Source organism: Cornus florida, unplaced genomic scaffold, assembly GCF_030987335.1.
Source record: "Cornus florida cultivar Cherokee Brave unplaced genomic scaffold, ASM3098733v1 CherokeeBrave_3.0.0_Hap2_Chr06, whole genome shotgun sequence".
Taxonomy (NCBI): Eukaryota; Viridiplantae; Streptophyta; class Magnoliopsida; order Cornales; family Cornaceae; genus Cornus; species Cornus florida.
The window spans coordinates 39,857,954-39,930,042 of NW_026775576.1; the positions used below are offsets into that span (position 1 = coordinate 39,857,954).

General features: G+C 35.0%; 2 protein-coding genes and 1 pseudogene across 3 annotated transcripts; 2 read left to right on the plus strand and 1 right to left on the minus strand.

The window, feature by feature from the left end:
- The first annotated feature begins 3,177 nt into the window (after positions 1-3,177).
- Positions 3,178-4,032, plus strand: LOC132313970 (uncharacterized). Its single transcript, XM_059812902.1, has one exon. It carries the CDS (start codon positions 3,178-3,180, stop codon positions 4,030-4,032), a length of 855 nt encoding a protein of 284 aa, XP_059668885.1.
- Positions 4,033-8,942: 4,910 nt separating this feature from the next.
- On the plus strand, positions 8,943-42,431 carry LOC132313971 (ABC transporter G family member 28-like; annotated as a pseudogene).
- A 22,290-nt stretch (positions 42,432-64,721) lies between these two features.
- Positions 64,722-68,112, minus strand: LOC132311353 (zinc finger A20 and AN1 domain-containing stress-associated protein 8-like). 2 transcript variants are annotated; one of them, XM_059809237.1, is made up of 3 exons: positions 67,975-68,112; positions 67,751-67,826; positions 64,722-65,702 (listed from the first exon to the last, which is right to left on the minus strand). In XM_059809237.1, the coding sequence occupies exon 3, from the start codon at positions 65,664-65,666 to the stop codon at positions 65,148-65,150; it is 519 nt and encodes a 172-aa protein (XP_059665220.1). In that variant the 5' UTR covers positions 65,667-65,702; positions 67,751-67,826; positions 67,975-68,112; the 3' UTR covers positions 64,722-65,147. The 2 variants fall into 2 exon arrangements, with proteins under 2 accessions (XP_059665220.1, XP_059665219.1); XM_059809236.1 differs by having other exon boundaries at positions 64,757-65,679.
- Positions 68,113-72,089: the final 3,977 nt, after the last annotated feature.

A 72,089-nucleotide genomic window follows, 5' to 3' on the forward strand; every position in this document is an offset into this window, starting at 1 on the left:
ATATATTATAATAAGATAGCGTGGTTCAATGATATGTTAACACAGTATTATTCTAAAAATTTTCAACTTTAATATGCATCATTACTAGTATGTTTTGTTTTCATAAAATAAGTCTATTTTTCCTTCCTTATTTTTCAGTTTTTCATAACCCATTTCCTTATCTTTTTAGTTTTTCATTTATGGTTGTATCATCTTCTTCTTCTTTTTCTTTTCTTTTTCACATCAAGTTTCATGGTACTCAAATATAAGAATTTGATTTGTAACAAAATTACAATATTTTTGCAAAAAAATTTAAAATTGGTGGTTATTCTAAAATTTCAACTTTAATTTGTATCATTACTACTCTGTTTTGTTTCCATAAAATACGTCTATTTTCCCTTCCTTATTTTTCAGTTTTTCATAGCACATTTCCTTATAATTTTAGTTTTCCATTTATGGTTTTATCATCATCTTCTTCTTCTTCTTTTCGTTTTCACATCAAGTTTCATAATACTCAAATATAAAAATTTGATTTGTACAAAATTTACAACAAAAATTACAATGTTTTTTTACAATTTTTCAATACTTTGCAAAAAAAATTTAAAATTCGTCTCCTTATATTTGTTTCTAGGAAAGTATCATCATCTTTGATCATTATAGCATTTAACAAATGCCTATCAAAGTAATTGATGTATATTATTGATCAAAGACACAATATTTTATATATAAAGAGGGATACACAATCTAATTGTAATTGTGTATAGGATATGTCGTATTTCAAGAGTTCTTACAGAGATGCAATGTGATGTGTATATATATAATAAATACACAATTTGATATACATGGTGATTGAAACTTTAATCGCTAACAAATATACTAGATTAAGATGAAACTTAAAAAAAGATGAAACCTAAAAAAAAAGGTCTACAACTTTCTAAATAGTTACCTTATATTTTAATATGGGTTCCATTATATTTGACACATAAATAGACTCGGTAAAATAGTAGGTTTTTATTTGTCAGGCTAAATAGGAGGACTCGTGTAGTAAATATTGATATATTTCTAACGCCAATAGTGTGGTAAATACTCAACAACCTTATTCCCGACTCCAAATAGGAGTCGGAAATAACAGTACCTTTTGTGACCCCACTAATGCCGACTTAATATGCGACCCCTTCTGGGTTGCTAGTACATTTTTCTGCACCAATTTTGAGTTTTTACGATGCCTTTTGGAGTTGCAAATGGCCACATTTGTTGTAGTGTATATAATGTTATGAAAGTCATACAAATGTCATATTGATAGTAACAAGGTGTGTTGAAATTTTTTTGAATATTAAACATGATTTTTTATCTGTTAAAAAGTTAACTTGAATTTGAAAAGAAAAGAAAAAAGAAAAAAAAAAATCCAAACAAGAAAGTACAACCGACAGGCATCATATTAGACCTTTGATACATGCTTTTTAGCTCTCCTTATATATTTTAATTTTTTTAATAACAAATTTATCATATATACCAAATAAATAAATAAAAAATAAAAAATCATGACTCGATCACTTATCTTATCTTTTTATCTTTTTGCCTCCTACAGAGGACTTGGCTTCAGATCCCAACCATTTCAGCTCCACCAACTGCTGCAGCAACACAGAGGGCTCTCTTGATCCTGACTCCAATGATTCTGCAACTATGTCTGGATCCTGGAATCCTTCTCAGAGTAGCAAACATAAAAGGAAGAAGCTGGTTCTTTCATCCAAAGACAAGACTAGGAAGAGTCTTAAGGCTAACTCATTCCCTTTTAAGGGTTTGAGATTGAGGGGAGGAAGCAAGACTCCTTCCAAATGACCTCCATTGCTGCCTGGAATATGAGAGGCTTTAATAGCCTCTCAAAACAGCTAGAAGTCAAGGCTCTTCTACCTGACCATAGAATCTCAGTAATTGCTCTGGTTGAAACTAGAGTTAACTCTCTTAATGTGAATTCTATTCATAGTTTTATTGCTCCCCACTGGAGCTTGATCCACAACTACAATCACTCATCTTTGGAAAAAATTTAGCTGTTATGGAATCCCAATGTCATCCATCTCTTTCTCATTTCTGAGTCAAGGCAAGCTATTCATTGCAATCTTAAAGTAGTGGCAGATAACAGAAGCTTCAATGCTTCTTTTATTTATGGGGCAAATGATGTTTTGGATAGAAGAATGCTATGGGAGGATATTTCCAATTTTTCAGAAACTTTTTCTTTATCTCCATGGATCCTACTAGGGGATTTTAATGCTACCTGCAACCTTAATGAGAGGAATGGAGGTTCTATGAGATGGAATGCTGCTGCTGCTGACTTCAGAGAGTGCATCTATGAGGCTGGACTTGATGACCTCAGATTCAGTGGCATCTTGTATACATGGAATAATAAAAGTGAGGGAGTTACCAATATTGCTAGGAAGCTTGATAGAGCCCTGATTAACATCAATTGGAGCACCTTATTCCCAAGATCAGAATGTTTCTTCCTACCACAAGGTTTGTCTGACCATAGTCCAATTTTGGTTAAGCATGGGGATACTCAGCATCAACAAGTCTAAGAGCTCCATCTTTTTCTGTGGTGTGGATCAAGCTACCCAAATTTCAATTTTAACTTAACTGGGATAGGAATTGGATCTCTCCCAATTAGGTACCTTGGTGTACCCCTCATTACCACAAGACTTACAGCCCATGACTGTAAAGCTCTAGTTGATAAGATTTCAAGCAGAATGAATCACTGGACAAGCAAGGCAATTTCTTATGCAGGTAGAATTCAACTCATACAATCCATCATTACTAGCATGCAGATGTATTAGGCTAGTATGTTTATACTGCCCAAGGCTGTGATCCATGAAATTAATAGGTTATGCAGGAACTACCTATGGTCTGATAATGGTCTTAATAGCAAAAAAGCAAAGGTAGCCTGGCTCCATGTTTGCAGACCTAAAGGGTTGGGTGGCCTTGGCATCCCAAATGTTGAACTCATCAATAGGGCTTCTATGACGAGACATCTATGGAAAATCATCACTGATTGCAAAGATAGCTCTTGGGCTCAGTGGATTATTGATCACCAACTAAAGGACAAATGCTTTTGGGAACTGAATATTCCTCAAAAGTGCTCCTACAATTGGAGATCCCTACTGCAACTTAGGCCTGCTTTTATGAGATTGATCAAAGTAAATATTGGGAATGGGGAGAGAATTACCTTCTGGCATCACAAATTGGTTAGAGGACAGCCCTCTTTGCAGCAGATTCTCCCATGCTCAAATCGACACTTCTGGAATCCCTCTCAATGCTAGACTGATTGGCTACATGTCAGCACATACATGGAACTTCCCAAGCAACATAATTTCACTTCTACCAAGCCTCCAACACATTCCCCTTGCTGGTTCAGGTATTGATTCATTCACCTGGAGGCCATCATCAACAGGCAAGTACTCTCTCAAGCACACAATTGAAGCTCTAGCTCTACCTGCTCCACCTGCCCCATGGTATCAGCTAGTATGGAATTCACTGTCAATCCCAAGACATAGAGTCATCCTGTGGCTAGCAGTTCTAAACAAACTTCCTACACTTGATAGTCAATCCATGGCATACAAGCACATCCTGAACCACTGCACACTATGCCTCTTCTCTGGAGAATCCTTGAATCACATCTTCTTCTCATGCTCATTCACTGCTCCAATTTGGTCCCACTTGCAAAATACCTGTGGATTTTACACAAGATCTCAGTGGAATGATTTCATTTTTTGGGCTTCACATCACTGGTCATCAAAGAGCATTGCAAATGCTATTAACAAACTGGCACTTTCAGCATCTCTTTATCACATCTGGGTTGAGAGGAATTCAAGAATCTTCCAGGACATATCAAGCAATCAAAACACTGTCCTATTGAAAATCACTAATTCCATCAGAGAAAGACTCTTGCCCTTGTCACTCAAGGATGGGGTGGCTGCTCGGCGTGCCCGTCAGGCTTGGGATCTTCCCTCTTCCTTCATCCGTCCTCCTCCTCGTCCTCCGGATGAGCCTCCATTGCAGCCGTGAGGTTGCTTGTTGCCAGACATGGCTTGTCCCGCCGGAGATGGTGATTGTTGAGCAACTTACGGTTACAACTTAAAGTTGTTCGGCTTTAGGGTTTTGGGCCTCTTGGTCTCTTGGACTTGTTGGGGTTGGTTGGTTGAATTTGGGTTGGACCTTTTCATGGTCTTGTATCTTTTACTTTTCCCTTCTTGGGCCAGTTTCTGTACATCCTTTTCATTAATAAATTGCTGAACTTTTCGAAAAAAAAAAATAATAATAATTACCGAATTATTAATTGCCTTCAGTCGTTACAAATTATTAATTACCTTCCGTCGTTACGGTCGTATTCCATTCTCTGTGGTAGATTGATTTCATCAAGCAATGGAGACCAACGTGAAGCAGAGTCTAAACATGCTGTCATATCCCGAATTTTTTTTAGTCCTTTAGTTATTATTGTGAATTGATTTAATGGTTATTTGAGCTTAAATTTACTTATTTAATTGATTTAAAAATTTAAATGAAAGAAAAGAAATGAGGACTATGTGACACGCATTTTATTAAGTAATGCAGTGTGTGTGTACGTAAGGTAATTGGATGTGTGTTTATGAGGTGGTAATGTACAGTATATGTGTTATTATATTATTTTGATGATTTAAAGCTTTCTCCCGGAGCTTTAGAGGTAGTATACTGTTGAGAGCATATGTATATAATTATATATGCATGTAAAGAATGAAGTGGTAATAAGTTTGGGGTGACACATGGCACATACAAGTTAATTGATAATCTCCATTTTCAGGAGATTAGATTTTTACAACTCATGTGATTACATGTACGCTTTCCGAGACTAAAAGTTTTGTGCTTTACTAAAACTCTTGAGGTGGTGGCTGCAATACATAGTTGCTGGTATATATTAGATATAATTGCAATTATCATGCTGATGGATGAGGATGGGTGTCAAGTGGCTGGCAGCACAAGAATGAACCGAACATAGACACGTATTTGTGTAGAAAATATATTTAGATATGTATAAGATTAAAGTTACCTTTACAGCTTGTTGGAACCGCCTTCGAAAACACTATTGTTTTGTTAGAAACACAACAAAATATACCACAAACAGTGCAATACAGTCAGAGTCGAAAGAGAGAACAAAAATAAGAAGAAAGGGAATAGAAAAGAAAAGGATTTTTCTCACTAAATTGTTGTTGAACTCAAATACAGGTGAGGGGTTTTATATTTTTATTCTATGTTGAAATTAAGTTTATTACTTAACTTGTAGTAATAGTTTATACAATTACCTGTTCTAGTTTGTATATCATCTATTTTATATTTTTTTAATTTATTCAAAGTTGTGTAAAGTGATACCATGGTTATGGTTATTTCTTTGGAGTTTTCAAGTTGGAAATTTATATGAAGGCATGTGATTAGAATTTAGCCAAAAGTGTGTATAAAGTTTGAGAATTTTAATTGAGGTGATGATTGTGATTTAATTCTCTTTAGGAAATAAATATAACTTGATTATAATGTTGTATAGGCAAGGAGAAGGAGATGGAAGGTACAACCATACGGAAGGACAATTAAATAATTTGAAAAGTAACCAAGGTGAGTGTACTCACTGGAAGTTTATACCTGGATGTGTTTAATTGAAGTATTGAAGCTGTTTATGTGAATTGAAGATGAATATATATAATTTGAGTATATTTTATAAGATAAATACTCTGGCTTGAAAGGAGAGTAATATATTATAAAAGGTCCATACTCTGACCTGGAAGGAGAGTACTACATTAAATAAGGTCTATACTCTGGCCAAGAAGGGGAGTACTATATTTAAATAAGGTCCATACTCTGGCCAAGAAGGAGAGTACTATATTTTAATGTCTGTAATATGTTAATAAAGTTTAATTGAAGTTATCAGATAATAATTGTTTATATTACTCTGATGTAGTAGTGTTGCATTCACTGGGCTTTAAGCTCACTCTTTTATATCTATATTTTCAGGTACAAGGTGGGGTCGCTACTGCCAGGTCTAGAATTTTGTGTGTGAATGGGGAAAAGAATAATGGAACGTCTGTTGTTTAAGATGTAAATATTGTAGTAGAATTTTAATAGTGTAACTTGTAGTTAACGTTTTAGTTTGTCAGAATTTGCATAACAGGCCTATACTTTGTTTTCAATTGTAAACTGTTAAGCAGGTACTCTGATGTATGATGATGTCATGTTAAATGAGGTTAATGCAGATGGTTAGATACACTCCAATTTGTTCAATTTATTAAATAGTATAAATTGGGTTGGAGTGTGACACATGCCATCGCCGGCTATACCAAAATTAACATGGCCGCAGTTTACCCTTTGCACGACACCCCTGAACCCTACGATGCCCCGGCCAAGCCCTCGTGCGACACTAGCTGTAAAATTCTTGTCACCCAGTTAAGTATCGCCGGCCTTATTATGCACATTTTAATACCCCACCCTCCAATATTTTATCTTCATTCACTTTCCATCGTCTCTCCTGCTTTCAACATGACCTCATCTATAAATACTAATACGAGTGTGATCCGTTGGAACGTGACTTTCATTGAACACGCCATTAATGTTTTGATCTTTTAGAAAGAAGTTAATCTCTCATTGGCTACGGTTGCTTGTCAGTGTCTAGCCAACGATATTTTGACGGATGATTGGTCTAAAAATGGTAGTGTAATTAAGTTTATTGTCACCATAGACGATGCTTCGTGGAAGGGAGTATGGTGACAACAGGCTTAATACGTGGGTCATTTGTAAGGATATAAGAGTTATATTTTCATCTCATAATTCAATAGCAGGTACATCAATGTTAGGTCATCACTCTAAGAAATGCAAGATCCAATATTCCAATGAATTGACAATTAATTAGCATATTTATTGATATAGAAGAAAGCTTTTTTATTTGCTTGTTATGTCATCATCTCCAAGTCAAGGTTTATTTCATTTATGGAGTATCTGCAACCGTTGTGTGTGTGTGTGTACATGTATATTTTGTAAATTTGATTTGTCACAATAATTTTGGATTATTTATTTTTAGCAACAGTTGTTTGCAGAAAGGAAATATGTTGAATTAGCTGTGTAAAAAGGTTGTATAAGAGCATTTCTAGCAGTCTGCTCACGAATGATGTGTAATTTTTTTTTTTTTTTTTTTTTTTTTTTTTTTTTTTTTTTTTTTTTTTTTATGTGGAGCAGTCTGTTATATATCATCAATGTGTGAAATTGTTATAAATTTTACACAAACTTTTTACACAGTCATATGAGCATATATTTTTTTTTTTCTGTTCCCTCTTTCTCATTCCATTAACAAAGTAGGATTGTAAAAATTATATGGAGTCCAGGCATGACACTGGTTGGTTGTTATTGGGATATATTTTTATACAAAATGTATAAAACAACTCTTAGAGCTAAAAATAAATAATCCATAATTTTTGTGTAAATCAATTATGACTTAAGTCACACAATCATTCTCAACAGACGTCGCTCTCATCCTCCGCGCTCGCTCTCGCTTAAATTCTCACTGTTCTCGCTTCCGCTTCCGCTCCCGCTTTCTATGACTTAGATTATGACACATCTGACTTACATAATGGTTGGAGATGCTTTAAAATACACAACAATACACAATAATTTTATATATTGATGACGTGACAGTGTATTTTAACAGATTGCTGAAGATAAAAAATTTAAAAAAATTACACATGGTATATTTTACACAAAAAAGTGTTTTAACAAACTACTGCTCTAAATATATATGTTGACTTACCCAAAAAATATATATGTACGAGCATACTCGACTATTATTATTATTTTCAGGAAGTTGGGTTATCTTTTCATATCTTTCCATATTTCCTTTTTGTTACATGAGTGTGTCCAGATATATATATGTGTGTTTCAAACCTGAAGAAAAGATTTAAGAATGAATCTGGAACATAAAGACATAATCACAATCTTTGAATTAGAGGCTTTGTTTTTTTGTTGTTAATTATAGTGATGTTAATGCGATCAAATTATAGAGAGTAATATCGTATATGCATATAAATGAATACCAAAGTAAATTAAATATATATGCTTAGAGAACACACACATACTTACCAAAAAAAAAAAAACGGGACACTGAAGTAAATTACATATAAATAGCCCTCAAGGCTCATAATTTGCAAGTTAGGACGCAACACAAGTATGTTATAACAACTGGGTGATAATTGGCTAACTTCATTTTCACACAATTAAGATCAATTACTTCATGTCAATTAGAGCAAAGAGTCCTGTATAAGTATAGCAAAAATCAAGTTGTAGTCTAATAGTATCTCCTCTACTTCTTAAGATGAATGGTGAGTGTTCGAATTTTCAAAAGAGCAAAGGAGTGAGAAACCTAAAGAACTTGTTACACTTGGAATTGCCCAAATGAAATTGGCATATTTAGAATGGCCCATCAATTTTAACACCAGCCCAAATTTGACTAATACAACTAGCCGTTGGGGTGCTCGTCAACTAACCATTGGTGTGTGAACCTCACTCTCTCCTAAATTACGGACTTATCCACTTTATTTCTTTGTTGAGTTTCGGAAAGACTTTCTTACACTAATAATGTCATGCCATCGGTATTATTAGCTAGACCTGATCTCACATTTGCAGTTAGTGTTGTGAGTTAGTTCATGCATACTCCTCGAACCTCACACCTAGATGCAATATACCGAATTCTTCAGTACCTCAAGTCCTGCCCAGGACTTGGTCTATTATACAAATCCACACCATAGCCTCTTATCTTGTGCTACACCTATGCTGATTATGCTTGATCTTTGACTGACCGTCGCTCTACTTAAGGTTTCTGTACTTTTCACGGGGGCAATTTAATTTCTTGGAAAAGTAAGAAACAAAGTGTTGTATCTCGTTCTTCTGTAGAGGCAAAGTACCGTGCCATGGCTCAGGGCACTTGTGAGATCCTCTGGCTTCGTTCCCGATTGACTGAGCTAGGATTCCGTGTATTTAGTTCATCAAATCTCTTTTGTGATAACAGGTCTGCTATTATGCTTGCATCTGATTGAGTTCTTCATGAGAGGACAAAGTATATTGAGGTTGATATTCACTTTCTTAGGGAGAAAGTGCGATGTGGAGTTATCCATACTTCCTTCGTTTCTTCTACTAATTAGCTAGCAGATATGTTCACAAAGTCAGTAAAACAATCTTCTTCACTCTGGTATTGACAAGCTGGGCTTAATTATTTGATTTTCGAATATTGAGAGAAAATATAGGGATTTGATATGTATTGGGAGTATCTCTAGGGATTGGATTTGATCTGATATTATTTTCATCATGTGCCTATTAGAGGCATAGGATAGTGATTTGATTTACTTTCCACTTATATAATATTCGGTCTGTAATATAAATAAGGAACATGGCTAATGAGAAATTGTGGCTTACAAGAGCCTTTTACATTCAACTTTATCAAAACTTTTCGTCATACCATTTTCTTTTGATTTCAAGAATCTTGAAATTCAACAAATTCCCATTTCCTTTTGATTTTGTTTCCCTAGTAGTATTCGTGCAATAGGAATTACTAAGCTAATAATTATCAATCACAATAACCTGTCTTCCAGCATTTGTTAAAAAATTTGCAATTGCATCCACGAAAGAGGAATCAAATTCAATTATCACCTCCTTGGCTCCTTGCAATAATTTTCTATATGAGGATTCCTTTGGCTTTGAGCAAAATAACCTTATAAACCATTTAACTCGTATCATAAAGATACCTTAGACTCACTTAGTCTGCCTAAGGGGCATAAACCCTTTTCCTTAAGCTTCGCGGCTTTTGGGTTCTATGGTGACGAAGGTACGAGTGCTCGACTGCATTCCATCATTCCCACTAGGATAGGCTATTTTATGGTATACTCCTCCGGATCTACATTAGCTTTGCTCCAAATTGCTCGAGGCAATGAAACATTAGCTCATCATAGTATTGTGAAAACAGTAAGATAAAAGATAGATTCTTGGGGAGGTACCCAGCATCTATTTGCTAGTGATTACATAAGGTTCATATGTTTCCAATTGTTCCAATGACTTCAATTCTAGGGCATTTTAAATTGCTTGCTTGTGAGACCTTTCTTATCTAACTAAAGATAATTTTCTGCTTCAGCTATACCTTGTACAAGATGTTTGATGATTTGATACTTCTAGCTAAAGGTGGTCTTACAGTTTATCATGGACCAGTGAAGAAAGTTGAAGAATACTTCACAGGCATTGGCATCAATGTCCCTGAACGTGTTAATCCTCCGGATCACTTCATTGACATTCTTGAGGGAATTGTTAAACCGAGCCCAAGCTCAGATGTGAAATACAATGATCTTCCACTTGGATGCTTCATAATGGGTATCCAGTACCCCAAGATATGCTAAATTCTTCTGGATTGTCAGCAGCATCCTCACCTGGGGAAAATTTAGCTTATTCAACAAATCCTATTGCTGCCGGATCTGATGGACGTACAATCTTTTGTTGCAGACCTTTGGCGGGACACCAAGTCTGTTTCTGAATTGAAAAAGAGATCATATAGAGCATAATGTCTTGATGTCAAAGGACTTATCGAACCGGGTAACCCCTGGTGTTTTACTGCAGTACAGATATTTCCTTGGGAGGTAACTTAGGAATTCCCTTTTTTTTTTTTTTTTTTTCTTTTTTTTTTTTTTTTTGGTTTAATTCATTTGAGCTGATTTTAAATAATCTCTTTGAATCTATTTGTATTTCTTGATATCTCAATTTTCTATACATTTCTCTTGTGATAACTGCTCTATAGATTCTTTTCCTTGCAAGCACATCCTTTTATGACGTAAACAGAAGGTCTTTTTCATATACTACTTGAAGGCTATGAGCTTGTACCAAATCAATTCCAGTTTCAAATAAACAAGTTTCTACAAAAAATAAAAATGATGAGTTGGAAGCAGGAAATTGATAAGACTAATGAGGATCCAAATGACATGGATAAGTGAGAATATGTTGTTTTTTTTTATTATTTTTTTTTATTTTTTAAGTGGAAACAAGAACTAGTCCACTGAAAGAAATAAAATGATTTATCCTTTGGCTGTTCATTCTCATATGATTGCATTTTCTTCGGTGGTTGGCACCTGACCTAGATGTTATAACTGGTTTTGTTTCAGAGTTGGTAAGCAGAGGCAACGAGACGCTAGGATTCAAGCAGTAGATTTTCTGCTTTTATTGCTAGCTGGCATCTGTTTAGGAATACTTGCTAGAGTGAGCGATGAAACCTTCGGTGCACTTTGATTTTGCAGTTTGTAAGTTAAAAAAGTCAATTTGCTATGTCAGGCTCCTTGTGAATCTTATTATTCTTCTTCTTCTTCATTTTTTTTTTTTTTTTTTTCCTTTTCTATTTGTTGAAAGATTTAAATATTTAAGTTATACCATCTCATCTCTCTAACAGCTTAAGCTTTTGAAGTAAATAGTTGTTAACGTTATTTGTTCCTGAAGCTGTGGACTTACGATAGTAGGGATTAGTTATGATTGAGTTTTGCCCCCTACATCACATGTCTAATTCTGTAAAAGCTATCTTTCTTGTAACGGATAATATACCTGAGGAATATATATATATATATATATATATATATATATATATATATATATATATATCTTTTTTTTTTTTTTTTTTTGGGTAAGTCAAAATTTATTCAAAAAAGAAGGAAACAATACAGGCTACCAAACAGCGGCCCAAAAAAAGCAACAAGAAAGGAAGGCACTAAGGCCCAAACAAAGCCCGAAGGCAAAAACAAACTCCACAAAAGAAATAGGAACTACGAGAGGGAGCAACACAGAAAGCACAACACAAAGCATTGCTTAATCACCAACACTAGCACTGTCAATAACCAGACTAGGAAGTTTCCAATCAGCCACCACAATCCGAGAAATACTAGTATCTTTGAACCTCAAGGAGAGAAGCCGGCCACGAATGCAGTCCTCAATGAGCTTCCAAACAACAAAAGGAGCAGAGTACTTGCCTGCATATGTACATTTGTTCCTTTCCTTCCATATAAAGTAAATAGCCAGAGAGAAACAGAGTCTAGCAATTATAGCATCCATAGAGTTACACTTATCATTCCAAACATTGTCAATCCATCTCGCAATGAAGGTAAGGCTACATTCACCACAATAGAATCCACAAGTATGCTGAACATAGTTCCATATATAAGAGGAATAACTGCATTTAAAGAACAAATGCTCATGTGTTTCGTTTTCTCTTTGGCATAGGATGCATAGGTTAAAACCATCTCTATGATCTGCAGAGAACCTATCTTTAGTATAAAGCCTGCTGTGAAGAGCAAGCCAAGTAACAAAGGCATGTCTTGGGATGTGTTTTGAAAACCAAATAATGTTGGTCCAATTAGACAATGGAGCAGGAGGAAGAAGAGCATTGTACGTCTACTTCAAACAGAATTTACCTGTAGTAGACAAAGACCATACCACCTTATCCCTACCATCAGCATTGATTGGAGGAGGGTCCTCAACCATGTTAGTTAAGTTTCTGAAAAGAGGAAGGAATCTCCATTGGCCATGTCTAATGAAACCCTTAACCTTGAAGTTAGCATCCCACATAGAATTGGAATAACATCATTTCCAACTCTTAAATTGATAGGACCAGTAGGTAGCCAATAGTCAAACCATAGGAAGGTTTCAGCTCCATCCCCCACCTGGTGCTTAATGAATTGCCTAGCTAGACCTCTCAGCTTAATTAGGAGCATTCTCCAATTCCACGAACTTAATTGATTAGCTTTGATGTTCCAAAAGCTTTTCTCCTTAATTAGGACATTATGAGCCCACTAATACCATAGAGATTGGCCTCAACCATAGAACAAATTCCAAATATGCTGCAAGATAGCAATTCTATTTAAGGCATCAAGATTAGGCAGCCCAAGCCCTCCATAGACCTTAGGCTTGCATACAGCATAGCAAATAACTTTAGCACTAGAGTTCTTCAGCTCCTTCCCAGTCCATAAAAACTTCCTCAATACAGCATTCACCTGATTTGTAACCTTCATAGGAAGGATGAAGTGTCTACCCCAATAAGAGTGAATATTGATAAGGGCGGCCTTTATAAGCTGTAATCTACCAGCATAGGATAGAAACCTAGAAGTCCAACTAGATATTCTAGCAATGATCCTTTCCACAAGCACCTTGCAGTCAGCAATTGAGAGTCTTGAGGCAGTAATAGGGAGACCCAAATACTTGAATGGGAACTGGCCAACAACAAATCCAGAGCCATTAACCAAGGTATTTTGAGTTTCTTCATTCACTCCAGCAGTAAAGATGTTGCTTTTAGCCAAATTAGGCTTTAAACCAGAAAGGTTAGAGAACAAATCAAAACTCTTGATCAGCACATCAAGAGAATAAGGGTCCCTATGGCAAAACAAAATGACATTATCAGCAAAACACAAATGGCAAATTTGGTTTGCTCTACATCTCCAATGGTAGGAGAATTGGGAACTCTCATTGATGGACTTAATGATAGTAGAAGATAACACATCCATAATAAGAACAAGCAGGAGAGGGGAAATAGGGTCCCCCCTTAGACCTTGAGCTCCTTTGAAAAAACCAACCATCCCACCATTGATAGCCATAGAGAAAGCAGTTGTGGTGACACATGCAATGATCCACTAGATAAACATAGGAGGGAAGTTGAGGACTTTAAGACAGTCCACCAAAAACTCCCAATAAACAGTATCATAAACTTTATGGATATCAACCTTAAGGGTGCATCTTGGAGAAGAAACCTGGCCTGTGTACCCCTTCATGAGTTCTTCAACAATAAACACTCCATCACTAATTCTTCTATGTTTAATGAAGGTAGTTTGATAATTATCAATAAGGTGAGGAGGAATAGGTTGAATTTTCTTAGCCAAAAGCTTGGATATAACCTTATAGATGATGTTACAGCAAGAAATAGGTCTGAAATCCTGCAAAGAAGTTGGATTAGGAACCTTTGGGACCAGAGCAAGATAAGTAGAGTTAATCTCCTTCAAAATTTTCCCATTAACAAAAAATTCTCTGACTGCCATAGCAACATCATTGCCCACCACAGGCCATGCTTTCTTAAATAAAACTGCATTAAACCCATCAGGTCCAGGGTATTTTTTGTCACTTAGCCCAAAAAAACAGCCCCTGATCTCTTCAAGAGATAGAATAGAAGTCAATGAATTAAAATACTGGTCAGGAACCACCTTACTATAAAATTTCTTTAACGCTTGAACCCCTGGATAGCAGTGAGTAAAGCTTCCCAAAATACTCTAGAAATGCATCACAGCCTCATCTTTAATAACTAAAGGCACCTCAGTGGACTCACCTGAGGCAAGCCTGAGCCTAGTAATCCTTGATTTGTTGCACCTAGCATTGAAAGTCTTCATAAAGTAGCTAGTGTTCTTATCTCCATCACTCAACCATTTAACCCTTGACTTTTACATAAAGAATTGTTCCTCAGCTACAGACAAATCATGGAAACTTTGAAGAAGATTCTTCTCCCTACTTCTGAGCTCTACATTAGCAGGATCACCATCAAGAGCAATCTGAACAACACTCAAAGCATTTTTAGTTTCAATAACCCTTTTGGAAATCTCACTGAACTCCTTCTTGTTTAAGGCTTTCAATTTGATCTTGAGCATCTTCGGCTTTCAATTTGATCTTACCAACCACCTGGAACATAATATTACCATGCACACTTTGCTCCCATACTGAAGCCACAGTAGATAGAAAATCCTTACGATTGCTTAAAAAATTAAAAAATCTGAAAGGAACATTCTTTTTAAGAGGCACAATTCCTAAGTTAACAATCATTAGGGAATGATTAGATACCCCATGAGGCAAAAAGTCACAGCTAGATAGAGGGAATTTGGATAACCAGTTGTCATTCACCAAAACTCTATCAAGTTTCCTAGAAATGTTAGAATCTCCAGGGCTCGTATTGGTCCAAGTGTATAACATACCACTATATCTCAATTCATGTAACTCAGCATAAAAAATATAGGTATTGAAGTCTGTGATACCTGAATTCCACTTACCAGAGCCACCTGCATTTTCATTGGGATGTTTAATAACATTGAAGTCTCTATAGAGGATCCATAGGGAGGGAGAGAAGCTCCTAGCTTGAGATCTAATGTCACTCCAAAGGGAGACCCTTTGCACAGCAGTGTTAAAAGCATAAATAACAGACACAAAAAAATGAGTGTGATCCTCAATAGTGGTTACACTGCAGTGAATAACTTGTGCATTAGAAGAAAGCTTCTGAACTTTAAGTTTGATAGGGTCATACAGAATTAAGATCCTACCAAGACTAGATGAGGGGTAGTTGTGTAGAAGCTGCCAAGAAGGGGCAATAAATTTATGGATATTATTAACATTAGGTTCTTGGACCTTAGTTTCCAAGATAGCCACAAAATGGAGGTTGGAAGAAGCAATAAGCTGTTTTATTTCCTTCTTTTTTTTCAAGGGAATTAAGACCCCTGATATTCCAAGCTGCAAAAATCATTAAGACGGGGTTTGAAGAATTACCCCTGGAAAACCTGACACAGGTACAATAGGGCATTCACCTCCCTTCTTCTTTTTCTTCTTCTTAGTTTTCTGCTTTGTGACCTCAGGGTCCTCCTTGTCCTTACACTGGTTTGAACTAGAGGAGCATGTGGAGCTAGAGCAGCTAGGTATAACAACCTGTGTCCCTTCTCCCTCATGGTTAGCCTTAGGCATCTCTGGCAACCCTCCATCAGTCCTCAACTCAACAGCAGGAATAACCGCCTCTTGATTTGTAACCTCTGAACTATCCATCTCCTTGGTGCTCACTTCCTACTCAATAACATTCTCAGACACAACTTGTAAGGTCTCCACCCTATTGACATCAGTAGTATCATCCCCAGCAACATTAGTAATGTGGTCCTCATGGCTAACATTCATTAATTCAATTGGTTAAGAACTTCTTTGCACTGCTTTCCATTCATTTCCTTGATTAGCATTCTCCTTAGCTATTCTACTTATGGTTTGTTTGGTAGGGCATACATTACTAAGGTGCCCAAAACAACAACAAGATGAATATACCATAGGCTTCCACTGATATTCAGCCTTAATGTCAAACACAATTCCATTAGCTGCCTTCAGTTGGAAAGATTCAACAAAGGGTTTAGTGGCATCCACTTCCACACACAGTCTAGCATAACTGAGTCTTGCTTGCTTTCAGTAAGCCTATCAGCAAATAAAGGTCTTCCCACAGCACTTATCACATGATTGAAACCCTTAGCTGTCTAATACTCATAGGGGATATTATAAAATCTTATCCAAAGGGGAATGGATCTACATGATTCTTTACTCATTTCCATACCTTTGTGCCATTTTTTCAGGAATAATGGTTTCCCCATCACCATACATGGTCCATTAGCTAAAATATTATTACACTCAGCTTCAGTGGAGAACTTAAATATAAAGAACCCTTTATCATCAGCCATAACTTCTTCCAACCCTTCATTACTCTACATCTTTGTAACTGCATCCTTAACAATGAAAAAAGGTAATTTCTTTTGGATAAAATATCTAACAAGACAGGTCCTCCACTCCTCAGCTCCTTCCTCTGCAACTTCCTCAGGAGGTTCAATAAGGATACGGTCCCCATTGGGTGGAGGAGGTGGGATGAATTCAAATTTCATCTTGGGAGAGTTGGCCTTTGGTCCAGCAGCAATCTCAGCCTAGCTAGGCTGTCTAAAGCGACTTGGCCAGCTTCTAAAACCATACTCTTGTCATTTTTCAAAGAGCAATTAGCAGGTTTGACCTTACAATTTTGGTGTAAGGGATTTGTGTATTGATGGGTAGGTGTCTCAGTGGTAGCAGCCCTGTGGTTGGTACCAGTCTTGGACTTTGGTTGACCAGTGTAATGCCCAATCTCCTTAGGTGCGTGACTTGGTTCACCATGGTGGTAGCTGTTGTACCCAACTGTGGATCCTCCTCTACCTCTATTAGAACCTCCTCTGAATCTACCTTTACCCCTCAGGTAAGTAGTGTGCTGAGTAGGTCCTTCCTTGGGCTGGTTATTAACCACATGCCCTTCATCAACCATCTTTGCTTTTTGAAGCTTCAGAAGAGATGACTCTAGATTAGAAATCTTCTCTCTGGCTTTTTCAAGTTCCTTCCTTGCATCAGCAAGGTACCTTGATGGGGCCTCAGAGATCACTTGCTTAGCTAGAGCAATGTTCCTTCTGTCATCAATAATCAGTGGTTCCATAGCATCAACAGTGGTTGAACCATCCATCTCAAGGCTACTACCAGCCTTTACAATAGGTGCAGGGTTTTGGTCATGGTCATTGGGTTGGTCACATAACAGGTTGGGGGAAGGTTGGACAGGTGGGGAGACAGCAGGAGAAGGAGCATCCGTGGTTTAATGAACAAAATCATGGTGAAAGATTGGGGAAGAAAAGGAAGAGAAGGGGAGTTGGGAGAGGAGGGTTGTCATGGTTTTTGCTTTCTTAGACTAATGTTGTGTTGGAATGAAATGAATTGCAAGTGTATATATATATATATCTTCATACTCATTATTATAATTAATTGTTTAAGAAGAAATACAAGATAGAGTGAATATAAGTGTAAAAGGTTGAATGAGAATAATAATATGTAAAGGTTTGAATGAGGCTTGAACACTCACTCACCACTTTGGTATTTATATAGTAAAAAGAGCACACGTTAATATTACAACAAAGGAAACTAAATAAAATAATTGTGTAAATTCTATGCCTAGAGATTTGTGTAAATAAAATCAAATGCCATGACTCTAGCCTATCATATTTCGGATAATATAGTAAGTTACATCTATGATTCTAGCCTATCATATCTCGGCTAACAGTTTATTTAGAGAATTTATTAGAGCTGTTACAGGTTTCGCTAAAAAACATGTTAATATTTTGGCGTACTTTCTCATTTGTCCATATACTTATTGCTGAGTTTCAGCTCTCCTTGTCAAGATTGCTGCTTTGAGATCGTTTTCTCCGGATAAGTTACACTACTGGAGAGAGAGTGGTTCTGGCATGAGCAGCTTGGCTTACTTTCTTGCAAAGGATACAGTAGACAACTTCAATGCAGTTGTAAAGCCTGTGGTTTACCTTTCAATGTTCCATTACTTCAACAACCCAAGATCTTCCTTCTTAGATAAATACATTGTTTTGGTTTGTCTGGTGTACTGTGTGACTGGTATAGCTTATTTATTTGCCATCTACCTCGAACCTGGTGCAGCCCAACTGGTACGTGCTTTTTACATTTAATTTACTGCTTTACTAGACTGAAATACTGTCCTCCCAGTTACAAGTTATTTTTATGTCCTGCAGTGGTCAGTGCTTATTCCAGTTGAACGTTCTTACTCTGGTTGCACACCAGAAAAATAAAGGAGAAACGATGAAGGAAATAGAAAAAGTGTGGTATCCTAAGTGGGCTATTGAAGCATTTGTGATAGCTAATGCTGAAAGGTTAGACATGAATTCCTTTCTTAATTTGTACTTTTTCGTATACATAGTTGTTATTTTAAGTGCATGCATGGCATCCACAAGTGCACTCTCATAGAAGTCGTCCCATGCCTAGCTATGTAGGATTGATAATATGACCCTACTGAAAATCCCTGGAATATGAAAAAAAATATGTTGCTAGTTTTTCGCTAACAATGGCAACGAAACCTTTTTTCTTTTTTCTTATCAGAAGTGAAAATTTATAGAAAACAGCAAAAGAGGGGTGCCACTATATATGTACAGGGGAAGTGTACACACAGTATTTATAGATGTTGTGGCCGCCAATAAGTTCGTGGTCAGAAGGTGTAATGGTATCGGCCATCAAAATCGTTAAGTTGTTTACATTAAAAAAACCTTTTAAAACCAACAGATACACAACTTTTAACTCCATAATCCAATAAATATCCTAATATCATGAATGCACATGAACACGGACCCTAATAATAGTGAGTGCACAATTTAGAGTTGTAATTGCAATTTTGCCTTTGTAGCTTCAAAATCAGCTTGTGTACCTGTGTCAGACGTAACACTACATTACTAACTTTTGAAGAACTAAATCAAATTCTAAACAAAATACGAACCCCAAGTTTTCTACAAAAATTTCCAAGAAAGTCTTATTGGTGATTTAACAACCCCACTCTCTAACAATTTCGTGACAAGAGTCAATACATAGTAAACCGTACATCAAATTTTTTTTTAAAAATAAAAATTAAAGTTCAATAATCTTTAAATAGCTTGATGATGGTTTGCACGGGATATAATCTGTAAACAACACAAAGAACATTATACTCGTGCATTATATCAATGTGAAAAACTTATATTTACCAAAACAAATAAGATTTATGCAATTAAAGCATTAAACATATCAAATAATTAAATAATATATGCATGTTTTCCATAATCCCACAAACCATTTAAAAAAACACATGACCATGATCAAATTTAACAAGAGAAGAGAAATACAATGTATTTAACGGTGATGTTGTAGCCTGATTTTTGTTTCAACCTGGGCTGCATTGCGACCTGGTTTTTTAATCCATTTTTCTCTTGTGGGGTCTTGGGCCCTGTTTAGGACTCTCTTGTAGGCCAATATATAAGAAACAAAACCACGAGACCTTGTCCAAGTAGATCATATTTTTCTGAATCTTGGAAAGGCCCTAGTTACCTCTTGACACTGACACCAAATTTTCCCCTCGAGTCTCCCAGTCTCTACTCCGTCGACAAATCCAAGTAGGTGTGAAAATTCCTTATGTGGTGTTGGATCTTGTAGGCTCAGTAACAATAAATGTTCATCACCTCTGATGAATACTCGCCCAACTATATGTTATTATGAATATGAAATAAGCCAAAGTTCCAGTAAGGATCTGCTATAATGCACATTTAACTCGCTTTATTGCCCATGTGTATGCCCGGAGAAAGTAATATAATGCTTGCATTTCATTTTGAAAAACAAGATGTCTTCATATAAAGTTTAGAGTAGTAAAAATATTAGGGTTTTAAGAGATTTTGTTTAAGAAAGAAACTTTGACTTGCATAGCTTGACCAATCTAGCCAAGTGTCGATCATTCAACTCCAGGCAAGTGGCCTTCGATTGATTAAGCAAAGTTTCGTACCTTATATGACTAGGATATTTATTTTAAGAAGTTTCTTAAAAACAATTTTATGCATATCGAAAAGGAGTTTTAAAAAATATTGTTGGCCTAAGGATTTTATCTAAAGGTCAATCTTATGTTTTGATGATTACAAACCATTAATGATGTTTATATACTAATATTTTCATTGAGTGATGTATAGTTGATCAATCATTCAATCCTCAATGATGAGCTAGAAGTCCCATTTCAAGCATTCCAAACACTCAAGCAATGGATTCAAGGAAGCATTAAAGTGTAAGAAATTAAAGAAGAACTCGGACTTCAAAGATCATTCAAGCTTTTCAGCAAATCTTCATCAAGCCTAAACGATCATGGTCAAGAAATGAAGAAAATGGTAGAGAGGATGGTGAGAGCTTAAGGTTTAATGTCAAAGTTCAGTTGAATATATTTTGAAGCTCAAAATTACAATTCATGCATATTATTCTCATTTCATTTTTCAAAGAACATAAAATCAGCTCATTAGGTTTTTGAACACATTCACACATGAGCCTCACATTATACTGGAATTCATTTTAAGTCTCCTACTGAAAGTAGAGAAGGCTCTACAAAAATTAGAGAAGGCTCAGGAAAGTAGAGAAGGCTCAGAAAATTAGAGCAGGCTCTATTTCAAATAGAGAAGGCTCCACAAAAATAGAGACGGCTCTCAACATTCCTGTAAGCTATTTTTCAACGAAAAATGAAATTTCCATCCAAAGAGCAGGCTCCCAAAACGGAGAGCCGGCTCTCAAGGCTAGGGAGCCGCCTCCTCTTGTTTACAAGAGCCAGCTCCTTCTAGGGTTTTGATCTACAACGGAAACTTTTTCATTTATTGTTTTCTAACCACCTGCAACAGCTATATTGACCATTGTTTATCTATAAATACAGAGGTTGGTCTGCATCATAAACAACACTATTACAGAGAGCATTCTACCATTCTTGAAAAGCATTAAAGAAGCATTCGTTGAGCTTTCATTTCCTCTCTTACATTTCATTTTACTGTAGTAATTCTGAGCTTCATATATATTCATCTTTACTATAGTCGTGAACAGAACTGTGTACTTCTATCTTTGAGAGATTTATTGTACAATTCATTTATATTCCAAGTTATTGTAAAAGGGTTGGTGTAACCCAAAAGGAACCCTAGGAGAAGGGTGTTCTCCTAGCAAGGAAGAGAAGCAGGGTCTTGCTTCAATTGAAGGTTTGCTCTCCACCATTAAGGAGAAGCTCTAGTGAATTTGGGAAATCTCAAGGGGGACCTTGAGCCGAGGAGTAGGAGTTTCCGAACCTCACTAAATCATCGAGTCATAGTTTGCAATCTCTCATCTTTATCTCTTCTATACTTGTGCCATATACTGCTTGAATGTTTCAATTTCTCTGTGCTTAATAATTTGTTAGATTTAATATTTTATAAATTGCAAAAATTGGCCATTGACTCTATTCACCCCCCCTCTAGAGTCAATTAGTGACTAACAATTAGTATTAGAGCCTAGTCTCTAGAAAAAGATTTAACCATCTTAGAGAACGACCATGGCCAATACAAATTTTCATCAAGAAGATCAATCTAATAATAGACCTCCTTGGTTTGATGGAAATGACTACAACTATTGGAAGATCAAAATGAGAGCATTCTTAAGAGGTGTAGATATAGATGTCTGGAAAGCCACAGAAAAAGGAGACCATGTTCCAACCAAAATAGTAAATGGTGAAACTGTTTCAACACCTGATATTGAATGGACCCTCAATGACCATAGGCTTGTACAATATAATGTCAAGGCTATCACTAATCTCTATTGTGCCTTAAGCAAAGACGAATTCAATAGATTTTCGGATTGCGAAACGGCCAAAAAAATTTAGGATAAACTTGAAGTAACCTATGTAGGGACTAGTCATGTTAAGGAATCCAAAATGAATATGTTTGTCCATAAATATGAACTTTTCACCATGAACAATAGAGAAACTATTAGTGAAATGTATTCTCGTTTTACTAACATTGTGAATCCTTTGAAGGCTCTTGGAAGATTATATACATCATCCGACAATGTGAGAAAAATTCTTAGGTCTTTGCCTAAAAATTGGGAAGCCAAGAAGACCGCCATCCAAGAGACCAAAGATCTCAATACACTCCCCATAAATGAACTCATTGGTTCATTAATGGCCTATGAGTTAGAGATGAATGATAGAGATGAAGACAAAGAAGTTCAAAAGAAGGATATAGCTCTTCAAGCTACTACCAAAGAAGTCACAATTGATAAAGCTTCCAATGATGAAGAAGAAGAAGAAGTTGCTCTCATTACCAAGACCGTAAGAAGAGTCCTTCAAATGAAAAAGTTTCAAAAGAGTAACAACTTCAAAAGAAATGGTTCATCAAGTGAGCAAGGAAAAAGAGAAGCACCTACATGTTTTCATTGTGGAAAACCGGGGCATTTCAAATCCGATTGTTATGCCTACAAAAATGAAAAGGAAAGGAAAAAGAAAGGCAAAGCCATGCGAGCTACATAGGAAGATGATGATTCAAATGGATCCGAAAGTGCCGATGAACTCAATGAATTGGTCAATCTTTGTCTCATAGCCGATGAAGATGAGGTAAATTCTAATCATGACTCATGTGATTTAGAAACTTCATATGATGAATTAGTTGATGCACATAACTATTTACTAGATGCTTTTAAAGAATTACATGATGAATTAGGCAAAATGGTTCAAAAGTGTGCTAGCCTTAGAAGAGAAAAGCTTATCATCTCTCAAAACCTTGAAAAATCTCAACTTGAAAATAAAACTTTGAAAAAGGAAAAAGAATTAGCTAAAGAAGCAGCTTCAATTGAGTTAATTTCTGAAAATGAATCATTGAAAGTCATTTTTGAGGATCAAGTTGAAACCTTAGCCAAATTTACAAAAGGTAGAGAGAATTTAGGCATCATTCTTGGAAAGCAACAAAATGCTTATGCTAAGGATGGGCTTGGATTTGATCCTCACAACAAAGACTCTTATTTATTGAAAAGGAGAAAACCCTTGAACAATTACTTTGTTAAAAATTCCTCCTTTAGTCCAACATGCAATTATTGTAAAAAAGGAAAGACATAAGATCAATCATTGTCCTATTAAGCCATGTAGGACAAAAGAAGTTTGGGTTGTTAAAGGGACTTATGTGCTTCTTCCTAACTCTCATGGACCCAAAAGAATATGGGTACCAAAATAAGATTACTCAAATTCATTTTGTAGGTTTGCGTGAAGTCTTCATATTCATCCAAGGACAAATGGTTCCTTGATAGTGGATGCTCAAGACATATGACAGGAGATCAATCAAAATTTTGCTCCATCAAACCTCACAAAGGAGGAAATGTTACATTCGACGACAATTCAAAAGGCAAGGTCATTGGCATTGGAACTATTGGTATCTCCTCTTCCTTTATCTGATTTAAACAAAACACAACTATTTAGTATTAGCCAACTATGTGATAAAGGATATGATGTTTTGTTTAAATCGGATAAATGTATTGTCAAAAAGGATAATAATGAAGTTTTTCATGCTCTAAGAAATGGTAATGTGTACATTTTGCTTTTGTGTGAATTACATGATCAAGATGTCAAGTGCCTTGTATCCTCAAATGAAAATTATTGGTTGTGGCATTGAAGGTTAGGTCATGCTACTATGGATTTGATTTCAAAACTATCTAGAAATGAATTAGTCAAAGGCCTCCCAAAGACTAATTTTTCTAAAGATAAAACTTGTAGCGCATGCTAAATAGGTAAGCAAATCAAGACATCATTTAAAAGGAAAAAGGACATAACAATTACAAGACCACTTGAATTAATTCATATCGACTTATTCAGTCTAGAGAGAATTGCTAGTCCTGGTGGAAAACTCTATGCATTTATCATTGTTGATGATTACTCTAGATTCTCTTGGGTATTTTTCTTTACACACAAAAATGAGGCTCATGCAATCTTTGCTAAATTTTGTAAGAGAATCGAGAACGAGAAAGAGTGTAAGATTAAGTCTGTTATAAGTGATAGAGGAAGAGAGTTCGATAACCAAGGTGTAAAAAGATTTTGTGATGAAAATGGATACAATCATAATCTTTCGGCTCCTAGAACTCCTCAACAAAATGGAGTTGTTGAAAGGAAAAATAGGTCTCTCCAAGAAATGGCTAGGACTATATTAAATGAACATAAATCTCCTAAAACTCTATGGGCCGAAGCCGTTAATACCTCATGCTATGTCATAAATAGAGTCATCATTAGAAAACTTCTTAATAAGACTCCTTATGAACTTTAGAACAAAAGGAAGCCAAATATTGGATACTTTAAAGTTTTGGGGTGTAAATGCTTCGTGTTGAATGACAAAGATAGTCTAGGAAAATTTGAACCTAAATTGGATGAAGGTATTTTTCTAGGATATTCATCTCATAGCAAAGCATTTAGAGTGTTCAACAAAAGAACACTAGTGGTTGTGGAATCTATACACGTTGTATTTGATGAATCACCATTACCCCCTCTTAGGTGCTCATTGGATGATAGTGAAGATGTGATTAAGATTGAAAAGAACATTGAAAATCTTGATTTAAATGGTTCGCCTATTGAAGATCACTCCAAAGATGTTCCAAAAGATAGCCACTCTCATGAATATACTCTTCCTGAGGCTTGGAAGCAAGTGTCTAATCATCCAATAAATCAAATTATTGGCGATCCATCTAAAGGAGTAAGCACTAGATCTCAAATAAGTAATGTTTGCAACTATGTAGCTTTTGTTTCCCAACTTGAACCAAAGAATATTCTTAAAGCCGAAAATGATGAATCTTGGCTCTTGGCCATACAAGAAGAACTTAATCAATTTGAAAGAAATGAAGTTTGGCATTTGGTTCCAAGACCTAAAGATAAAACTGTCATTGGCACAAAGTGGGTGTTTAGAAATAAAAAGGATAAATCGGGAACAATTGTGAGAAATAAGGCAAGACTTGTTGCTCAAGGTTATAATCAAGAAGAAGGAATTGATTATGAGGAAACTTTTGCCCCCGTAGCTCGACTTGAAGCTACAAGAATGCTCCTTGCATTTGCATCTCATAAAAACTTTAAGTTATATCAAATGGATATAAAAAGTGCTTTCTTAAATGGCTTCATTGAAGAAGAAGTGTATGTTGAACAACCACCTGGCTTTAAATGCTATAATTGTCCAAACCATGTTTTCAAATTGACAAAAGCATTGTATGGTTTGAAACAAGCTCCAAGAGCTTGGTATGAAAGACTTAATGGTTTTCTACTTACTAAAGGGTTCATTCGAGGAAAAATTGACAATACTTTTTTCACTAAAACCATTGATTGCAACTTGTTGGTCATTCAAATTTACGTTGATGATATTACCTTTGGATCAACCAATAGTGTACTATATGAAAAGTTTGCCTCTAGTATGCAAAATGAATTTGAAATGAGCATGATGGGTGAACTAACCTTCTTCTTAGGGTTATAAATCAAACAAACACTTGATGGTATTTTTGTTTGCCAATCTAAGTATGTTAAGGATTTGCTAAAGAAATTTTGGCTTGGAGGAAGTCAAACATGCCAATACTCCAATGAGCTCATCTTTGAAACTTGACAAAGATGAAAAGGGCATTAATGTGGATATTAAAAAATATAGAGGTATGATTGGTAGTCTCTTATATTTAACCGCAAGTAGACCGTACATCATGTTTAGTGTATGCTTATGTGCTCGTTTTCAATCTTACCCTAAAAAATCTCATCTATGTGCCGTTAAACGCACCTTTTGCTATTTAAGTTATACTACATTCTTAGGTCTTTGGTATCCTAGACATACATCATTTGAACTTGTTGGTTACTCGGATGCTGACTTTGGAGGATGCAAAGTTGATAGAAAAAGCACTAGTGGGACTTGTCACGTCATTAGACAGTCACTGGTATCTTGGTCCTGTAAGAAACAAAACTCTGTAGCTTTATCAATGGCGGAAGTCGAGTATATTGCAACTGGTAGTTGTTGCGCTCAAATGCTTTACATTAAGCAACAACTTGAGGACTTTGGACTTCATTTTGATCATGTTCCTATAATGTGTTATAATACAAGTGCAATTTGTATTTCAAAAAATCCGATTCAGCATTCTAGGACAAAGCATATAGAAATTAGGTACCACTTTCTTAGGGATCATGTCTCTAAGGGCGACATTGAACTTATGTTTGTCAATACAGAAAAACAATTAGCTGATATTTTTACAAAACCACTCCAAGAAGATAGATTTTGTTTACTTAGAAGGGAAATTGGAATGTGCTCAAAAGAAGAATTATAGCAGTAAAGCAAAGCAGCAGCAGAGCCAGCTCCATTCAGAAAAAAGAGTCGTCTCTTTGAAGAAAAAATGCCATCTTTACACAAGGCAAAGCAGTCTCCACAGATGATATCAAATTGCTTGCTCTCGGGATATCAAAAAAAAATTTAAGAAAGAGACTGCTCTATAAAAACAAGAGCCGGCTCCCCAACCTGCATACAAAATTGGAATAGGAAGAGCTATCTCTAGAAAAATGTAGAGCCGGCTCCTTCAGTGCTATTTTCTTCCAACTCTCGGGATCTCCTCTACAGACAATTGAGCCTGCTCAACAAAAAGGAAGAGCCGGCTCCTAAAATGCTTCCAAACAATCCACTCTAGGCATCTCTCAAAAGCCCAAAAGAGCCGGCTCTAAAAATACTTGAGCCGTCTCTAAAAATACTTAAGAGTCGTCTCCAAAATAAAACAAGAGCCGGCTCAATCATCTATGCTTTTATTTTGGCATCTCAAGTTTTTTTTTTTTCTTTGAGCCGGCTGCTATCAAACATTGGCAAAGAGCCGGCTCTAAATTTCTAAGAGCCGGCTCCATAAAATTTCATTGAGCTGGCTCTATAAACATGTGAGCTGGCTCCCAAATAACTGCCATTCCACTACTCTCGGCATCTCTCCAGCAGCATACTCGAGCCGACTTTATACACTTATGAGCCGGCTCCATCTCTAATATTAGAAATTGCTTTGTCTCGGCATTTCCTCTCTGTTCTTAAGATTGCATCATTTCAGATCTCTCCATAGAGCATCTCGGCAAGAGGCATCCCTTCATCCTTCTTGGGCTTTTTCACAAGTAAATGTCCCTCATCAAATCAACTTTAAATTTACTGTGTTCATGCCCTTTAACTGAATCTTCAGTCTTTAATTTCTATTTTCATTCCCTCTAATATATCATTCATTCACTAAATTTACCCAAACATCTAATCTCTCTCTCCCTCTTACGAATGGTAAGTTCATCCCTTAAGGTAAGAATTATGAATTTATCCTCTTTTATTCATGCCTTTTGATGTTCCCAGTCAATATTATTTGAGCATAATTATCTCTTTACCTCTTTATCCAACTCATCTTTGACAAACCCTCAAAACCCTAGAAATGTCATGTAGTAATTTGAACACATTTTGGGTTTGCTCTGTGAATCTATGCTTTAAATTGTCAGTTTACTATGAATGTATTTCTAGAAGTGATTTTATCATCTCAAATTCCTAGTCTATTGCTCAAAAATAATATTGGGAGTTTTTCAAGCATAAATTTCTCCTTGCACTCAATATTCTGATTGAATGTGCAATTTTAACTAGGCTTTTTCATTGGTTCAATTTGTTTTATTAATTCTTATATTAATGTTCAGTCTAAACTAATTTGAGACTTGAAATTTTCATTGTCTTTTAAATTGGATTTTTATTCAGAGAATTCCTTCTGTAATTTTAGTTTAATTTCTAGAAATGTCCACTGCTTCATCCTCACGTAGAAAGAATCCTTCTCGTGGACAAAAACGGTCTACTCAACATAATGATGAATCAGGCCCTAGTGAACCAAATCCTCCTCCACTTCAAATCTCAGCCACCATGTTATATAAAAACCCCACATACAAAAGCATATATGACAAATTCTTTCAACATCAAAAAGTGGCCACAGCAATGGTGTTGTCTGACACAATTTGCAATGATCTTCATCTCAACACCTATAGATTGTTTGATGCAATTGGCCTTGGATCATTTGTTGGAATGAATGAAGGATACTATCCAAAATTAGTAAAGTTATTCTACACTCATCTTGAAGAAATGCCTGGAGAAGAAAAACTTAATTGCTATGTGGCTGGAATATATTTTCACCTTGATACAAACAGCATTACTCAAATCCTTCACCTTCCCCCTGTGGATGGAATTCTATTCTATTCTCATTTCAACTAGTTTAAAGGACAAGGTTTTGACAAACTCACGGCTATTCGGCAAATGAGTTATGATTCCAATGTAACCAATACCAAAGAGGTCAACACCAAGCAATTAACTATGGAAGCCCGGTTGATTCACAAGATCATCATGTACTCTATTCTTCCTAAATCCGATAGTCGATCCAAAGTTTCCCACATGGACATCTTTCTTATCTGGTGTGTCTTAAATGGCAAGCACTTTGATCTTGCATACATCATATTTCATCACCTTCTTACATGCAAAAGAAAGAAAAATGTCTCTCTATATTATGCCATGGTTCTCACTCACATATTTATAGCTAAGAAGGTTCCGCTTGATAGTCATGAAGCAGTCAAACCATGGCCAAAACACATTCTCACTGCCTCAAATCTTGCGTCAATGGGGCTAAAAAGGGATTCCAATGGAGTGTGGTTTTATCCTAGGCAACGAAGGTTCGAAGAGGCTAGAGCTAGAGGAGAAAAGGTTGAGGATGTTGATGATGGGGATGAAGACGAACATGAAAGTGATGACGATGATGAAAATGAGGAAGTTCCAGTTGAAAATCGTACCAATCGTGCCCTCTTATTGGAAATTCTCAAAGGCACTCGTCAAAACCAAGCCACTCTTGAAAAACAACAAACTCAACTTGACGAAATGCACATGGCAATTGCTCATCTTAATGAGGATTTTGCAGAATTTCGAAACCAATATGGACCTTCCTCTCCTTAGAACAGGTTTTCTCCATTTCAAACCTACTTTTGTGTGCACTTATTAGCTTTATTTGCTTTAGAGAAGCATTTTTTTTTTTTACCTATGTTTTATAAACTATGCTTTTGTCTGTCATATGGTAGTCGTGTTCACAGTCTCCTTCTATATTGACTTCTGTTATCTATAAAATGACATATTTGCTCATCATTTGCCCTTTAATTCATTTTTCTCTGATATTTCCTGAAATGGCCAGTTATTTTTATTCATTTAGTCTCCCACCTTTTTTGAGATGACAAATGGGGAGAAAGATGTGTTCTTATGCTTATGTGTCTTTTCTTTTTAATTATATATTTTGAGAGATGCATATTGATAGGGGGAGACTTCTAAAAATAATTGTTGTAAGATTAAACATGATATGATATTCAAAATATGCTTATTGATAGGGGGAGCATTCTTTCAAAATGCAACTCCACCTCGACAATAAACACATCAATGTTTTGTCATCATAAAAAAGGAGGAGATTGTTGGCCTAAGGATTTTATCTAAAGGTCAATCTTATGTTTTGATGATTACAAACCATTAATGATGTTTATGTCCTAATATTTTCATTGAGTGATGTATAGTTGATCAATCATTCAATCCTCAATGATGAGCTAGAAGTTCCATTTCAAGCATTCCAAACACTCAAGCTATGGATTCAAGGAAGCATCAAAGTGCAAGAAATTAAAGAAGAACTCGGACTTCAAAGATCATTCAAGCTTTTCAGCAAATCTTCATCAAGCCTAAACGATCATTCAAGCTTTTAGAGCATACTCTATTTTAAATAGAGAATGCTCCACAAAAATAGAGACGGCTCTCAACATTCCAGTAAGCTATTTTTTAACGAAAAATGAAGTTTCCATCCAAAGAGCAAGCTCCCAAAATGGAGAGCCGGCTCTCAAGGCTAGGGAGCCACCTCCTCTTGTTTACAAGAGCCGGCTCCTTCTAGGGTTTTGATCTACAACGGAAACTTTTTCATTTATTGTTTTCCAACCACCTGCAACAGCTATATTGACCATAGTTTATCTATAAATACAGAGGTTAGTCTGCATCATAAACAACACCATTACAGAGAGCATTCTACCATTCTTGAAAAGCATTAAAGAAGCATTCATTGAGCTTTCATTTCCTCTGTTTTCATTTCCTCTCTTACATTTCATTCTACTGTAGTAATTTTGAGCTTCATATATATTCATTTTTACTATAGTCGTGAGCAGAACTGTGTACTTCTATCTTTGAGAGATTTATTGTACAATTCATTTCTATTCCAAGTTATTGTAAAAGGGTTGGTGTGACCCAAAAGGAACCCTAGGAAAAGGGTGTTCTCCTAGCAAAGAAGAGAAGCAGGGTCTTACTTCAATTGAAGGTTTGCTCTCCACCATTAAGGAGAAGCTCTAGTGAATTTGGGAAATCTCAAGGGGGACCTTAAGCCGAGGAGTAGGAGTTTCCGAACCTCACTAAATTGCCTAGTCATAGTTTGCAATCTTTCATCTCTATTTCTCTTATACTTGTGCCATATACTGCTTGAATGTTTCAATTCCTCTGTGCTTAATAGTTTGTTAGATTTAATATTTTATAAATTGCAAAAATTGGCCATTGACTCTATTCACCCCCCCTCTAGAGTCATTTAGTGACTAACAAATATGAATCCTAATTAATGAATGCATGGACCTTAAAAAGGTTCCCTACATATATGAATGTTAAATTTACATTTTTCCCTTTAATGTTAATTTGCTTTTTGAATTTTCCCTTCAATAAGAGGTAATCAACTAACTCTAATAAACATGAAAAAATCTATCTAAAAATAAAGTCCTATTAACCTAACAACCATGTATAGAAACATGCTTTAATTTTCTTTCTTAAATCTTCTCGAGCGTTGGTAGACCCTATGTACACCAATTCGTTTGACAGGCTTGTTTTATATAGGACAAATTCCTTTTTAAAAATTTAATTGGAAATGATGAATCCTTCAGATTTTCAAGAAAACCACACAATTCTTAATGAAATTTGTAATTTGAGACACATTTCAGCTTGCATATTTCTAAGAAAATTTCGTGGCCCAAGAGTTCTTAACATATTTGTTTGTTTGTTTTTTTTTTTTTTTTTTTTTTCTAATTCTTAAAAACATAAAATTACTGATTAGTCGAACTTTTTGTTTCTAATGACCAAGAAGTCATATCAATTTTCAATAAATCATTAAAGCTTACTTTTTGATAAATGTATCTATGTTAATCCTACATCTCACAAACTTCTAACTCTAACCTTCGTAATTTGTAATTGTATAATTTCAATTACTGAAAATTATTGTCAATTTTTATTTTCCATAGAAATAATTAGTTCATTCTCTAAAATAGCGATATTATTTTTTATTCAGGAAACATTTGAAAGATTTTCTTATATTTTTCAAAAGAGACTAATCATTTATAGCTAAAATTTATAAATTGACAAAAAAAAGTTTAGTTACGAAGAAAATGCTGAACATGTTTGAATAGTAAAACAAAAAAAGTTCTAAAAAGCAAATCAATCTTTGCACAATAATTATTAATTTAAAAAATTAGCCCTAAACTCCTAATTTAAGGTATGAATGGATAATTGAGAGGTTTAAAACTCATATAGAAAAACGTTTTTAAAGTAAGCCAGTAGAACTTTAGTGATTCAGAGTTGATGCACTGTCAAAGCATTAGCCTCTCAGTGCTTTCCTTGAGAAATTATTCTTTGTAACAGTTGATTATCAGAGATAGAGTGACATAGACAGAGATATAATATGAAAGAATATGTTAAATTGATGTAATGATAATGATACAAAGCAGGTATGAATAGGTTAACATCAAACCGCTAATAGATCACTATTACAACAGCTATATAATGTAATTATAGTAGCAATATAAATAACGGCTATAATATAATCTAATTATGTTCACATCTCCCCTCAAACTAAAGGCGATAGAGTAGAACCAACTTGAGTTTGGAGAGAAAATCTGGAGTGGAAGGCGGTACTGGAGTTGTTAAGATCCGATACATTGAGGTACTTAGAAGCACATAATAGACCACTTACGGCAAGTATAGTAGCCTTGAGAGAGCTCTTGAAAGCAAATATTAGAGTGGAATCATAGAATGGAATTTACCATTTGAGATACGCACGGATGCGTATGATAGATCGGGATTACCACTTCATTGAGTGGTATAACCACTTGAGATACGCGCAAGCGCATAAAGACCACTTTACAGCAAATGTGGTAGCCATGAGCTCTTGAAAGTGAATAATAAAATGGAATTACAGAGTGAATTTACCACTTCAGGTGCTTGGGAGCACGACGCACATATGCTTATGACAGAGCGGGATTATCGCTTGATAGAGTGGTATAACCACTTGAGAAACGCATGGATGCGTATGACAGGGTAGAATTACTGCTTGATAGAGTGGTATAACCACTTGAGAGGCGCACAGGCGCATAAGGACCACTTTACGACAAGTGTGGTAGCCACGAGCTCTTGAAACCTAATAATAGAATGGAATCATAGAGCGGATTTACCACTTGAGGTGACGAAACTATGAAGATTCGACACGTTGAGAGTGTTTAGAAGCATGGTGATAGTGGAATTACCACTTGAGGTGCTTGGGAGCACGTTGACAAAGCACTTAGAAGCGCGTGATAGAAATGTTGATGACAGGGAGCTGTGGAAGTGCATGAGAGAGCCAGATCAATGCCGAGAAACTAGACGGGCTGTACACTATAAACTGGAACTGGTCAGAATACGTCCCCTCAAGTTCTAGAGGGATATCAGGAGCACCTAGAACTTGAATCTGAAACTGGGTCAAAGCTGAAATGAACTAGGTCAAAACTGAATTAAGCTGGACCAACACCAAACTGGGCCAAGGCTTCACTCAGCCAAGTATCTGAACTGGGCAAAAACTTTTAGCTGGGCCGAAACTGAAGTAAGCTGATTTTTAAAACTGAGTTTGGAACAGTCCAAACAAGGAATCAATTTTTTTTTTTTTTAATTGTTCTGTTGGTGAAGAATGACATGGAGTGGTCCCACAATGCCTTTAATCAGCATGCTTCATCTTTTCTCTCTCTCCAACAAAGAATAAAGTCCCGACAAAACAAAACATTCTGCAAACCCAATATAGAGAAATACAGAGACTAGAAACCAAAAGGAAGGTGCAAACCGGCGGAGAAGAGAAGGCTGGTGCAAAGAAGAACAGAGAAGAGATCTACAAAGAGAAGAACAGATCGCCGGAGAAGAACATATGCACAGGGAAGAACATATCGCCAATTTGGCGACAATACAAAGGACGGAATAGCGAGAAGCAAGAACTGCCAGTGAACACGGACATCATAATCCAGAAGGGCAGTGATAAATGGCTGGACTGAATGGCGGGCAAGGTCGGAGGTGAAGCGGCGGGACTGAACGATGGCCAGCGAACAAAGATCTCACCGACACAGATGATGGCAGCTGTGGATGGCTTGGATGAGGGCGACGGCGGAGACGGACGATAGTAGTGCACCGACGAGGAGAACTCAGGTATTGAGACTGAGTTGACTCGGCAGTGAGGCAAAACCATAACCGAATCTGGAAATTCCTGGGGGTTGACCGGAAGAGAAAAGAGATTTGCTGATGACGAAGTTGGACACCTTCTTCCCCGGCATCAAGATCGAGCATCTGGGTTGTGAAGGAGCACGGTGGTAGAATGATGTGTTGCGATGTGCTTTGGTGGTATGTTGAAGGTCTGTAATAGAACAGATGGTCATGATTGAAAGCCATATGTGATGAAGATTATGAATACGTTGGTGGATTTAACATCAACGACGCCGGAGTGACGGCTATCATGGAGCACTGGTTGGCCCGGTCGCGGAGAATGGGGTGCTTTTAGGCGCATTAGATCTACGTGCAATGCCGCATCGTTGGCACCTGATGAGTGCTCAAATGTGACACATGTTAGCACCTAAGCTAGGGTGTTCTAGTCCATTCATCTATCTTACTTTCATGTCTTAGATACTTATTTGTGTTATTGCCTATTTCAGGTGAATTATGTTCAAACAGGCTAACAAAAGCCATTTAGACCATTTTAAGAGCTAAGGAGCAAAGTTGGAAAGAAGCCAAGAAAAATGCACCAGGGGAACTTCGATCGATCGAAGGGAAGTCCCGATCGATCGTAGTGGTCTACAGTTGATAAAAATGAAAGCGATGCCAGCTCAGCAAAATGAATAAGGATAGAAGATATTTTTGATGCCACGTCAGCTTCGATTGATTGAAGCCAAGTGTTTGATCAATCGAAAATCTTCGATCGATCGATCGAAAATGCTGTTCGTAGTGAGTTGTCTAATTCCCGAGCGCGCCGATTTCTACCTACCGTGCATAGCTGCGAATTTCCTCCAATCAAAGGCTATTATTCTGACTTGGTCCTTACTCAAAGGAGTGTGTAATTAACATCTTTATAGTAAATAGATATAGATTATTACCAAATATAGAATAGATAGTTTTTCTCTCTAGAACTAGGGTTTTAGAGAAGAAAACAAGGATGGAGATGATAATGCCAACCTCCAAACTAGCCCTTGAGGGTTCCATGTCCACTACAATGAGTGGCTAAATCCTTCTCTTGGGGCTAGAGATAACCCCTAGGCTTGCTTCTCAAACCTAGCTTTTGTGTATTTTTTGGGATTTTAGTTGTAATAGATGTTTTGACATTGAATATATATATAGATCTTGTGTTTTCTACTTGATTTGTATGGATTAATGCTTTCAATTGATCATTTGGCTTTAGTCATATGTCAATGTATGTTAGAATTGATGTTCATGTTTTCATCTTTAGATTTAATGGAATTGATGCATGTTTATGTGTGTTGATGATGTTGATCTAGTGATGGTCAAGGCATGGTGCTTAATAGAACACTCTTGTGATTTATTTAATGGTTCACACTTGTTTCTTGATGGATTGTATCACATCTCTAGTTTAATTAGTTTAATTTCAAGTCTCTAGCCTAGTTGTAGTGTAGTTGCTTATATTTCTTAGGTAGGTGAACAATTCATTCTTGTTTCTTGATGTTCCATACTTGTGAATGCAAAGAGTGTATATCTCTAGATATTTGTGTGTGTATCAATTGTGGTTTAATTGAATGGAATCTTGGTCTCATTTGATAGGTTGTGTTATTCATTAAAATTGGCTAGATAATCTATACTTATTTACCATCCATGCTTAGTTTCAATTGATGTCACACACACACAAAGTTACAATTTAAATTTTCCCATTAATGTACAATTGCTAGTGTTTGATGAAGTGAAGCTTAGTGGTGACTCTATACCCTAAGACCTCTCTCCTATATCTTTTCCCTACTTTCTAGATTGCTCTCTTTTTACTTGCATTAATCTTTAATTGTATTGTAGTTTAATTAAACAATCACCAATCAATCTTTGATCACTCGACCTACTAATCCGACATTAGTTTCTATCACAAATACACCTCAAATTCCTTGGGACGATCCCTACTCACTTTAGCTATATTCTTAGTTAGAAGTGGTAGTGGCATTTCATAAATTTGAATTTGGCCACACTACACAATTTTATTGCAATTTGGTGCATCGGCACGACAGAGCACACCAAGTTTTGGCACCGTTGCTGGGGATTTGGCACCGTCGTATTTGGAAATTAATTAGGAATTAGTACTATTTTGATCTTGTCTTTATTTTATTTTATTTTTGGTTACTTATTATGTTTGTTCTTGATTGGCTAGGTGAATTAAGCCAAGAGAGTGAAGCAAAGGGAATTTAAAAAGCAAGAAAAGCATGAAGCCAAGTGAAGCTAAGCAAGAACATAAAAAGCTCAAAAATAAAAATAAATATTGCAAAGCAAGCAAGGCAAAGAAAGAAAAAAAAAATTGAAAAATCAATTAAAATTTCTTAAGGACCCTTTGTGAGCCTTTCTAAACTCAATCTCTAGTTAAATCGTGAGCCTGTGTAGAGGCGAGTCTTTACTTTCTTAGATAGATCGTGAGCCAGCGTGGAGGCAATTTAAATTTTTCTTGCATATCGTTCAAAGCATGGGAGTATGGGATCATCATATGTGGAGGATTGTTGATTATTCATTTGTTGCAGAGGAGAAGTAATTGCTACTTGCTTGTTGCTTGTTTTTGTTTTGTTTGTGTGTGCATGGTCGTAAGTTGATAAATCCTACTCTTGTCCCACTTAATTTAAATCTTGAATCATTTCTTCGTCATTATAAGGGAAAGTGTAATTCTAGTCATTCCATTTCATCAATAGAAGACATCAATGAGGACCGTGTGGAGGACCTTGGTCACATAGGCCAACAAGGCATCGTTCACCCTAATATGCATCATGACAATATTCAAGTGCCATTAGGCATGCCAAGGCCATTCATTCCACCACAACAACAAGTCCAAGTTCCATTGGGAATGCCTCGGCCAATTTTTGCTCCACAACCTCCCATTCTTCAAGGCAATTAAGGTGCTTATGTAGCACCATCGGTTGTGAATCCTCCTTTTGCTTTACGTGACCATTATGTGCCTAATGAATATAATGCACCCACATGCATTCAATTGCCCCTATTTAGAGCACATCACTATGAAATTAAACCGCAATCTATTCAAATGTTTCCCAACTATCATGGACCTCCAAGTGAAGAACCTTACAAGTATTTGGATGAGTTTCTTGAAGTGTGTTCCACCATGAAATACATGGACATGCCAGAAAAGGTTTTGAGATTAAAACTTTTCCCTTTTACCTTTAAAGATAAGGCAAAATATTGGTTCAACAATCTTAGTCCTTTTTCGATAACTTCTTGGGTAGAAATGCAACAAGAGTTCTTGAAGAATTACTATCTGGTTTCAAAGACTAATGCAATGAGAACTTCAATTCGAGAATTTTCTCAAGGGGAAGGGGAATTGTTTCACGAGGCATGCGAGCGCCTTATGATTTGCTTAGGAAATGTCTACATCATGACATTCCTAAATGGCAATTGGTGCAATTTTTCTTTGAAAGTTTGTCGGATAATTTCAAGGGTATGGTTGATGCATCTATGGGTGGTTCTTATCTTGATAGACATGAGGATGATGTGTGGCGTCTTTATGAAAGCATGAGTGAAAATTTAATGCATCGATCCTTGTCTTCCAAAAATGGTAGAAATTTAGGTGGAAGGAAGAATGTCGGCTTATATCAAGTTAACAATTCCAATGACATAGCCGCCAAAGTCAAATCTTTATCTCAAAAGTTTGATCAATTTTTTATCAACCAAAATTCGGTGAATCAAGTGTCTTCATCCCCTAATCATGTTCATCATCATAATTCTAATGAATCATGCATGACTTGTTCTAGTGTCCTACATTCTACTTCCAATTGTCCTCATGAACATATGCAAAGTGAGAACCATGAACAAGCAAATGTCGTCTTTGTCAACCAAGGGAATAATCCCTGTGGTTCACATTACAATCCCGGGTGGATGAACCATCCAAACTTCTCTTGAAAAAGCCAAGGGGAAGGCTCAAACCCTCCCCAAGGTGGTTTTCAAGGAAAGTATGTTCCACCCCCAATGCAAAGCCAAGGTTCTTAATGTTTTAGATCATCTTTTTAATCATCACATGGAAACCAATTCTCAAACTCTCATTTTCCTAATCAATCATCTTACTCTCAAGGAAATTCTAAGAGTCCCGTTTTTGAGGAAAAAGTGTTGATCACTTTGAGTACCTCAGAGGAAAACACTCAATTGCTTCATTCCCATTCATAATCCATTACTAAGCTAGAAACCCAAGTTGGGCAAATAGCTAGTACATTGAATGCTAGAGAAAAAGGGAAGATGCCTTTAAATACCCTACCAAAGCAACAAATGTTTGAATTTACATTTTTCCCTTTAATGTTAATTTGCTTTCTGAATTTTCCCTTCGACAAGAGGTAACCAACTAACTCTAATAAACATGAAAAAATCTATCTAAAAATAAAATAAAATTACAAACTCAAACTTTAGATGTGAATTTCACCAACTTAAGTCCTAGTAATCTAACAACCATGTATAGAAATATGCTTTAATTTTCTCTCTTAAATCTTCTCGAGCATTGGTAGACCCTATGTACACCAATTCGTTTGATAGCCTTGTTTTATATAGGACAAATTCCTTTTTAAAAATTTAATTAGAAATGATGAATCCTTCAGATTTTCAAGAAAACTTCACAATTCTTAATGAAATTTGCAATTTGAGACACATTTGAGCTTTGCATATTTCTAAGAAAATTTCGTGGCCCAAGAGTTCCTAACATATTTGTTTGTTTTTTTTTTTTTTTTTTTTCTAATTCTTAAAAACATAAAATTACTGATTAGTCGTACTTTTTGTTTCTAATGACCAAGAAATCATATCAATGTTCAATAAATCATTAAAGCTTACTTTTTGATAAATGTATCTATGTAAGTCCTACATCTCACAAACTTCTAACTCTAACCTTTGTAATTTGTAATTGTATAATTTCAATTACTGAATATTATTGTCAATTTTTATTTTTCATAGAAATAATTAGTTCATTCTCTAAAATAGCGAAATTATTTTTTATTCAGGAAACATTTGAAAGATTTTCTTATATTTTTCAAAAGAGACTAATCATTTATAGCTAAAATTTATAAATTGACAAAAAAAAGTTCAGTTACAAAGAAAATGGTGAACATGTTTGAATAGTAAAACAAAAAAAGTTTTAAAAAGCAAATCAATCTTTGCACAATAATTATTAATTTAAAAAATTAGTCCTAAACTCCTAATTTAAGGTATGAATGGATAATTGAGAGGTTTAAAATTCATATAGAAAAACGTTTTTAAAGTAAGCCAGTAGAACTTATCACTAATTTTCCCTTTTTACAAATATTTGTGATGCTTGAAGAAATTTAGTCATTTAGAATTGATGCACTGTCAAAGCATTAGCCTCTCAGTGCTTTCCTTGAGAAATTATTCTTTGTAACTGTTGATTATCAAAGATAGAGTGACATAGACAGAGATATAATATGAAAGAATATGTTAAATTGATGTAATGATAATGATACAAAACAGGTATAAAGAGGTTAACATCAAACGGCTAGTAGATCACTATTAAAATGACTATATAATGTAATTATTGTAGCAATATAAACAATGGCTATAATATAATCTAATTATGTTAATATCCCCCCTCAAACTCAAGGCGGTAGAGCAGAAACCAACTTGAGTTTGGAGAGAAAATCAGGAGTGGAAGGCGGTACCGGAGTTGTGAAGATCCGATACATTAAGATGCTTAGAAGCACATGATAAACCACTTATGGCAAGTGTGGTAGCCTAGAGAGAGCACTTGAAAGCAAATATTAGAGTGGAATCATAGAGTGGAATTTAGCACTTGAGAGACGCACGGATGCGTATGACAGAGCGGGATTACCGCTTCATAGAGTGGTATAACCACTTGAGATGCGCACAGGCGCATAAGGACCATTTTACGGTAGATGTGGTAGCCATGAGCTCTTGAAAGCGAATAATAGAATGGAATTATAGAGTGGATTTACCACTTGAGGTGCTTGGGAGCACGACACACAGATGTTTATGACAGAGCGAAATTACCGCTTGATAGAGTGGTATAACCACTTGAGAGGCTCACAGGCGCATAAGGACCACTTTACGACAAGTGTGGTAGCCATGAGCTCTTGAAAGCTAATAATAAAATGGAATCATAGAGCGGATTTACCACTTGAGGTGACGAAACTATGAAGATTCGACATGTTGAGAGTGCTTAGAAGCACGGTGAGAGTGGAATTACCACTTGAGGTACTTGGGAGCACGTTGACAGAGCGCTTAGAAGCGCATGATAGAAATATCGATGACAAGGCGCTGTGGAAGTGCATGAGAGAGCTAGATTAATGCCGAGAAACTAGACGGACAGTACACCGGAAACTAGAACTGGTCAGAATATGCCCCCTCAAGTTCTAGAGGGATATCAGGAGTACCTAGAACTTGAATCTGAAATTGGGCCAAAGTTGAAATGAACTAGGCCAAAACTGAACTAAGCTGGACCAACGCCGAACTGCGCCAAGGCTTCACTTAGCCAAATATCTGAACTAGGCCAAAGCTTTGAGCTGGGCCGAAACTGAAGTGGGCTAATTCTCAAAACTGAGTTTGGAATAGTCCAAACAAGGAATCATTTTTTTTTTTTTAATAGTTATGTCGGTGAAGAATGACAAGGAGTGGTCCCACAGTGCCTTTAATCAGCATGCTTCATCTTTTCTTTCTCTCCAATAAAGAATAAACTCCCGACAAAACAAAACATTCTGTAAACCCAATATAGAGAAATACAAAGACTAGAGACCAAAAGGTAGGTGCAAACCGGCAGAGAAGAGAAGGCCGGTGCAAAGAAGAACAGAGAAGAGATCTGTAGAAAGAAGAACAAATCGCCGGAGAAGAACTGATACATTTTCCTATGCAACATATGTGGAGCCACCGTGTCGTATTGTCAACCGTCGGGATCAGATTCTTCATAATAAGGTTATTCCTTTAGTACGTGTTCAGTGGAGTCACCACAATGAGGCTGAGTCTACTTGGGAACGGGGGGATGTCATTCACTCGCAGTTTCCTGAAATATTAGAAGAAGGTTTTTAATTTAATACAACCACATAATTTAGCACTTGAACAATTTACTTTGGCATAAAAATAATTATGCATGGTATGCAAATGGCTTGAGACACAACTCCCGCACAAAATCCCAATAGCAGGTCCTACCCGGGATCGTCCAGCCCGAAAAACTAAAAAATGCAAAAATAACCACCAAGAACATATCACCGGTTTGGTGACAATACAGAGGACGGAATGGCGAGAAACAATAATTGTCAGTGAGCACGGGCATCATGATGCAGAAGGGCAGTGATAAACGGCTGGACTAAATGGCGGGGTCGGAGGTGAAGCGGAGGGACTGAACGGCGGCCGGCGAATAAGGATCTCATAGACACGGACGGCGGTAGTGCATTGACGAGGAGAACTCGGGTATTAAGACTGAGTTGACTCAGCAGCGAGGCAGAGCCACGGCCAAATCTAGAAATTCTGGTAGGTTGACGGGAAGAAACATGAGATTTGCCGATGACGAAGTCGGACACCTTCTTCCTCGACATCGAGATCAAGCATCTGGGTTGTGAAGGAGCACGGTGGTAGAATGATGTGTTGCGGTGTGCTCTGGTGGTATGTTGGAGGCCTGTAATAAAATAGATGGTCATGATTGAAGGCCATATGCGATGAAGATTATGAATACTTTGGTGGATTCGACATCAACGACGCCGGAGTGATAGCTGTCATGGAGCACCGGTTGGCCCTAGAGTGAGGCGCTTATAAGTGCGTTAGATTTACGCGTAGTGCTGCATCGTTGGCACCTCTGACGTTCAAAAGCAGAGGCGTGTGGGCACATTTGATCGATGCGCAAAAATGTCAATGGCGCGTATGGAGCTTGATTTTAGCATTGAAAAGTGATACAGATCAGATGGAGGTCAGGCACGATGGTGAACTCAAGATATAATGGGCTTTGTTGCCCACTGTGGATGGAGATTGAGAATTTAGAGGAAAACGAAGAGTTGGGTATGAAGAAAGTAAAGGTAACAGAAGCTACTGTGTAGTGATAAGAGAGAGAGGAGCAATAGTGGTAGCTAAGCAGTTGCTTGGTTGAGGCCGTTGGACCGCCGCCGGAGATGAGGCTTATGTCGACATCTCCGGCGGTGGCTCTGATACCATGTTAATTATCAGAGATAGAGTGACATAGACAGAGATATAATATGAAAGAATATGTTGAATTGATGGAATGATAATGATAAATAAGTTAACATCAAACGACTAGTATATCACTATTACAACGGCTATATAATATAATTATGGCAATATAAACAACGGCTATAATATAATATAATTATGTTAACATTAACCGTTGCAACGATGACGTGGTGTAACAGATGGCTACATATACTCTACCAAAGTGAAGTGGACCTACAATAGAACAAAAAAAAAATGACATATGTACTTTGGTGGAGTGTTTGTAACTATCCGTTATAATACGTCATCGTTACAACGATTATAATAAATAATTTTTCGTTTTCAGCTTTCCTGAGTATCATTGTAACTTTTTCTTGTATTTTTGGCCCCAGGTACTTGGGAGTGTGGCTGATAACAAGATGTGGTGTACTTATGAAAAGTAACTATGATCTCATTAATTGGCAATTTTGTTTAGTAGCCCTCATCTTCTATGGTATAGTTTGTCGTGCTGCAGCTTTCTTATGTTTGGTAGTCTTCCAGAGGAAATAAATCCTTTTTGACTGTATAGGTCACGGAAGATGTGACCATAGTTCTTAAATTGTATCGGAGAGATGTGACATTAATTAAAAAAATATTAATATTTGTTATTTTAATATATATATTACACTTTATTCTTTTTATGTATTTGTGTTTTTTATTTTAACAAACTAAACAAATTGTCAATGCAAAGAAAAGGAAAGAAGTAACAATTATAATAGTTTTAAGTTGTTTTTCTCTATTAATATTTTTTTATTATATATACAAGTATATATATATATATAAGGAAAGAATGTTTAATTTGTTTTTCTCTATTAATATTTTTTTATGATATATACAAGTGTGTGTGTGTGTGTGTCTATGTCTGTGTGTGTATATATCCTCTTCTACATTCTCTATATATTTCAATTACTGTTGGGTATCTCTTTCAAATTTAACCTTAATAAAAAAATACCAAATGAAAATACAATTATGAAAAGTTTTAAGTGAATTATATAAATTAGAGTTCTTATTCACAAAAAATAAGTCATTCATGGTAAAAAAAAATTGTAACCAAGTTTTGCTATTTATCTCTCTTTTCTATATTAAAAATTTTCCAATATTAAAAAAATAACTTTTTAAAACACACACCTAATTCAAGATAAAATCACGAATCAAAATTTGTGAAGTATTAGCATTTTCCATAATATCTATAATTTTTATTTAATTTTTTACATATATATTTATAGAGAAAATTTTATATTATGTCCCCTAAATATTATTAGTTTTCAAAATTCTCTTAAATTTTTTTTCTTCTTTTATTATTTAAATTTCTTTAATTACCTTTTAAAGATGATTAACTTTCTCTTATCCTTCAAAATTCAATCATTTTAGTGCTACTTAAAAAGAAGTACACCATCGATCAAAATGTTGAAGGTATACGAAATTAATTCATATCTTTTGCTTGCTACAATTTTGCAAATGTGAATGTATTTACCAATTCTACAATGATATGCAAATGTCTGAATGATGTTTGCCATGGTTAACTAAACATATGGGCATTAAAACTAAACACATTGAACATTCATTAGGAAAACTGCAAATATATCTGACTGGAGAGATAGTCACAAGAAGCATAGTGTGGAACACATGTTACATCAATTTTTTTTCTTAAGAAAGTATAAATGTTTCAATTCATCGTAACATTTTTTTAACATGGAACCAAACTCTAATTACAGTAAAAAGAACAATAACAGGCAAAATAAATGAAGCATATCCTGAATTTGGAATATGGTTCTTGTTTCTTTCTGTTTCCTTCAACAATGTCATGTGTCCATAGCTGTTTCAATGAAAAATGGGAGGTGTGGCTTATCTTATTTTCCTTCAATTCTTTTACATGTTAAGTAGGGCAGCTTGTTCCTTAAGATTTTATTGTACTTCCATTTTCTAAGCTCCTAAATACAATACCTCAAATATCAAAAACCCACTAAGAAAATGAAGGAAAAAAGTGGAACAAATTAGTTCATGAGAACAAACCAATTTTCTGATCAAAAGACAATCACACACACACACACACACACACAAAAAAAAATTAAATTAAAGTTATTGAAAACGAAGTTTGTGAAAGTAAACTAAACTGAATCCAAATCCACTAGAAAAATGACGAAAATGAGAGGATAAATAGAAAAAAATAATAATAATAAAAATGACATATAGATAATAGACAAAATATTTTCAGACCCAAGATCAATTAGAACGAAAAACAACGAATCCCGACGAATCCGGTGTGGCAGGCTAGATGGTGAATCTGATGAACGACGTCGTCGAACTCATCTGGACCAATAACTGGCACGCGTGCTAGGTAGCGGTGGAGAGGTTGGCGTTGTCGAACTCATCTTGACTATGAAGGGAGAGAGATGAGACGCGCCGCATGAGAGACAAGGGAGAAAGATAAGAGGATTGAAAGAGATAAGAGAGAGTAAAGCTGTTTGAAGAAAGGAAAAAAGGTCCCGCCTAGTTGTATCAATCTGTCTTGTACAACTTAGCATTAAAAAAATATTATATTATAACTTTCTTGAAAAAGTATTATTTTCTTCCATTATTTAACCTCGACGAATAAAAGAAATTGATAGTAGACCTAAAAGATTTTAATCTTTTTTTACCTTCTTTTTTTTTAACCCCAAATATTTTGTTTTTTTTTTTATATGTGGTTCAAGTTTAATAATAAAAGAACCCAAAATTTATTTTTTTATTTTTATTTTTATTTTTTTATTTTTTATTTTTTATCTCTCTTATTCTCATTAGTAAAGACAAATATATATATATATATATATATATATATATATATATATATATATATATTTCTCCTCCTTACCATCACACCAACTCTTAGTATTAAATAGTCTAAATAGAGAGTATTGCCGAGGCCGCTTATATACGTCAAAATCATGTAGTGAATGTGCGGTTCAAGAAAAGCCTTTTAGGTCAAATTTAAATTTATAAAAACCACTACCACCACTACTACTAACGTAGCAAGAGTGAGTAGGAATCGTCCCAAGGGATTATACGTGTTGGAATTTAACTTTGACTTTAATGTATCACAAGATTGCAAAGAGATTTAATGAGGTGATTAAACTACTTTAATTAATGAAAATGCAATTAAAATAAAACCAAGTTGAAATAGGGATTTAAAAGATATGAAGAGAGGTCTTAGGGTATTGGAATCACCACTAAGCTCATGTAATTAACCACTTGCTTTCCATTAATGGAGAATACATTGTTGTGAACAAAATGCGACTACCAATTGCAAATTAAGCATGGACCATCTAATTTATGTATAAATTGTCTACCTAAACGAAGTGTAGCACAACCCATCAATTTTAAGCATGACCCATCTAAGTAGCAACAATTATAGCACAAATCAATCTAGAGAATCATGGAATTTGCAATAATAAGCCATGGAATATCTAAGCAAACATAGATTGTCTACCTACCTACAAGCATGAATTAAATTGTAGAACAACCCATTAAGCATAAGTATAATCCATCAAATTAATTGACAAACTCATCTAATAAAACCCATGTCTAGCCATCACTAAATCTTTAATTAATCACACATAGACATGCAAGCAACATAGAGAATTTAGTGTAGAGATCAATTCCCCAAATAATCACACATAAGACAACATGTAATTAAAATAGAGAATCATAAGGAAGAATTAAATCAACAATCACAAGGCTAGAGCCCTAATCACAACAATATATATATAAATCCCCAAAAATAAAAATACAAGGGTTTAGATTACACAAGACTTAGGGCTCATCCAAGCCTTAAGTATAAATCTAGCCAATCATGGAGGAGGTGGATGTGGTCATGGAATCAAGCTCCAAATATGGCTCCATCTTCTTCTTCCTCTTCTTCTTCTTTTTCTTTGAAGCTCTAGAGATGGAGAGAGAGTGTGGTCTAGAGATAGATCTTAAGATGTGCCTCCAGTTCCCTCTTTTCTTCTAACCCTAATCTCTAACTTTGTTAGAGAGAAAAATAAAAAATACAGTGTAAAAAATAAAAAGATAAAAAGCTCTTTACAAAATGGGTCACTTCCCTTTATATAGAAAGTCATTTTCTTAGTCACTAAGTCAAGAATATAGCCCCAAAAATATCTAATCCCGTACTATGTGATAGGTGGACTTTTGGGGGCGCATGGGAATAAGACAGCTCGCTACCAACAAAAGTTTGATCGATCCAACTTTGATTTTTGATCGATCCAACTTTTCGATCGATCTGAGAAAAGTTCGATCAATCTCACTTTTTCTGCGATTGATCTCAAAAAGTTAGATCAATCCAACTTGAGAGTTGGATCCAAGTTGGATGGATCCAACTTGGCAGATTTTCAGTATCAGCCTCTTTTTGCTCCAAATCAGCCTCCTTTTGCTCCGGATCATCACTAAGACTTAGTTTGACTCCAAAAAGGCCTTAAGGAACCATTTTTAGCCCATTTTAACATTATTGACCTGAAATAGACAAAAACACAAATAAGTACTAAAACGGAAAAATAAGATAGATCAAGGTCCTAGAACACTCAAGCTTAAGGGGTTTAAAAGCGCACTTTTCAGCGCTCATCACTCCCCCAAACTTAAATATTGCTAGTCCCTAGCAATAAACTAAAAAGTAAATAAATGAAATGAACAACTAAACAACTACAAACTAGAAAGCAATAAAAGGATAACGCCACTTTCGTAGGGAACACGATTGCACTTAGAACATGCAACAAGCCTTTTAAACCCCTAGGTTACCCCTAGTGGATGAGTGAGGTCTCGTGAGGGTTTCCAGAAATGATACCCACAAACATTAAGCTCATTCTTTCAAAGGAGGCACCAATATTGCAAACAAGCATTGGGAGAAAACTACCTCAAGTATGCAATTTTTCAACCCTTTCCAAGCAATCTCCCAAAATCTCAACATCAAGTAAGCAAATATGGTCCTCCACACATCAAGAAAATGATCATGAAAATCAAAACAACTCTAGAATCCTTTTAAGTAGACCGACATCAAGTGTGTTGCTATCTAAGCCAACTAAAGAATGAATCACATCATTACCCTCAAACTAGCATACAAATCTAGTACCGATCATCAAGACAAAAAGTGGACCTTTTATTAAAGCTTTATTGTTCTAGGTGCGCTTATTATTTTCACTCGATTTTTTTTTATTTTTTATTTTATATATATATAGGATCAAAGATGAAAGCATGGTGTAATGTGTTGATCTATTAAGCTTTCTAGTGATCCGTGAGATCGAGCGTTAGGTCAATGACTCCCAAACCAGACGGCTTTAGGGCACTAGGTGTTCAAACACCCCTACGGACTTACAAGCTCAAATCAACTAGGTTATATATCAAGACAACTTTTATCTAATCATTTCTCACTTCTCACCTTTTGGGAGAAGTCCTCACTTTTTATTGCTTTTGTAACTTCTTTTTTTTTTTTTTTAATTCATTTATTAACCTAGAGTTAGGGCCCTCCACCTTTCAGCATGAGAAGTTTAATGCTTGATGAGGCTAGAATCCCGGCTACTTAGTGAAAAGGGTTGTTATCTACCTTTATCAAGAATGAAAGTTTTCAATGCACTACTAACCCAATTGGGATATAACCAATTCAATAATCAATAAAGCATGTACCCCACAAATGAATGATAGTGTGTGCCTGTGCTAGTGTAGAATACTAGAGTGAATTTCAAAACAATCACAAAATCATGATGATGTGGACCACAAATGCAAGCAAGATATCAATCTTTCGAAAAATTTGCTCCTAAATGGCATCCACAAGGCATACAAGAAGTATTGGACTCTCAAGTCAAGCAATTTCTAAATTTTAAACAATATAGTCCACAAAAGATCAAAATCATCGCTAACATGGATCTCAAATCTCAATCATGCATTTAAAGTTCAACTTTAAATAGAATGCAACAAATACACCTTACCCCCAAACTTAAACCGCACATTGTCCTCAATGTGCAATGAGAATAATGGAAAAGATGGAAAGAGTATACCGTGGTGGCAAAGACATGAAGCCCGGTCGCGATTCAATTCGAAAGACGTCTCCCCCAAACTTGAAATCAACAACCTACTTGAATAACCATACTAACAAACTCACATCAAATATCAAATATCAAATGGGATAAGAATAATCAAATCATACAATCTAAGGCAATATAGCACAAGATGAAAGAGAGATATGAGATCAAGCCCTAGCTAAAGCATAAAAGTAGCATGACTACACATAAGGGCACAATGGTGAAAAGTTTTTATATTTTTCTTTTTATGAAAGCAAATATATACAAATTGCAAGAAAAATAAGGAATAAAATGCATGAAGAAAATGCAAAAAGAAAAAATAAAGAAGGTCAAATGTAATGAAAGAATATGTACAATGCAAGAAATGAAAAACAATATGTACAATGCAAGTATATACAAAATTTTCTTACTTTTTGTTTTTCATTCATTTCATTTTTTTTTTTTTTTTACCTACTTATTTATTTATTTATTTTTTAAGAAAGTATGTACAATAAAACCAAATGCAAGAAAAATAAAGAAATAAAAATGAAAATGGACATGACTATACAAGAGATAAATGACACAATGTGTCATGTGGGTGCTAAGTTTAATATCTCTAGCAAGACAGAATACTACTTTGAAAAATTATTTTTTTTTATTTATTAATTTTTTTTCGAAATTAAAAATTAAAAATTAAGAAAAGTTAAAAATTAAAGTTAAACAAAATATTTTTGGATTTTTTTTTTTTTTTTGAAATAAGATAAAATAAAATAAAATAAAATAAAATAAAATAAAATAAAATTATTTTTTGGATTTTTTTTTTTTAAAAAAGTTTGAAATAAAAATAAATCTTGAAAGTAAAAATGAAAATAAAATAAAATAAAATAAACAAAAATATTTTTGTATTTTTAACAAATTTTAAAACTTTTTTTTTTTTTACAAGAGAAAAGAGAGTAAATAGAATGAAAGAAATAACAAAAGTCAAAGGAGATGAAAAATAAAATAAAATAAAAATAGAAAGAAGAAAAAGTCAAAAATTCAAAGGGGCAAAGCTGTGATCGATCTTGACTTGGATCGATCACACCATGATCGATCTATTCTCGCACGATGGGATAGAGAGTATGAAATTTGCAGTGCTTTGAAATTTTTTCTAAGTATAGAATCTCGATCGATCCAATAATGAAGTTGGATCGATCGAAGAACTTTAGATCGATCTAGGACTATTTTTTATCGATCTGATAGAGAGCTGAAATATGCAGATTGATGCAGGCTCAAAATTTTTCTAAGTGTTGAAACTATAGATCGAACGAACTTGATGTTTGGATCGATCGAAGGTTTTTTGATCGATCTAACTAAGAACTGAGATCTAAAGATTTTCTTGGATCAATGAGACAGTGAGTGATTTGGATGCAGGTTTGATGCAGGTATGAAGTTCGATCGATCGAACTCTCATTTGAGATCGATCGAACTTATGCAAAATGCTCAATTTTCAACATGAAAGTGCAGAAAACCCTATGCTAAGCTTCAATGATGGTAACAAAAATAAAAATTGAAAATTGAATGGAAGAATGTACGCAAGAATGAAAAATAAAAATAAAAAATAAAAAGAAATAGGAGAGGAATAGAGTTGAAAACTCTACGAATACTAGTATTTAACGTCTCTAGTAAGACGTTGGGTCAACTCACTAATCAAAAGAATCAAAAACCGGATATGAAACATCCTTATTGATCCTCTTTTCACTTTTCTCATTTAATGTCCCACTTACAACAATGAAATCATCCTCCAAAGGAATGACTTGAAAAGAAATGAAAGAGATGATATTGTTCCTTTCATCCATGGTCTTGAAAACAAAATCAATCATGGTTAGCCTTGCCTCAATTTTGTGCTCTTGAAGTGTATTCAAAGAATCACTTCCTTTGTGAATTGGCAAGTCAATGTCTTTCAAAGACTCATTTGGAATATCAAGGAACACCTTTCTTCATCCCTCTTCTTTTCCTCAAAAATAACCATTTCCTCACCTTCCAAATTAGCTAAGGAGTCCATTAGAGAGTTTATTTCATTTTTGGAGCTTTCAAAGTTAAAACCACAATTTTTATACATTTTAAAAAGAAAAGTCTCAAGAGGGTCATTAGAGATAATAGAAGGAAGGCCCTCTTTAACAAGTTCCTCCTCCTCCTCTCCTACCTCTATAGTGATCAACATCTCCTCACTCTCTAAAGTAGCAATGTCTGAGATAAAATCATAATCAAAACAAGGAAAGTCCTCATTAATCATGTTATGCTCTATTGGATTAGCCACTAACTCACTTGCCACTTCCTCCTCTATACAAGATAGAGTGTTAGATATTAGCTCACTTGTTTTATCCTCCTTTTCACTCTCATCATCCTCATCTATATACATTGAAATTCTTACCATTTTTTCATTTGCCTCTTCCTCTTCCTCTTGATAAGAAAGAGTACTTGCAATTCGCTCAACTTGAGCTTCTAACTTGGCTAACATTTGAGAATGAGAATTAATAAGTGGAGCTTGTGAAATATGCACATCAAGTAAAGCTAAAACTTTTTCTTCAAATCCGGGTGAATACTTAGAAGGTGGTGGATTTGGTTCTTCATAAAATTTTGGGGGAGGGTAATAGTCATAAGAGGGATTAAATAAGTGATCAAGTCCATAACAAGATGATGCATGATATGAATTGGACTCAATCTCATAAGGATTAAAATATGATGGAAGAGCATAAGGTGAAGGGATATAATTTTCTCCCAAACTTGGATCAAACAATTCCTCCATTCACAATTAAAATCCAAATGCAAGAAAATATTGGCCTCAACAAGGGCCTATGCTTGGACTTAAAATAAAGCAATGAAATAAGCCTCAACAAGGGCTATCACAAGCATTCAAAGAAGTGAAACAATTAAAATACAAGAGTTCCGAGAATTGCTCACAATGGTTCTTAAGCAAAATCAAATTTTAATATTAGCTTTAAGCTCCAATTATTGCTTCAAGTTCCAAAGTTTGCCTTCCTTGTAGTCAAGTACCTAATTGAACAAATAATAATGAGAACAAGAGAAAAGAATATACAATGGAAAATAAAATAAAAATAGAAGCAATCAAATGAACACTATTGTCTAGTTTAATTCCAACAAAACCGTTAATCCCCGACAACGGCGCCAAAATTTGACGAAGCCGCTTGTATACGTCAAAGTAATGTAGTGAATGTGAGGTTCAAGAAAAGCCTTTTAGGTCAAATTTAAATTTATAAAAACTACTACCACCACTACTACTAACGTAGCAAGAGTGAGTAGGGATCATCCCAATGGATTATACGTGTTGGAATTTAACTTTGACTCTAATGTATCACAAGATTGCAAAGAGATTTAATGAGGTGATTAAACTATTTCAATTAATCAAAATGCAATTAAAATAAAACTAAGTTGAGATAGGGATTTAAGAGATACGAAGAGAGGTGTTAGGGTGTTGGAATCACCACTAAGCTCATGTAATTAACCACTTTCTTTCCATTAATGGGGAATACATTGTTGTGAACAAAATGCGATTACCAATTGCAATATTAAGCATGGACCATCTAATTTATTTATGAATTGTCTACCTAAACTAAGTATAGCACAACCCATCAATTTTAAGTATGACCCATCTAAGTAGCAACAATTGTAACACACATCAATCTAGAGAATCATGGAATTTGCAATAATAAGCCATAGAATATCTAAGCAAGCATAGATTGTCTACCTACCTACAAGCATAAATTAAATTGTAGAACAACCCATCAAGCATAAGTATAATCCATCAAATTAATTGACAAACTCATCTAATAAAACCCATGTCTAGCCATCACTAAATCTTTAATTAATCACACATAGACATGCAACCAACATAGAGAATCTAGTGTAGAGATCAATTTCCCAAATAATCACACATAAGACAACATGTAATTATAATAGAGACTCGTAAGGAAGAATTAAATCAACAATCACAAGGTTAGAGCACTAATCACAACAATATATATATAAATCCCCAAAAATAAAAATACAAGGGTTTAGATTACACAAGACTTAGGGCTCATCCAAGCCCTAAGTATAGATCTTGCCAATCATGGAGGAGGTGGATATGGTCATGGAATCAAGCTCCAAATATGACTCCATCTTCTTCTTCCTCTTCTTCTTCTTCTTCTTTGAAGCTCTAGAGATGGAGAGAGAGAGTAGTCTAGAGATGGATCTTGAGATGTGCCTCCACTTCCCCCTTTTCTTCTAACCCTAATCTCTAACTTTGCTAGAGAGAGAAATAAAAAATACAATGTAAAAAATAAAAAGATAAAAAGCTCTTTACAAAATGGGTCACTTCCCTTTATATAGAAGGTCCTTTTCTTAGTCACTAAATCAAGAATATAGCCCTAAAAATATCTAATCCCGTACTATGTGGTAGGTGGACTTTTGGGGGCGCACAGGAATAAGACAGCTCGCTGCTAGCAAAAGTTCGATCGATCCAACTTTGATTTTCGATCGATCCAACTTTTCGATCAATCTGAGAAAAGTTCGATCGATCTCACTTTTTCTGCGATCGATCTCAGAAAGTTGGATTGATCCAACTTGAGAGTTGGATGGATCCAACTTGGCAGATTTTCAGTATCAGCCTCTTTTTGCTCCAAATCAGCCTCCTTTTGCTCCGGATCATCACTAAGACTTAGTTTGACTCCAAAAAGGCCTTAAGAAACCATTTTTAGCCCATTTTAACATTATTGACCTGAAATAGACAAAAACACAAATAAGTACTAAAACGGGAAAATAAGATAGATAAAGATCCTAGAACACTCAAGCTTAAGGGGTTTAAAAGCGCACTTTTCAGCGCTCATCAAGTATATATATTAAACATTGTTGTGGGCATGTTTGGATTAATTCTTTGAATGGTATGGGTTTGGTAGTAGATGCCTTAAGTGGTAATGATATTGGTTTGATATTTGTTTGTCATAGGATGAAGGCTCTTATGCGGTCCAAAATAATGGACTTTTCAAAGGACCAAAACTTAATTAGTCAATTACACTTTATTACTTTATCAGACTTAACCATAGTTAATAATGTTTACTTTAATCTGACTGTTGCTCTCTTATTTATTTTTTATTTTTTATTTTTTATGTTTTTGCTTTCTTAATTTTTTTCTTCGACCCATTATTCCACACTTCGTGAATTAGCCTTTTTTTAGGGTTTAAAAGATACCAATTTTTTAAGGTTTGTGAATAAGCTTTTTTAATTTTTTTGCTCTCTTAATTTTTTTTCTTTTCAATTTAGGGGGATTTTTTTTTTTCATAATTGGAGTTGTATTGAGCTCAAAAATCAACATGAATATAGGAGCATAGAGGGCATACCCTCAGAAAAAGAAAACAATAACAATAACAATACTGAAAGTAAGGCCTAATGAAAAAGCCCATTTCCAGTACAAAAACAAAAAATTCAACTCAACTCTAAACAATAATATCATTGAGAGTAACCTTCTGAACATCACAAACTTCCATGAGGGCAGATCGAGCCACTACCTTTAGAAGTAAACTCTTAGAACCATGGAGTCTATTATTCCTCTCTCTCCAAATATACCATACCCCAGCAGCAAGAAGACTTCAAAGTCTTTTAGAATTTCAATTATCCAACCAAGTGAAGAGATCCCACACAGAGGTAATATCCTGCAATTGCTGCAGCTCCCACCCTAAGACACCTCTTAACCACCTCCAAACCCCCTGTGAAAATGGATAGGAGACAAAGACGTGGTTAATAGTATCAATATTCTGTTGACAAAGTGTGCACCGTACTGCTAGAATAACTTTTCTTCTCTGCAAATTTGCCATAGAAGGCAACTTATCAAATAAAACCAACACTGCTGTAATAGACAATCTAGGTCGTGCCTTACCCCAACATACTTTGTACCAAGATACTGCAGTAGTAGCTGTCCTAATACCAGTCCAAGCTGTTTTGAATGAAAACCGTCCCTCATCCCATAACAGGTTATCCTCCATTCCCTTGATCACTACATTCTGCAGAAACAAACTAACTGGAGCCAAAATCTCACTTTGTAAAATGTGATTATCTCAAACCCCATTCTGAATCAAAGAACTAACAGTAGCATCTCTGTGTAGTTGAAGGTTCTAAACCACCCTATGACCAAACACATCACTGAATAGTTGACCATTACACTAAGGATCCTTAACTAACAGAGAATGTTGTCCATCCCTAATCTGGAATTGAACATGTTGTTGCATCACATCTCGCACTGCCACTAAAGATTTCCATATAGGAAAGCTGGTTTGCTTTACCACTACATTCCAATAATTAGGGGGATTGTTTGTCTTTTGTGCTTTTATTTTTTATTTTTTTGCTCTCTTAATTTTTTTGGCTTAATGACCTAACTGTTGCTTTCTTATTTATTATTTATTATTTATTTTTTTCTCTCTTAATTTGTTTAACTTGTTATCCTTGGAGTCCAATTTTGGAGAATGAATATGGTAGTTGTGTTGTGGCTGTAGTGGTGAAGATGGTGGCTATAATGGTGTGGATATGGCGATAGTGGTTGAGATTGCAAGGAAGATGGAAGAGTTTAAGGAGGAGAGAGATTGAATAAAGGTATTGGCTAACTTTGGTAATGTAATATTTCTTTTTTTTGCCATTTTTCATTTTTCTAGAATTTTTCATTTTTCTAGAATTTTTCATTTTTGCAAGGGCATTTTTGCTTTTTTTTGTTTTGCGTGCCAGACACCATGGGATGTGCTGAGTGTGTCCGAGGGTTGGTTGAGGCATTTCTTTGAGTTTAGGACTCTTGGAAATACACCGGTTGCCATTTCAGCATTTTTCCTTTTTTAGGCCGGAAAGTCCCGGGTGGGACCCGCTACCGGAATTGTTGCGTATGGAAGTTTTTGTTGGGCTCATTTACATCTCATTTATTTTATTTAATGTGTTTCATGTGGTTATTATATGGTTAGTGTATATATATGTGGTGCAAATTAAAATTCAAATGGTGGGAAATTTTGCATAGTGGTGGGGCCCACTCCTCACTCACATTATTTGTGGTCTCATTCTCTCTCTCTACCCAGCACTCTCTCTCCCTCTTGCATTTCGTTTTTATTTTCATTTTCTTTTCTTCTTCAATTTTAAGGCTTGATTAAGCATAGCAATTGTGGGAATTTGATGGTACTTCCTTGATCAAAGTTAGAGAGCTTGTTGAGATTTTCATTTTGATAAGAGCTAAGCACTATTTTGGCCAACCATTGGATTTCGAATTAGGGCTTGGAGTTGGGGGAAAATTGGAGCTTTTCTCTAATTAGGAGGTAGGGGTCTCTAATCCACAAGTTCTTATGCTTTTGTGAGTTGAATCTCCTTTGTTTGTGTCAAACATGCTTATTTTATGTTAATTACTTTTAAAATGATGTAAATGATGTATATGGAATGTGCAAATATGTGATAGTTAATGTGTTATGAATAAGCATGCTTACATGGGATTAAATTCTTATTTTGTGTTTACAATGTTAAATCAATGATGATTGAAAGCATGAGTTGTATATTTTAGCAATTTATCTTGAGTAGCATGTATGAGAATGTTATGGTTACATTGATGATTAGAAGTATGAAGTACTCATGCATTCATTGGGGAAAAAAAAAATGGGGAAAAATGTTTTAAAACAAGTGAAATTGCTTGGAAAAAGGTTTTTCTTAACGTGTTTGCGAAAATCGGACGCCTAGGAGGCGCCTAGTGGTCCGCGATGTTAGTGTAGTCTAGAAGAAAGTGTGGTTGAGTTAACTAGGCCGGATGCAACACCTTGGAGGTGCCTTGTGGTCGTGGATAGTTAATCAATCCTCCTTTCGTGACGTTTTGAGTCGGATTACACTAACGGTTTGGAAGTTGAAACAGAAATGTTTCAGATAAAGGGAGCGATATTTGCATGACATTGCACTTCATTAGCATATATGATGTGTAGGTGTTTGGATGACATTTGTTATATACTTGTCATTGTGGTTGTTGACATGTACTCCCTATGGTATGACCCCGTCCCTTTTTACTTATTTGTTACGTGGATTCACGGGGTTATATGAAGTGTGCCTTAGATACTTCCTACTGAGCATTTAACTGACCCCATTATCTTAACAATTTTTCAGGTTTGGAAAAAGAATTGGTTGACGACAGCCTACCACAACTCTAGACGGGATTGGGACTTTTGTTGATGTTCTATTTTGTATATGGAGCCTAGGTCTTTTGTAAAGTTCTAAATGAAGTTCTTGGAAATGTAAATTTTGTAAACTTTTGTGTTTTTGTTAAAAATTATAAATAATCATGTATGAACGGGTTGATATTAACTTTAGATAAATGTTGTAATCTATATTCAATGATATTGCATGTGTAGGGAAAGAATTATCCAGTTCTAAAAGTTCCACAGCAACTTTTATGCAATTTTATGTTCATAGCAATCTAGCAGGAATTCCACAGCTCTCAGGGTCATTTCGGCAGATTGAAATGGGCACTTCGGTCAGCCGATCATTCCAGTAAGTTCAGTTACTGTTAGGGTCATAACTGGTGACTGGAATGGCCATTTCGGTCGGCCGGTACAGGGGGCCATTTGGCCGATCGAAATGCTGCTGTTTGTGAGCTTTATTCCTTTTTCTATTATATTTGAGTTTTGAGCTTTAGAATCATTGATTAGGGTCCCTATGAAGTAAAATCATGATATAAGGGTGATCTATTGACACTAAACTTGATGGCATTTATTTAGGTAACCTCGGGTTTAGGTAAGGACCCGGTCAGCGGTTCGGACCTACGGGTTCAGGTCGTTACAGGTAAATTGACTATTAAAGTTAACATTATTAACTATGGTTAGGTATGATAAAATAATAAAGTGTAATTGACTAATTTAGTTTTAGTCCGTTAAAAAGTTCGTTATTTTGGACTGCATGAGGGCCTTTCTATATATATATATATATATATATATATATATATATATATATATATATTGTGGTTTCAAGCTTAAGTTGTGGTAGCTTCTTAGAACATCTCCAACTGTTGTGTATATATTTTTTTTATATAAATCTAATGTGTCATAATAGATTTACACAAAAATTTTGGATTATTATTTTTTAGCTCCAGAGTTTGTTTTATACATTCTGTGTAAAAATATATCCTCCAATAATAAACAGCCAGTATCATGTCTGGACCCAACACCATTTTTACAAACCTAATTAATATAGAGTAGGGTTGATTCGTTAATAAAATGAGAAATAGGGAGGATACACAATAATTTTACACATCGGTGACGTGACAATGTATCTTAACATACTGCTGGAGATAAAACAAAAAATGTATTTTAATAGATGGCCAGAGATGCTCTTAGTTTTTGTTTTTTTTAATAAAAATTTACTTATCAGGTAAAAAATAATAACAATAATAATTAAATTTCATTTTCATAGAAATATTGCTTTACATTTATTGTTTACAGGACAAAGATTTTAAAAAGTAGTAAATGTAATGACCCGGTCATTTCCTTCCTTTCCTTTTTCCTTAAAATTTTACAGATGAATTTTTTTCGTTGAAATTTGTTTTTTGAGTTTAGTTTCTCGTCACTTAGTGTCGTCTAGAGTGCTCGGAAATAGTTTTTGAGACTCTTTCCTTTGAATTGACAACTTCCTTTGAGAACCAATTCTTTTCCACATTTTTCGTTTTTCAACATTATTCATTTTTTCGTCATTTTCCCTATTTTGTCTTTTCCCCGTTTGTCACTTTGTTGGCATAAACACACTCTTTTTGTTCAGAGTTGGTTTTTGACTTCACATATCTTCATCCTAAGTGGCTTCCATGAAATACGTATCTTGATTTTTGCAGAAAAATACTATGGTTGTTCCTGGTGTCCATAGGGGCATGGATGTACAATTCTTTAGAATCTTTTTCTTTTATTGGGGTATTTTTCATAAATATCTTTTGAAGATATTTTATTTTAGGGTATCTAAGAAAATATCTTTTGGAAGATATTTTCATTATGGGGTAGTTTTGCAATTAACCCTTTTTGTAGGGGCCATTGTGCAATTAACGAAAGCTATTGCAAAATACCTTGTTTTGAGCCTGGATCCTCGTACATGATTCATTTTCACATTTCGTCGAGTCGTGTACTCATAGAATTTCCTTCTGATCATTTTTCTCCAGTTTCAGAGTTTTTGGACCCGATTGCCGCCGAACTTGTTTAGGACATATCTCTCTACTCGAGACTCATTTTTTGACGTCATTTCTTCCGTTGTTCATATTTTCTCAATTTGAATTTTTTCATTCACGGAGTTTTGCCGTTTGAGCGCGTCTGCTCGAATTTCACTTTTCCGGACCCAGCGGGGCCCTTTCGGGGCACTATTAGGGTTTTTCTATAAATAGGGTGACTTAAGAAGAAAAATCTGATTTTCTCTTCTTCTTCCTCTCTGGGCCAGAAGCCATGGAAGACCATGCGGCTGCCACCTTCTCTCTCCTCCTTTGAACCACTTTTCCTTGGTGTAAAGTCTTCAGCCTTAACGTTTAATGCTCGCCTTGACGACGCGCATCTTTCCCCCTTATTAGAACCCATTTCTGACCATTTTGTGAGTTCGGGTTTGAAGTCAAGTTGTCATTTTCATGGGGCTTCCTTGGGATTCATGTTCATCGTGTTGTCCCCGACAAAACCTAGGAGTGTCGTCGGATTCGGAGCGGTTTCAATTCGGTAGGGATTTGAGATTTCATCTCAAAATGAGGTAGGGGATATCTTAAGTTTATATTAATGTTGTATTGATTGTTATATGAACATATACAACTTGTAAGCATACCTTTGTTCAAGTTTTAGAATTTAATTTAATTATTTTCTATGTTTAAGATTTAATTCTCATGAAGGCGTGTAACTTAGAATTAAATTATGGCATGCTATAAATTTAGGCCTTGGTATACTTGTTGACATATATTAAATTGGGAGCATTTGAATAAGAATTGCAAAATTTATTTAATATTTATCTTTTGTAAAAGATTAATTTACATAGTTGTATCAAGTATTAAATCAACTTGTAATGTGATATTTAAGTAGGCCTTGGTGAGTTCTTTAACATGTGTTAAATTGAGGACATTTGGATATGTTTGAAAATCTAGAGGAAAATTAATTAATTAACTTAATTAATTTTATTTTAAGTGTTGTAGTCGCTTAAATTGATTTTGGGTATGATATATATGAAGACCATGTTATGACCTTTAACATTCATTAATTTGAGCCTATTTGGAATTGACTTGAAATCTAGAAACTTTTCATGTTGTGTTGATAATCTCTTGAAATGTAATATGTTTAATTACCTTGTGAGCATACTACTAACTTGTTGTAAAATTAGTACTTGTCGTCTCTAAAGATAGTAATTTGACTTAGCATGATATGTAATATCATTGTCTTAAATAGCTTGTTTAAATATATCTTGTGTAAGTATATAGTTTGTTAGAATATTACAATTGTTTACCTTGAAAGTTAGTTACTAAATTGAAGCTTATTTAGTACTTGTGGCTTAGGATGGTAATGTGGCTCAATTGTTGTAAAATATTCTTATTTTGTGTATAAATTGCATATTGAGGACATGACATGTCATATGCTATTTAGAGTTAAATTTTAGGACATGAATTGTGTGGATTCAACCTTACTTGTGCATGGAATGTGGTAACTTACATTTGATTTTGTATAAATTTTGAACTTATTGGTTTTGGAAAGCTTGTGAGGACATAATTTATGTGATGGCTAGGGTTTGGCTCTAGTACAGAGACAAGAGTCTTCTAAGTCATAAGTACGCACTAGGTGGTACCTTGTGGGTCGTAATTATCCGAAAATACCTGCTTAGTCTAGCAATCACATGTCCTAGTTTTTCCACTATTTGATTTCCCATTTAATTTCAAGTTGTTAATCATAGATTGCTTGTAGCTTGAGAATTAATGCTTGCCTTGGATATTTGAATCATATTTAGTATACTTGAACTTGTATACTTGCTCCATGAGTTTAGATTTCATTTAGTATGATTGTGCCGTGTATACTTGTTTTAGGCATATCTCTCTTAGCTTAGTATACTTGTGTTGGTATACTTGATTTACGAGATTTTCATATAAAATGCATACTTGTGTAAATATGCTTAGACATTGCATGACTTGTCTTAATGTGGTTTAGTATACTTGGAAATGTATGCTTGTATGTTGTATAACATGTTTTAACATTGCTTAGTATACTTGAGCATGTAAACGTGTATGCCGTTGTTCACTTTAAATTGCATGAGTAGCTTAGGATGATCCCTGAGTCTCACTTTGACATAGACGTTAGGTGGTATGAGCCCCTTTAATATGTTTCACTTAAGGTGATATAATTGTAAAACGCTAGATCGATGCATGCTCATCTCCTACGAGTAGCTTTATGTTACTCACCCACATAGTGGGGACATTTTTCAGGTACAGGGACCTTGATTTGGGATGCACACTACGCCATGGAAGTTTCGTAGACTTGAAGTATCATTTTCATGAAAATGTTGGCATGAAATCCTATTAGTAGTTTTGTATGTCAAAACTTATAGTCTTTGATTTCCTTTATGCAATGTGTACATAAGTACACTCGTTTGTAATGTATTTGACATGTATGAGTTAAGGCCATAGGCCAATGGCATCAAGTTTGTACTCTATACACTTTCCTTTTCAAGGTTTATTATGAAAATATTGTAAAATGCCAAGTTATTGTTTCATAACTTTTGCATTGGGCATGGGAATTCCATTCTTTTTCTTTCATAGGGTTTCTATGATCATGTATGAGGTGTGGCCAAGGGCCAAACACCATTTCATTCTAGGTTTCGCATTTTGGTTTTATTTATTGTATTTCTAAGCATTTTTGGCCGTTGAGAGGTCATATTTTGCATTGGGGTTCTTTTGAGGCCGCGGACCATTGGGACGCGTCTTAAATGCCATTTTACACTTGCGTGCATGCTCACATGCTCATTTCTCCTTAAAAAGGATCAGCTTTTGACCTATGCATGTGCATAGAATGAACCCCATAGGTTCTCTTGCAAATCTCACATGTTTTATAGAGTTTTCAGCAGTTTTCGAGGAGTTTCGGACAATATGCTAATAAATGATTAATTAAATATGCAACTATATATTTAATTAAATATACAAAATAAAGCAATAAATTAATAAATAATAAATAAAGAACCTGGACTGATGCTAGTATTGAATACTATGTCCTTAAGACAGATTCATCCCGCTATGGTGCTAACAGACTCAGTGGCGTCTATCTCCTAGGATACAATAGTCTATATCCACCAGTAGCAGCACTATAAACTCATGGATACGGCAAACCTCCTCCGTGTAATACTCTCTCTGATTCAAAAATGCATCTATACTGTATAAATGCTAAATTGGATGCAATCTGATCCAAATGGTTCGGACCAATCTTAATATGGTTCGATGAAATTAGATTATGGTCTAAGTAGCTCAAGTCACTTGACCTATGGTTTGAACCCACTTGGGTTGGGTTCAAGTCTAGAGAGGGAAAGAGAAAAAATTGAATTGAATGAATTGCAAATGGCAGCCCAATGAGGTATTTATAAAAATAGATGTGCCTTTTTAGATTGGGTGTGTCTCTTTATCATTTGACACAACCATTTATATGTATTTCTTCATCATTAGACACAACCATTAATATGTGTCTTTTCATTACTAGACATAACCATTTATATGTGTCTCTTCGTCACCAGACACAACCACTTCAATTGGTTGCAATGGTTCACATGGTGTCTGTTCACCATTAGACATATCCACTCCAATAGGTTGCAATGGCTCATATAGTGTCTGTTCACCACTAGACACATCTACTCTAATAGGTTATGTCTGTTCATTTTAAGTTGCATCTTTTCATTTCGCAACCAACCAGAAATCAGACCTATTCAGTCAAAGACATTTATTGATGTCTAATCAAACAATTTTCATTCATAATTTCTAACAATCCGCCCCCACATAAATGGAATTTGGCTCCGTAAATACAAAAGATGATCATGTAGACACTAGAGAGAGTATAGTCGGAAAGTTACTGCATCGAGATAGGTAGCTTTTGGCCTTGAACCTTCCTTAGTGTATTGTTATCGGATTTACTGGTTAACCAGTGAACGTGATGTCTTGAACTGTTAAGCCGTTTGTGTAAACCAAGACAATAACAAACACACAGTACCCTTCCTCACAAAGTTGGTTCTCATTGTTGTGTTCATTTTGACCCCAAACAACTCCTGGTATTCAGTGAGTGCTTCATAAAACGTGGTCTTTATAATTCTCATAAAAGCTGTGATGTTTCTGTTTTTCACCATTTTTCATTTTTTAGGAATTTTTTCGATTTTTCAAGAGTATTTTCGTCTTGTCTCGTTTTGCATGCCGGACACCGTAAGGTGTATCGGGTGTTTCAGAGTGTTGATTAGGACGTTTCTTTGAGTTCAAGACTCTTGGAAATACTTTGGTTGTCATTTCGGTATTTTTTTATTTTCGAGTCGGAAGGTCTCAGGTGGGACCCGCTACAGGGGTTGTTGAGCATGAAGGTTGTGTTCCGGTTATGAAGTTTAGTTAAACAAATCTTATATTTATGCAATCCTTGTTTTATAAATTTTCAGTGCATATATTATTTGCAATATTTGGATGTACGATTTTGTGATATATGAATTTTTAATGTTCGAGAAAATTAAGATTTAAATAAAATGGCAATTTAATCCAAATATCAACTATTTTACCCTATTAAATAGTTGATGAGGGGTTCTTTGGTAAAAAATTAAACGAGGTGATTTATTGTAAAAGATCACAAGTCGAGGGGTGTTATTTGGTAAAAAATTAGACGAGGAGTTTACTGGAAAAGACTACAAGTCGATGGGAGGTTTTCTGTACTTTGCACTAAAAAAATTTGAAATTAAAACGACTTTTCAAAAAAAAAAAAATAATAAAAAAAATAATTATAACACTGGAGACTAGAAAATTAATATAAAACTGTTACAAGAATAGGTTTTTTTTTTTTTTTTTTTTTTTTTCAAGAATTAAAAATATTTGACAATTTATTTCTAAAATTATTTGGGTAATTAGGTTGGGTGTGGGTTTGGCCCAACCCATTTAACACCCAACGAATTTTTAACCCACCATAATGAGTTGATAATGGGCTAGTGATCCATTACTGTCTTGTCCATTCATGATCAGCCCAAAACTCGTCCAAACTCACCTAATTGCCCGCCCTACAATCCACCAAAATATATCAGAATTAATGCATACCACTGCTTCAAGATGGTTATCAATTGAATCAATGTATTAATCTGCAACAAAGATTCTACTGACTCTAAAAACTTGATTTGTAAATATTTCGATCTCCGTAGGGATACTACACGTGAGTAATTTGCCAAGATTATGGTTCACAGTCATGATATCCATCACCAGGGGCGGATCTAGAAATTAAATTCAAGGGGGCATAGTGTAAAAAAATAAAAATAAAAATTCAATAATCACGATAATAAATATAAATTCTATAAATCAAGAAACAGAAGAAAAATTACTCAAAATAATATGTCAATCAATGAGTAATTTAAGAGAAAATAGTTAAAAAATAAAAATAAAAAGGAAAGAAAAATAAGAGAATTTAATAAGGGGAAGAAAAAAAAAAAATTAGAATTTGATTCAAAAAAGAAAATTTAACTTTTAACTTTTTTAAAGGAAATTAAAAGAATTTAACCTACTTCCAAATGGAGGTTAGGGTTCTAAATTCAGTGAAGGCATGTGTGTGTAACTACCAACTAGGAATAAATAAATAAAAGAATAAAAGAATTTAAAGAGTAAAAAAGAGAAGAAATTAGAAAATAGAAATTGAGGGAGGGGTGTAAAAATATATAAATTTAATATATATATTATAGTAAGCGGGGCGGGGCAGGGCAAGGCCATGGTGCATACACTGGCTCCGCCCTGTCAACCGCAATAGAATAAATTCAAACGAATATCGGTGTAAACCAGCTAGTTCACAAAGGTGTCTCAAACTAAAATAAAATTATTACTACTGTATCATCTTGAGTGGCCCCGGAGTGTCAAGGTCTCCTCCGGTCACTCAGAAGCAGAGGTTTTCGACTACCCAACTGAATCGCTTTCGGTATCCTTGCACTAAGTGTGGCTTCAATAAGCAATTTGATCTGCAACTGTTCCAACACAAGATTCTGTGAGCTTGAATAACAAGAAGAGAAGAATATGTACGAGTGTTTATCCATTTACCCACTACTATAGCAAGAGAAGAAACATTTTGCAGGCTATTTATGTTTGTCCTTACAAACTTAATGTCTTAAAAAACGAAACTTAAGAAATGTAAATAACATACACCAGAATGTTATATCATAAAAACAATAGGGCATCCTTAATCACTATTCTTTTACACAACACATTAAAAGAACGCAACTAACAGTGATACATACACATTTGAGAGATGCACACAAAAGCAACGACAAACCAAAAAACAAACAGAACAATCGCAACACAAGTAAACAAGTTCTTACTTAGCCATCTCAATAAAACAAAAGAAGAAGAAGAACACAAGTACATCATAACAACAAAGGAAACCACAAACAAATAAGAACAAACATCAATAAGTGAATTTGAACTTTTGACATACCAGAAAGAAAACTGCAATTCAGAACAAGGTCATTTGAACTTGGTAAAACATAATAAAAACTACGAATCAGCTACGCATAAAAGGCACCCAACGCATTCAAGTATTCCACATGCCACCCAATATATAAATAGAGAGATGCTAAGAAACCCAAGAGCATAATTTACAAAGCCCGCCAAAACAATATCCATGAATGTGTTCCATTTTATCTAAGAAACAGCACATGCCCATTTGACATGTACCCTGAGAGAGATATGTCATAGGAACCAGACTGACACATTATGAAGCTATAACCACAATGACACCCATCAAACCAGCACAAAGACTCAAGACACTGAAGCAACAAACAAATTCTTGCCAATGACAGGGAATATAGAGTGAGTTCTTCAAACTGGAGAGATGTCCCAACTGTCACCCAGGATATATAGCAAGCAATATAAAAGGACATCTGACACAATACGCAGCCACACAAGTGTCATTGACGAACAAGAAGCAGCAAATTTCAGCATATGAACTTCAATCTAGTAGCTCTAGATTTTATCAAGCTTTTCGGCCTTGACAACCGGATTGGCTTTAGCAATAGCATCCTGAGCAGCGGTGCGGTAATCAAATGGGCAGTCATGTTTGTCTGAGTAGCGATGTGATCCACAGAACATATTACCACAACGACACATGAACCCAGTTAAGCCAACACGTTTCTTACAAGTGCTGCACCGTTTAGGACCCTCCGTTGCCTTTTCCTCGCCAGTTACCCCAAAAGAAAAATCATGAGATGGCAGTGGAGCAAAAAAATTTTCTTTCACTGAATCAACTTGCACATCCACTGTGTCAGCAATGATGGGTTCCTTTCCATTGCCACTTGATGATCCATTAACAATATTCTCAATGGATGAAGCAGCAAGTTTTGCCTGCTCTTGTTTCACTACCAAGTCCCTGTGGCACTTGGAACACATGTTCATGGTCGCCGCACTTCCGAAGAAGCCACAGTTATTAATGCAAAGAATAGGACCTTCAGGAGGAGGTTGGCATCCCATTTCATCATGCTCCATTTTTTCACCTCCCCTGCACAAAATTCACTTGAGAATCTACAATCAAAAATTAAATTTGCATTCACCTGAGAGAAAAAAAGAAAAAAAAGAAGAAGAAAAAGGAAATTCCTTCCCAACCTCTACAAACATAAATATGTGAATTGACATGCAATTACAAGGAATAGCCACTACTAGCATGCAATAGATAGAACCACAAGATCAGTGTGAACTAAACAAAACTAGACAGAATAGTCATGCAATTCACCCTATCATATTAAAATATAAATTCCAATGATGACCTCTGCAAAAGATTAAATTATCAAAAAGTAATTAAATCAAAATTGTAAGTTACCACACTGCTAATGAATTTCAATGATGAACTCTCACGGATGTCTCTTGCATATTCCAAATTCCCTCACACAATGATCTGAACTCATAGAAACTAATGGCATATGCCCTCTACAAATAATTGGAAAGTTGGAAACATGGCAAATGCAAATTGAAAAAGTATAGGATAATGGGATGAAGAACTAATGCCAAATTGATTATTTGAAGATAAACTCCAAAGCTAAAGAAGAAAAACTGCATGATGACCCTACCATAAATAGTTCCAAGACATACTCATCAAGGACTTAAAAAACTCATCATCAGTATAACCAACCTAGACAATCAATCAGAAATCTAAACATAAAGTAAATCCACATGAATGGGTCTCAAACCTTCCAACTGAATGTATTTATCCCAATGGGATAAAAATTTAGTAAAAACAGTTCCCCCGAAATCAAGGTTGACAGGATCGGCATTCTACGTAGGAACGTTGGGCGCTCCGTAGAATCGGAATCATAGAATCAAATCGAAAATCATAAGGTTCTACCAAACTAGGAGAAAAATCATTCAACATAACTTCTTTTTTTTTTTTTGTTTGATAAGTCATTCAACATAACTTCTTAAACAATAACATCTCTAAAACATAGCAAAAATAAGCCCAAAATACAATATATATATATATATATAAGTTTCACTCTAAATATAGTTAGATACATATGGGGATAAATTCATACATATATATCTAAGAGAATGTAGTTCAAAAGGTACAGCTCTCATGACAACTATACAACATCAATTCAATTAGAATCGCAAGACGCAGTACTAACTTGCAGTAGATGCTAGGTAGTAGGTCCAAGAGGAATCAACCAAGGTTTGTTAAAAAGTAAATCCATATTATAATTATTATTATCATCATCATCATTAACAAGTAACTAAACATTATTTATCTAAAAATTGGGTGATAGACACCCCATTTTTTGTCTATAAAAAATATCTGCATTGTATTAAAGGAATGAGTGAACAATTTCTCATTATATGAACATTAAACATGAACTAATAGTCAATAGTCTAATACCAAGTAACAATTTACTAGATCAAAACTAAATAATAAAACCAAGAAGTCAAGAACCAAAAGTTCGAAACGGAAAAACAAGCAAATAGAACTCATCCCCTATATTTACTGAAAAATCACAATCAGCCATGCATATAAAAAAGAAAAGAAAAAAAAAACACTGAACTCTACCATTCTACCGATTCAAGAATTGATTTATGTGGTATTCAGATCAATTTGGTGTACTAGGATTGTAGAGTATCTACAATCCCGAAATCGATGTATAAATTACAAAGTAATTATGGTTCTATAAAGAGCAAAAAAAGCAAAACAATTTTCTTTTTCCACTAAAAAGTAAAATAAACTTAACAAAGAAGATATTTCAATAAAGAACACGACTTTAAACAAAAGTAACCCTCAAGCAATTTTTTATTATATTATTATTATTTTTTTTCAAAAAATTATTATTATTTTTTATTTTTTGAAAGCACGCTTTCCTCAAATTCAAATATTATTTGAACACTCGTAATCAATTTGTAAACCATTCTGTAAATTGTAACAACAGCCCCAACACACCCAATATTTGAATTTCAAAGTCTACAAACAAACACCCTTAATCCTGCAGGCTAATAAAAAATTCAACTAATTTCGACCATTAAAAAAACCTCAACCTAAAAGTCCTAACCCCAAAGTTGGTAAATTCATCAGCATAATTGAAAACCCTAACCTGCTCGCCAGATAACCTCTTCGAAAATTCAACTCCTCCTGCCCAGCTCTAACCTCAAAATCGCATAAGATGAGTCCTGTATTCATCAAATAAAACAAATCCGGATTCGAGTAAACTACAACAGATCGATGCAGAAAAGCATAAATAAAAATTCTTCATAATCATATGGCCATAAAAATTTATAGATATAGAGAAAAACATGTGAAAGAGATTAAAATGCTAACCCTAGAGATCGATGGAGATCGTCGAAGAGAGATAGAGAGAGAATTTGTGATATACGTTTCTCTCTCCGTCTCTTTCTTCGATTTCTATATAGGCGACCCTCTTTCTCTGCCAAGTGCCAATTAGCGATTTTTATCGATGAGCAATTGCTATTTGTTACCTTCGTTCACGTAACTCATGCTCCAATTTTGCCATTACTCAGACTTACATTAACGGTTTTGCCATTGCCTTTCTTTTTCATTATTTAGGAAACTTAGTGAATTTTTATATTACCATCTAATACTATTAAAGTAAAATTACAAAATTAGACCAAAGGAAACAAACCATCAAATACTATTAAAGTAAAATTACAAAATTAGACATTCTTCAACGGAAACAAAAGTTAAAAAATCATATCATTGCCGTCAATTGCAATAGTGTGCCGATCAGAAGCAAAGTAAAAAACAATATCCGCAACAAAATTCTAATGAATCACAACAAAACACATTCCAACTTCCAAATGTTACAACAAAATTGAACTATCATAAGATATCCTTTTTTTTTTTTTTTTTTTTTTTACTAGATTAATGAATGTTTTCTTTTTGAAACAGATTTGTGTTGTCATTTCCCTTCCTTTAAAATCATCCGAATAATGTCAATGACTACAATAAAAAATGTCCATCAATAGATGATTACTTTTAGGCATATGTATAACATGGATTAATTAAATATTAAGATTTATCTACAATCCACCACTTTATGTTCATTACTTGCTTCCCATTGTTTAACCATGGCAATCAGCACACTATTGCAATTAACGACAACGACAGGGATTCTTAAATTTTTTGTTTCCTCTGCAAGAGTGTCTAATTTTGTAATTTCACTTTAATGATATTTGATGGTAATAGAAAAATTCATTAAGTTTCCTAAATAGTGAAAAAGAAGTCTGATTAAATAATTATTCGTTGGATTAGATCCTAACGTTGAAATTAAATGTGAGTATAGTATTTTCTGTTCACCAAGAGTAGTTGAACACCTCTGTGTGTGTGTGTGTGTCTATATATATATTTGTCATTAGCAAAAAAGAGACTAGAATTCTCACCATCTATTTAGGAGTAGAGAATATACCATTGGACAGGCCCTTGTCACTAGTGGTAGCAATTCGTATTCGTGGGTCGTATTCGTATCGTGTCGATGTAAGGGTATTATACTAAATAGGTTTAGATCCTAACGTTGAAATTAAATGTGAGTATAGTATTTTCTGTTCACCAAGAGTAGTTGAATACCTATGTGTGTGTGTGTGTGTGTGTGTGTCTATATATATATTTGTCATTAGCAAAAAAGAGACTAGAATTCTCACCATCTATTTAGGAGTAAAGAATATACCATTGGACAGGCCCTTGTCATTAGGGGTAGCAATTCGTATTCGTGGGTCGTATTCGTATCGTGTCGATGTAAGGGTATTATACTAAATAGGTAAATCCTAACTCAACCCATTTAATAATCGTGTCAAGAATCTTAACACTAATCCAACCCGTTTATTAAACAGGGGTGCGTTTAGTAACATTTTCGTTTTCTGTTTTTGCAGTCACAAAGAAACATAAACATAATTTTGTTTTTCGAAATAAAAACAAAAAACAAAAATAACGTTTAGTAACCTTTGCTGTTACAAAAATATATTTTTTTTAGAAATTTTTTTAATTTATTTTTTCATTCATCTATCAAAATCTAACTTTCAATCCCAATAAAAGATATAATCTAAAAGAGAAGAACCAATACCATAACAAGCAATATTAAAATCACAGTTCTTAATAATACATAGTAATAAAATTTATAACGACTACACCATAACAAATAATATTAAAGTCACAATTCTTAATAATACATAGTAATAAAATTCATAACAACCACATGACACTATGAATCACCCTCTATGAAAGTTGTTCCACAGCTCATTTGTGATTGAATCACGAACTCCATTCATTAGTCGTATTTGATCTTGAGTAACTCTTACATCAGCTGGGACATGAGGTGTAGAGGTACTAGCTGATTCATCTTCTTCAAGACCAACATTCTCATTTTCAAATTCATTAAATAAACGATCTAAACGTGCTTCATCACAAATGAAATTATGGATTGTGCAACAAGCAACCACGATTTGTGCTTGAACGTCTACATCATAACTCGACATCAACTTAAGAATGGGAAAACGTTTCTTAAGTATCCCAAAATGACGTTCAATGACATTTCTAAGTGATGAGTGTCTATAGTTGAATATCTCTTTAGGGCCACGTACTTGTCCCCTACGACCTCTATAATCTTGCAAATGATACCGAACACCACGATGTGGTGCTAAGAATGTAGACATATTAGCATATTCAGAATCAACTTGGTAGTACTTACCTGTCACAAAATATTACTATACATTAATGTATATTTTTAATATAAGCATAAACAACCTTACAACAACAACAACATTACCTTCAAGTGGTGTTGGAATTTGCATACTATCATTGAAAATAGTCTCCATTAAAACTCTGGAGTCATTTACACTACCTTCCCATCCAGCCAATACATAAGAAAATCTCATGTCAAAAGAACACACGGCCAAAATATTTTGTGTTGTATCTGACTTCCTCCAATTTGACTAGATGATGGAACATATGCGTGGATGTGTGTTCCATCAATTGCTCCAACACAGTTCTACATTTGTAATATATTTATATATTTTTTGAATTTCATAATACAAATAAAAATAATAAGGAAATAAAAATATACTTGAGTTTAAAAAAAAAAAAAAAAAAACCTAACCTTGAAGAATGGATAAAACTTATCATTGTTGCGGATTTCTGGAGGTACAATGTTAAAATCCAGTGGACGAATTATTTGCTGCCCCAATTTACACACATAATAAAGGCATCGATGAAAATATTTGGAGACTGTACCTGTAGAATGTTGAAATCTCTCGGCCACTACTTGAACTCTCTCATTGTGTGCAAGAGTATACAAGAACATTCCCACTGGCTCTTGCACAGTTAAGTACCTAGAATCTTTTAATCCCAATCCCTTCAATCGTTCACATAGATTTATAAAGACATGCACTTCCATCTTGAACATTTGAAAACATCTAGTAGGGTGGCCACTTAATATTTCAAGCAAATAAGCATGGCCTTGAAGCTCAGAAGTTCTACATGGCCTTGGCTTCATATTACGTTCAAAATACTCGTCCATTAGTAAAACAAATAAAAATAAAATGTGCTCATCGTCGAAAGGAAAATTGAAAAGATACATTGAAGGGAAACTTTGCCCTCTATTTATACATGAAATGGACTTGAAATTAACATTTTGAAGTCCGCATAGTGCATGGGATCGTGTGCTTGAATAATGCAGTCGGTCGGCCCACCACTAAGTGCTGTCGCCTTATCGGATGAAAAGTAGACATCTGATTAAGGAAATACTGTAGAACCAAAGACTTTTGGGAAAAGTTCTTTGTCTTCTTCTGTCGGCAGGATAAGAGGAATCTTTACTTTTTGGGTGGATTCATCTTGTCCATCAAGTGGTCGGTGAGGGAGTCCCAATAATCGGCTACTGTGGGTTCATCTTCAGAAATAAGATCTTCATTGGGATCTTGTGCATAACCAGCTAGACAGGAAAACTGATTACCATCTTGACTGGTCTGGCTAGAGACTGATACCATAGATGCATCATCTTGTACTGTAGGTGTGGAGGAATTAAAAGATTTAACAAATTTATTCCTCATAAAATCCATAGATTTAACCATTAAATCTGCTTTGGTAATTAATGGTTGTTGCTTTCTGATCATATCTTTAACAAGTTCAAATGGGTTAAAGATTTCTGGTTCTGGAATAGTTAACTTTGGAACATTATCCATGTATTCCAATGTTTTCTTTCTGATAAGATGGTGGAGAGCTTGAATAGGGTCTTGAGTCATGCCAGACCACCATCGATAATAAAAAATCCTCTGAAGGACTGGTAACTTATCAGTGGTATAACCACATTGAAAATCCCATTTCCAAATCCAAGGGATTCCAAATTCAGTAAAGAATAATAGGGTGGATTTCCCTACAGGAATATTATCCTGTCCTCTTAATTGAGGATGAAATTGTTGCCATGGCAA

Coding starts and splice junctions, on each gene's coding strand:
- LOC132313970 (XM_059812902.1), top strand. CDS start 3,178: ATGGGGAGAGAATTACCTTCTGGCATCACAAATTGGTTAGAGGACAGC.
- LOC132311353 (XM_059809237.1), bottom strand. CDS start 65,666: ATGGAGCATGATGAAATGGGATGCCAACCTCCTCCTGAAGGTCCTATT.